The sequence below is a fragment of the Rousettus aegyptiacus genome, unplaced genomic scaffold (assembly GCF_014176215.1).
Source record: "Rousettus aegyptiacus isolate mRouAeg1 unplaced genomic scaffold, mRouAeg1.p scaffold_m13_p_12, whole genome shotgun sequence".
Classification (NCBI taxonomy): Eukaryota; Metazoa; Chordata; class Mammalia; order Chiroptera; family Pteropodidae; genus Rousettus; species Rousettus aegyptiacus.
In genome coordinates, this window is record NW_023416287.1 from 1,787,398 (window position 1) to 1,859,247 (window position 71,850).

Here is a 71,850-nt window from a genome sequence, read left to right on the forward strand (position 1 = left end):
CTCTGGTTACAGTAAATTCATTTCAGTGCAAAAATCAACTAAGAACGTTGAAAGGCCTGTTGCTGAGCGGAAGAAGCCGACCCGATTCCCACCACGCGACGCCCTACACAGGGCGAGGCCACGGAGCGGTGACGGGCCGGGGCCGCGCCGTGAGGCGGGAAGGACGGGCGGCGGGGGCGAGGGCGGTCCAGCCGGCACACGGGCGCTGCTGCGGGCCTCGCGGTGATGACGGCTGCGTGGCGTCGCGCTCTGCTCCGGGCCCGCGGGATGTGCACCGCCAGGAGCGAGCCCGGGTGTGGGGCACGGCTCTGGGTGACGGTGCCGCGTGACGCGGGTGCACTGACCACAGCGAAGGCGCCGCCGGGGGGAGGGCAGCGGGGGAGGGGTGCGTGGGGTGGGGCCAGGGAGCACACACAGAGTCTCCCTACCTGCCTCTCGACTCTGGCAGCGGGCCGGGTGGCACTGCACTGCTATCCGTCCCCAGGAGCCTGTCTGGGGGTTGAGAGGCAGCTGTGCGCTGGCCGCAGAGCCAGACGGGGCCTCTTCTCCCTGCGTTACTGCTGGGGAAGGGCCGCGCCCATCACAGCCATCACGGCCGGCCGTCACAGGTCACAGCCGTCACAGCCCTGCGCCTTGCTCAGGACGAGGGGCGTGAGACGGGTCAGGACGTCCCGCCTGTCCTTACCCCGCGCACGGGAAGTCCCTGAGCAGACCCTCCCAGCCTTCCCAGAGATGCCCCCCAGGGGAACACAGGCCAGCTCCTCCAGTTCCACCAGGAGCCAGGGCCTCGCCACACCCTCGTCCCAGGGAAACGGTTCCAACTGTGCGTCTCCCACACCCTTGAGGGTGGAAGCTGAAGACTCTTCTCCCTCCCGCCTCTGCACTTCCCCTGAGCTGGTAGGCGCCTTTGACAAGTGAAGGGATGAAACGAGGTTTAGCAGAGAACGCAGGGAAGGCAGGCGCGGTTTCAACGACGAGAGAGGCAGGGGGAGAGGAGAGATGGACGGACGGCAGAGGCTGGCGAATCGCGCGTTTCTAACGCGCTGGGAAGGACCCCGACCCGCCCGCCCCTGCTTCCTCTGAGCGATGCCTGCAGGATGAGCGTGGAGACGCCCCGGCCAGCCCTGCCCGCCCGCCCGTCCTTCTGCAGAGATGGGGTTTCGCCGGGGCAGGCGTGTGATTACAGCTCCTCAGGCGGAGTCTCTGCTGCTTCTGCAAATGCCTTTATTGAGCAACGTGGCGTTACTTATTTCAACTCCCATTTGTTTCTTGCTGTGGTTTTTATCTGGAACGAAGGCCTGGCTGTTCGCTTTGGTGGGGAACTCGATACAAAGTTCATTACTAAAAGGCAAGAAAATGAGGGAGCTGGCAACTCTGCCCGCCCTTTCTCCCCAAACACACCTCAAGGCAAGTGGAGCCGAGCACAGAGCCCAGGTGACAGCAGCGCGTGTTTCGATCGGGGGCGGGGGCGGGGAGCCGCCCCCTCTGCCAGCTCTGGGGGGACCGTGCAGCGTGCAGCCGGCTGCTGCACCCTCTCGGCGAAGGCGCTGGAACTGTTTTTCCTGGTCTGTTTGTTCCTTCTCCCTTCACACGCGAGGAACTGCCAGGGAAGAGACATCCGGCTGTCAGTTTTCAACATAATTGGGCTCGGTCGCGGGGCGTGCGGCCCTCCCCCCGCTCTGGGAGGCGTGTCTCGAGGCAGCCGCTGTAGGGCGGACGGGCTGGGAGCTGTGCAAACAGATTTCCTTTCCGGGGAGGCAGTGCACTGGGGAGGGGCTTAGTGACAGATACAACACACAGTCGGGACCATCTGGAAGCGCAGGCTGCCAGGGGCTGGCTCCTCCCTCCGCCAGGTGAGGGGGGATGTGACGATGTGGGGGGGGAGTGACAGCTGAAGGGAAGCAAAGGGACGCGGGTCACGACGCAAGTGAGGAGCTGCGGAGCCGAGGCCGCGGAAAGCGGGGCGCGTGGTGCTCACGAGGCGACGTGACCCGGAGGAGCTCGCGGCGGGCTGCAAGGTCGAGCGCGGCGATTCTCAGCCTCGGCCGCCGAGTCAGAGCCGCTGGGGAGCTCTAGCAGGCTGGCACCTCGGTCTCGTCCTTGTGGACCCTGAGCAAAAGTCCTGGGCCACAGCCTGCGTGCGGGCACCTTCCACGCTCCCGAGGTCGGGTAGCCAGGGCTCTCGCATACGAGCGGTGGGACTGAGCGGCTGACCGGGAGAGAAATACGCGCTCTTTGGAGGAGAGACGGTCAAACACCGAGAGCTCGAAGTACTGGACGACCGTCCGAGGAGAGACGGCGGCGCGCACAGCGAGGGGCGAGGGCCGTGGCCGCACGTCCATGCAGACAGCGCGCTGCGGGGCGGGCGTTCTTCTGGAGCTTCCGGGGGGAGGTGGGCGCCACGAGCAGGAGGTGGGGGGGCCCTGCACTGCGTGACGAGGCGTCCATATGTCTTCGGAACGGCGGGAGGCGGAACCACCCCGGCCGCACGCAGGAGATGTCGTTGGCTTCGCCTCGGCCCCCAGTGCGGCCGTGGACGTCACCATTCCCGCGGAGGACGCTTCGCTTTAGCCGTCACCCACGACGCCCAGCGGACTGTGGGAGCAGACCGGGGTGCGGGGCCGGCGGTCTCTGACGGGGCCGGCTGTCCGTCCAGCCAGCGCCGGCTCCCGCGCCACGTCTGGTGCCCAGCCTGCCCTGGCACCACCCCGAGTCCCCAGGCGCCCGGGATTCTCAGCCAACGTCAGGCCATCGTCAGGCTTCTCCCCGCCACTGCCGTCCAGCTCAGACCCACTGAGCGGGGCAGCCCCACCTCTGGCCGGCCCTCAGGTCCTACGTGCCATCTCTCGGAACTGCCAGGTCAAAGCCAGCGCGCTAACGCGCAGTCAAGGGTGAGTGCCGCGGTCTCTGACTGTTTGGCACCAGGCACGGTGCTCCCGTGAGACTCTAGTGCCCGATGGTCTGAGGCGGAGCTGGGGCGGCTGCGGGTGCAGATGGAGCTTCGCTCGCCCGCCCGCCGCTCACCTCCTGCTGTGCGGCCTGAGTCCTCACAGGTCGGGGACGGTACTGGTCCACAGCCTGGGGGTTGGGGACCCCGGGCTCGTGGATTCGTGCTCCCGCAGAGTGTCCTCGCATTGGAAAGGAGTCCCTGGAGCCCGCAGTGTATTAGCCTGGGGGTCACAGCGTGGCTGCACATTGGAGTCCCCTGGGGCGCGTAGAACTCCTCCTCCACTCGACCCCGTACCCCCAGTCACACAGCCCTGGTGCAGGCCCAGGGGTCCCCAGCTGACTCTGAGGTGCGGCCGAGCCGGGCGCTCCGCGTGCGCCCCCCGGCGTGGGGGTCGGCGGCGGCGGGAGAGAAGGAGCCGCGGCTGCCGTCCCTTCGGACCGCGGCGCCCGGCAGCCGCCTGGCACGCGGAGCGCCCTGGGCCGGCGCCGCGTTTGCTGAGTGATCCTCTAATGGCGCCAGGGGTCTGGCAGTGGGGAGAAGCGGACCCGGCTTCGCACCCCTCCCGGTGCCGGACGGGCTCCCGGGCCGGTCCCCAAGCCGCCCCGCCGGGCAACCGGCGTCTGAACCTCCCGCCAGCGGAGCCCCGAACGCCACGGGGCTCGGGGAGGAGGCTCGGCCACCCTGGGGACCCGCTGCTCCGAGGTGAGGCGCAGTCACCCGGAAGAGGGGGCCCCTTCAGACCGCACCCCGTCGTCCGGGCCTGCGCCTCCAAACCAAATTTCCGTGACTCACTAGCGACGTGTTCCTTCACGCGCTCCCATAAATCCCTCACTTCGGTGCCGCGTGCTGCTGCTTCGTTACAGAAGGAGCTGAGACACGTCATGACCCGCGAGCCCCGTTCACCTCTTCAGCCGCGCTGCCTTCTGCGCTGACGGCCGGGCGGGGCGCTCGGTGCGCGTCCTGCAGGACGCGGCATTTTCATTCACAGGGCAGCCGGCAGCCATCCCGGGGGCAGGCCAGCTGGAGGCGCCTCGCCCCCCCCCCCCCCGCGCCTCCTTTCTCAGGCCCAGGAAGCGAGTCTCTGGGTATTCAGAAATACATATTTTTTGAGTTGAGCAAAGGAAAGTTATCCTTTGGCTTATCCTCTCAGGAATAGGGAAATAAATGTGTACACACACGTGCCCACGTGAAAACCCTGACCTTGACTAGACATGCAGATAACGTCTCAGAGGGATAGGTGAGCCCTTCTTCTGGATCCTTCCTTCTCCGTTTCGTAACAACGGCGATGAAAGCCGGAGGCACACTGACGCTGGGACTCGCCGCACCCGCAGCGCGGCCGGGCACCGCCGTTCTTCCCCGTGGCGCGGGCCCCCCTTCTCTTCTGACTCGGTTTCCTGTGCTCTGAGTCCCGCGCCCACCCCGTGCGGCCCCGGCTGGGCCCCGAATGGGCCCCGGCGGAAGGAAGCCACGTCGCGAGTGAGGGCCACGCTGGCTTCGGCTTGTGTCCCCACTGCAGGGACTCGCACGGAGAGCACGCGGCGAGCCAGCCAGAAACCACGGGGCGCGCCACGTGCAGCGTGGGCCATGCCAGGCGCGGCCAGGGCCGGCGCGCACGGCCGCCTCACCAGCCCTCGGCCTCGGTCGTCCTGCGGGCAAACGCGACGCCCGGCCCATCCGGTCTGTGGGCCGAGGGCCTGGGCCTTGGCCTGGTCTGAACCTCCAGAGCCCGCAGGGGCACGCGGTCCTCGGTCACAGCGCCTCATCGGCAGGCGGCCCCCCGCCCAGCTCAGCAGGGACCGGGCGGGGAACGGAGCCCCGCACAGGGGGAGCCGCGGACGGCGGGGCAGCCCTCCGCACCCACGCGGAACCCGCAGAAGCGTGTCCCGCTGTGCGGCTGCCAACCCCTGCGGGCCAGCCCTGGCCCCCGCGACGCCATGTCCGGTCCACTCCAGCTGCTGTGAGAACGCAGGTGACCTGAAGCCACAGTGGCACGGCCTCCGGGCAACATCGTGACGTCCCGTTCGACCCTCCACCGCCGCCCCCCAGAAACCAGGTGGGAGAGAAAACCTTCCCTGCCGTGGGAGGCTCTCCCGACCGTCGGCCACTGTTACACCAACGACAGCCTTCTCCGCGTCTGCGCCCGGGCGGTGTCGTTTAGTGCAAAGTTTAATCACGTGGCCCAATCACACCAGCCAGGACACCCGGCAGCAGCAGGTCTGAGGACAGCTGCGTGCGAGCGACCTGTGGGAGGCACAGGACCCCGGGGCGAGGACGGGCCTCGGAGGCCCCCGGGCGCGCCGTCCCAGGGGTGCTGGGCCGGGCCCGGGAGGTTCCGACCCTGCGGCCACACGGCCGGCTCCTGTGGATGACCAGCTCCCTTGCTTAGGCATGGCCCTGAGGTCACCGCATCGGCAGAGCCACGGCCACCTCTGTGGCCTGTGCCGTAAAAGGGGACAGAGACCGAGCACGTGTCTTGCTCTGAGCCACACGCCACGTGGGCCTCCCGGCCCTGCCTTCTCCACGCTGGACGCAGCGCTTACGAACGGGAGTGTGGGGGACGGCGCGGCTCCCCGCAGACCTGGACGCGCCCGCCTGGCCTTGCCCGGCCCCTGCCCCCGGCCTGCGTGATGGAGCCCACTACAGAACTGACTCCCCGGGCGGGAGCAAGCACAGGGCCCCCGCGGCCCAGCCCAGAGCCCCTGGCTGTGGCCACCATCACGGCACCGAACCTATCCTATCGCCTGTAAGCCCCTCACCGGGCCCAGGACACATGTGACCAACGTCCCCGCGTCCTGAGTTCTGCCCAGCAAGGGTCATTTTACGGGAATCTGCTTTTCAGCCCCAACATAGGAGGTCGGATGGAAGTTCGTTACCTTAGGGTGGCAAAATGATTAAATCTCATCATTTGTATCCTCATTAATTTCTGGTTTTACGCATCGTAATTAGGTAACTAACTACGGCATCCGCACGAGTGTGACAAATAAGCTTAAGAAGGCGGTGGACGCCACGCCCGTGGAAGGCCGGCCCGGGCCCCCATGTGCTCCGCCCCGAGGCACAGCCTTCGAGCCCCCGGTTCTGCCCCGTGAGATGCCGGGCACGGGAGAGGGGGCAGCGGACGGGCTCTCCCCGCAGACCACGTCTCTGCGGCCCCTCTCCCCGGTCCCCACCCTCTATCCGCTGCGCTTCCTGCTTGCGGAAATATCACTTTTTGCATCAACTTTCATGTCACCTTTCCAAGGAGCACTAATTAAAAAGAAGGGCCGGAGCGGCTCTGACATGCGGGCTCCTCGGGCCTCGGGGAACCGGCTGACGGCAGCAGAGCTGCCCCGCTGCACCCAGGGCGTCCCCCTCCCCGGTAAACATCGCTCCTTGTGATGTCAAGCCGCCTCCCAGACTTCCGTCTTGAGAGAACGCAAGTCAAGCTCCCAATGTCACCTCTACTTTTTAACCTGTGCTGGAGGCGGCCCGAGTGTGTCAGAGGCGAGACCCAGCCTTCTGCTCAGAAGCAGGCGGTGGCAGGTTCTCATTTGTCCCCGTCCCGCTCGAGAGAGACACGGGCGACGGCTCCGCTCCAGCGTGAAGGCCGCCCGCGGGCGCCGGCCTGCAGACCGCCGCGGAAGACGGGACGCGTCCGGAAGGCCCCGCCAGCCAGCGGGCCACCGCCGGCACATCCCGCCGTTTCCGCTGGTCCCGTTCAAACCCCCTCCCACCCACAGCGCAGGCCCACCGAGCTCCGGGCCCGCCCTCGTCCTCCCTCTCCTCCGCTTGCTGCCCTGCAGTGGCTTCTTGCTACTCTCAAGACAAAAACCGAGACCTGGGCCGGCCGCGTTGCTCCTTCGGGGCCAAAGGTCCAGCAGAAGTCGCGGGACAAGGCCCAGGCCTGGGCGTTGGGACGGAGACGTGAAAGAGCCCGGCGCCCGCCCACCGCCAAACCGCCGGTCGCCTCTCTTTGCTGCTCGCGTTCTGGACGGGACTCTGCCTTCCACAATCGCTAGACGGAGCTCGGCCAGTGTCTGCGCGGTTCAGGCTCTTCATCTGAAAACGGTCGGAGAGACAGGCGCCGGGCGCGCCTCCTGAGCCCTGGCCTCTCCGCACGCTGTGGGGGCTCCGGGCCGAGTCCCCACCTCGCCACCCCCATTCTTCCCTCTGTGAGAAAACACTACTCTGACCGAAATGCTCACAAACGCGTCTTCATTTCTAGCTTTGACGCAACAGCGTACCTGTTCACGGATGCCTGTCGTTCTAATGCAAACGTCCGAGGTCCCGCGGCCCCCCACGTATTTTTGGTGAATATGCACATTCGCACGGCCGGAAGCCCGGCAACGTTCGCAGTGAGGGACGACGAGTCTGCCGGCTGCAGAGACGCGTCTCTCTGCAAAACCGAGCCTCTGGGTCCTTCAGGACCATAGCGAACGCTCGCTTGGACACCAGATGCAGAACATGCCGTATCGGTCAACTGAAATATTTATCCCACTTCGGAATACAAAAATAATAGGGCATCATGCTTTCCCGGAGGAGTGAACAGGTTCCAATTCTAAATAGCAGCGGCAGCGGCTAACGGCGCATCCTGGGCACCTGGTTGGTGCCAGTCCGTTTGCTTGCGGCCCCTCAGCTCCTTTAGTACTGATGGGGAAACTGAGGTCCAGGGAGGGGCTGCAACCGACTCAGGCAAACTGACCGTTGGCCTGGCCGAACCTGGGCCCCCAGCAGCCCCGTTGGGGCTGGCCTGTAGCCGCCCTCTGCTCCGCCTCCTACACAACCTGGTCGCTTCAGACATGGTCAGCTGCGAATAAGCCGAAACCCCTGAAAGTACAGTCAGTCGTGGGCTTTAGGCCACACGCTCGGCGAGGGTTTCCCCGCTCTGCGTGGCGTGCGGCGTTTAGCTCGGACGAGCGTGTGCCTGGCTGAGGAACCCAGGGCGCTTATGGGTTCGTGGCTCCTTGCGGGGCGTTAGGATGGGAGCAGTTTGCGTCCGCGCTGTCTCTAGGGGGTGGGCAGAGTGGGCCAGACCCCGGGGCCCCTCATCGGACCCTCACAATCAGAGTGAGCGTGCGGCCCAGCGAGTGAGCGTGCGGCCACAGGACGGGCCCTCCTGCTGGAGGGACGAGATGGCCATGCCGGTCGGCTGGCCTCGCCGGGCCCCACCGTGCACCCACAGTGGGAAAGCCCGGGGGGCACCAACTATCACCGGGCACAGTCCTTTCTGCAAAGTGTGCAGTTGGCTGGGGGTGTCGGACACACACACAGGGGCGGGGCGTGGACGGAAGGTGAGGAGGGGGACGAAGAAGTAGACGCCTCCTCACCAGTGACGGCTCAGCACGTGACGAGCCCGCCACGGCGTCTGCGCCTCTGTCTGTCTCGCGCCGACCTTGAAATGGCCCCGTCAGGAAGCCGCCATCCAAGTGCGCCCCTTTCTCAGCTGAGGAAACGGAGGCTTAGAGAAGCTAAGCAACTTGCTCGCGCGAGGTCCCCCCTCAGCTTTCAAGTGGCCAAGCAGGATTCAAACCCGGGCCTGGGGCTCCACGTCCGCCACGGCGGGGCCGCGTGTGCCCCGCAGCGCGTAACCGGCTGCGGAGGGAGCCGCGTGGAGAAACACAGCAGCCGAGCGGCCACGCCACTGCGTCTCGGAGCTCGTCAGGAACATCAAAGGGGGAGGCAGCGCTGACCGCGGCGACGCTGATTCCAAACCCCTTCCCGCCCCCACGGCTGTCCTCCCCCCGCTGCCCTCCGATGCGCTCTCCCTCCCGCTCCATGTCCCACCCTGAGCAGCTCGGTCGCTCCCCCCGGACCCGGCGCTGGTCCCCCTCTTTCGTGCCTCTCCGGCTCGCTTCCGTTTTCCAGGGAGCGAATCACCCCCAAGCCCCACCTCGCTAGGAACTCGGCCTCACCAGCCTCACCAGCCTCGCCGCCGCCTCTCGGCCCCCCACCCGCCGTGCCGACTCCCGCGGCCAGGCTGGGGCCCCGGCGCCCGGGGAGGGGCCTGCCAGGCAGTTCCGCAGACACCTCCCGTGAGGGGACCGAGCAGGGACAGGCGGCGAACGTGGTGGTGGGGCTCGCCCCGCCCGGCCGAGCACAGCCGGGAACGCCGCGAGGGCCGGCGGGGCAGGTGCGGCCCAGCACACTGGCCTGGCCCGGCCGAGGCCGCCCTCCCACGCCCACAAACGTCCTAGCCGAGGCGGCTCGAGTTCACGCGCGCGCGCAGGGCGGGAGCACGGAGGCCAGGATTGTGAGTAAGAAGCGGGCGCAGTAAGCAGCCTGGGTGGGTCGGACGAGGTCCTCACACCGCAGCGGCCGTTTCTGATCTCTGGCCTGGGTCTGAAGAGAAGGTGACGCGACGGGTCCCCTGCGTCGCCGTCAGAGGCGGCCGCCGTCATCGGAAGCGCCTATTTATTCCCCGACATGAAACAGCGCGCTACAATTGGATGGGAAAATGAGTTTCTCTCCATAAATACATAATATAAGCAGTTTCATTCTTTTTTCAAACTGACTTATCTCGGCAAATTGTTTCTCCTTTCATGTTAAAAACCTATAGGCTGATTCTATTTAATTATCACAAGCTGTTATTAGAGTTATCGACAGAATCCACAGTTAGGATTTGGAAGACCTTTTCTGCCCTGCAGGGGGGAGGAACTGGGGGCTACGGCCGTCGCCAGCAGGGCCCCCCGCCCCCCCATGCAGGCGGACGGCGGACTGCGTGCTGTGTGCGGCACACGGGCAGGTCACTGCCTGCCCGTCCCACCGCTGAGAAGTGTGCTGCCCCCGTGGGAATGTCGATTTGCAGGGACGGGGTGCTGCCGCAGGACCCCGGGGGGAGTCCCCTGGGGGACCATGGGAGTGACGGCAGAGAGAGCGCACGGGAGACGGGCGTGAGGGGCGTCGAGGGCCGGCGCCCCCGACTCCGCGGTGCCTGGACTCGCGAGGCGGGGAAGGGCCCGTGGCCCGGACCCAGGACGAGGACAGGCCACCACAGCCCCGCGACAGGGACCCGACCCACTCGCCCTCTCGTTCCCTCTCCCTCCCCCTCGGCCTCTCTGCCGGGGCGCCTCTCACCACTGGAAGGGCCCGTCTGCTCACTCGCATGCATCTGTCCTCTGCCAGGTTCTAAACCCAGAGCTCAGGGGCCCAGCCCGGGACCCGCCCTGCCCCCCCCCATGCGAGCTCCGTGCTCACGGACGCTCAGAATGGAGAGACAAGGGAGTGGGGAGCATGTCCACGCCTCTTCCCCCAAAAGAACGGAACAGACCGCCTCCCTGGACAAAGGGCTCATGTCTACCCCGGAAACCCAGGATTTCTAACCACCCCCCCCCACCCGCCCGCGATCCTGCCCGGGATGCCCTATGCCCGGGGAACTTTGCATTAGGTCAGAAAAGGTGGGGAGGGGTGGTCCCCACCTGTGGCCTGACTGCCCCAGGCAGCGTTCAGCATTTCGGTGGTGGGGCGAGGGGTTCAGCAGGCCTGCGGGTTCGGAGACGGCGAACCTGTGACACTCGGTCTATCTCACTGGGTCCCCAGTTAGACCGAGCAGAGGGTAACCGCAGCTGGCCAGTGAGCGACGCGTCTGGGGACAGTGCTCACACGATGTCCGGCACAGGGCGGGTGCTGCGAACTTTCCCCGATACCCCAATCATCGCGACGCCCTGACAGCGCCTCGGTCTCCCCCTGCCGGGGGCGAGACGCGGCCCTGCTGCTGGCCCTCTCTGCTCCTGCCATGTCACCTCGACTCTGCCGGCCCCCGTGATTCGGAAGCGCGCGCTTCGCTCAGCACAGATGAATTTTCAAGGCATCGACGGCCTTTGTGAGGTGACAGCCAGATGAGTTTTTATTGACTTGTGCCCCTGCTGAGCATAATTGGATGGAAGCAAGAAGCAGAAGTCGCCCGAGGAGCAGGCGGGCAGTGAGGAGGCAGGGCCCGCCGGCGCTCTCAGCGGGAGGGCCAGGCCAGCCCTCAGACCCACGCGCCCCGGTCACGGGCACGGTGCGAGGAAGGTGGCCAGGCGGCAGCAGCTTTGAGGGCGGGACTGAGACACGCTCCGCGACGCGGAGTCCAGAACCCCACAGCTGCGCCCCCCTTGGCGACCGTCACCCGGGCCTCCGGGGCCATCGGAGGGTGGCCAGCTCCCGACCCCTACTTCTGCTAGAGACTTCGTCCTATGGGCTCGTCCCTGGGAACGTCGTCACGGGAGAACATGCGTGTACACGTGAGGCACTGGCGACCCCGTGCTTGTCGTGGGCTGTCCGTGCTGAGTGGCCGCCGGGTTCCTCTGGGTCTCCCGTCCCCAGAGCCCAGCCACCAGGCCCCGCCACAGGGCTCTGTCCCCCCCCCCCCCGCCTCAATGTCTTATTTCCTGCATCAATTTCAAATGCAGGAAAACAGAGCAACAGGATGAGCGTCTCATAATCATCCCCGTGATGCGCAGGCGGTAAGTTCGTCGGTTTGGCTTTCGCATCCTGACCCCGGAGCAGCCACTACCGTGGAATCGGTGGCCGTCCTTCCAGCTCCACACCCTCAACGCCTGGTGTACAAACGGAAATGAGCAAGTACGTGGCTTGCTGTATAAACGACAGGTGCGTTTGCCGCGCACCTCAACGCACGCGCCACGTCAAAGCCCAGACCACACACGCGCCAGGAAACCGGGCGTGGCGCCGTCGCGGCCTTTCTGGATGGGCGTAAATGGTGTCACTCAGTCACCGTGTGGAGCTTGGCTTTTCCCCTCAGGCTTATGCTTCTGAGGCTCGTCCGGGCTGCAGCGCAGGGCAGAGGCGGAGGCCACACTCCAGGTGAGGGCAGCGTCCGGGCTGCCGCGTCAGCCTCTCTCTGTAGAGCTGGTTCCTCACTCCTCACATCCGACCCGGTCCCTCCACGTGAACTTCTGTGTGGCGCTCCATCACCCACGCCCCCTCCTGAGGCCCGACCCTCCCACGCGGACCGCCGCCTGGAAGGCCTCTTCAGGGTCAGCATGATGGCCGCCCCCTCGGGGATGCCCCCCATCCCAGGGCCCATGCTTCTCAAAGTGGGTTCTTCAGTCGACCTCCATCAGAGGCATAGTCAAAGTTCGGATTCCTGATCCCACCTCAGCCCCCTGAAAGAAGGCGACCAAAAATCCTGGTAACCAGTCAACTCCATGGGCCGTTCTGATGCTTGCCAAACTGAGCACGCTCAGGGATCTGCTGACGGAGGCCGGGACTTTGCAGGCGGCCCGGCAGAGCCCAACGCACGGGCGTCCAGTGGTGACCATTCTCCCCACCTCGACTGGTAAGTTCCAATCGCTGATCCTGGCCCCAAGTTTAGAAAACAAAATCGGGAAAACACATGCGCCCAAAGTACGGTGATTCCCTGCGCCTCCACCCGGAGGTTACCCCAAGTGGACTCTGACCCATAATCTCCTGGGGTGAGATGGAAGTCCAGTGACTATTAGTAATACTTAAGTGGCTAATCTGAAAACACTCCCATCCGACGAGGCGACGATTTCGCTCGGGCTGCGCGCGGCACCGCCGGCCGCATCTCGCACGTTCCGGGAGGACCCTTCACCTCCCATCTCGGAGTTTGCAGTGAAGCACTTTTTCGCTCCAAATCCAAGTCATACAATATGAGGACAGGCTTTTCTTTTTGATTTTTCTTGTAGATGTACGTCAGTGACCTCCAGAATAACTGCTTCCTGTGCTGCTTTGCAAAAGTGCTTCTTCAAAGGCTCAGGGACAATAAAGCAAAATGATTGCAAATATGAAGTCCTGCCTGTGGAGTAATTGCCAAGTGCGAGCTAAATTTCTCCTTATTGCTTTAAAGAAAGTCTTCCGTGACAATCTGACACGTGTCCTCTGCGAGCATCCCAAGCGAGACTTCACCGAGGTTCTTTCAGCCCAATGGATCTTCCTGAGTCAGAACTTTGTTATTCGAAATAAAGACAGCCGTGTGAAATGCGAGACGTTTATAATCAAACATGCGACCCTACTTTCTGAGGGACGATGTTCAGGAAAATAGTTCTCCTATTCAGGCTTATGTGATAAATACGACCTCGTAGCTCAAGTCTGGCCATCACGATGCACAGTGGGGAAATGCCACGCAATCTTAGTTTGAATATTTAACTTAGCTCTTGAGGAAAGAAACAAAAGGAAGGTAACGCCATTAAATTGCATGAGGCTGCGGAAAGCCCCAAACGTCAGTTGGCCCCTTCTAACCCCCCAAATACTGTATCAATGCAGCAAGGGAAACACTCTGTTCTTCCCCTTTTGGAATCTCCCCCAGAGAGGTGCCTCCTGCGAGGTCACCGAGGAGAGGGTGAGGAGGCGGAGAGGGACGCGCCACGTGGGCGGGTGTCACGGGGAGCGCGAGCACCCCCTTCCGCCTGTGCCACCTGCGGCCACGTCTGCGACCAGGACCAACATCGCAGCATGAAGACGCCAGCCCTCACAGAGCCCGGCACACCTGCCGTCAGGAAGCGGGCCCCAGAAGGACAATGGCTGAGAACGCCCACGGACAACGGGCAGACCCTTCGCCAGGGCAAGCCAGTGAGGACGCGGGTTCTGGGGCACGCCCACATCGGTCTGGCATTCACAGAAATGCAGCGGGTGCTCCGCTGTCCGGGGACACCCCGCCACCTTCTCCCTTTTTCTCAAAACAGAGGGCACCGCTGGGCTGCAGGTGCCGTCAGGCGAGCAGACACGCGGCCGCGTGGCGTGGCCCCCGCCAGCAGGAGCCCGGTCTCCACTCTCTGCGCTCACTCGGAGTGCTCTGAGCTCGGCTTCATTTTGCCGTCTGCTGGGAGCCCCCTCCTGCTCCCCCGTGCCGGCTCCTGAAACGTCGCCGGGTTGGGAGGGGAGAGGAGAGGCAGCCAGACCGGACCCCGGCATTCTTCTCTGAGCAGCACTGTTTTAACTACTCCGAGTCCTTGCCGGAGCCGTGACAGTTCCGTCCGTTTAACAGAAGCTCCTAGCAGCGGGGATTCGACAGGCCACGTCGGCCAAGGCCACCACTGCAGAGCCCAGAAGACGAAGGGGCTGAGGAAGGCCGGGACGCCCCCCAGCCCAGCGCCCTGCCCACCCGCCCGGCAAGACCTTCCCGCCGAACGAGGACCAGCCACAGAGACGCAGTCAGAAAAAGCCCGCAATGCAGAACCCGCTCCACAGTGTCCCCGGGGCCGTTTCTGAGCTAAGAAGGCGAAGAGTGTTCTAGAAGTATGTGCTTTTAAAAGACCAATGTCCAAAGCACACACATTTAACCAACTGATACTTCTCATTAACAAACAATAAGAGCCAAAATACATGCCAAGCACACGCGCAAGAATGTTCCGTTTCCACACGCTGTCCTTGTCATTTTGTATCACACGATCCAGCTTCCGCTGGCATTCCCCGAGGGCACACCCGGACAGAAGAGAGTGTGGCCGACGGAGGAAAAGGCACCCACATGGACTCCGCGGGTGACACTTTGCTTTTCCGATTCTTGTCCCCACCCCGCAAGCTCCCCGACCAACCCACCGTGGTGGCCTTTATTTGCATTTTAAGAGTTACCAGAATTCCAAACTTGAAATTATAGAGTTTTCCCAGCTGCTTTCTTAAATGCTACATTATAATTTCGAGGAAGCATCACATGTAATTACATTTAACAGACAGAGAATCGATTGAAACACAGCTGGAACAGGAGGCCCAGGACCAATTCCACAAACGTGTTATTGCATAGTAACCCCCAATGAGTTCGTTCTTAAATCTCCTAATTAATTTTTAATTAAAAAGCTCAAAGATGCTTTTACACTTGCTGTCGTAAGTGTCGTAAGAGGCTGCTTCACGCAAGAGGGGAGGACGGAGCGGTGCGGACAGACGCCTCCTGCTGGAGTCCGGGTGAACGAGCCCCGCCGCGGTCCTCGCTTCCAGGCGGGAACGGGCGGAGGCCCCACTAAGGGAGCCGTCGACGGACGCCGTCTGCCCCCTTCAGTGTGGACACACGTGTACGTGGAATGGGATGAGTCTGTCCACGACGAGCCGTCCAAACCTTTAAACAGACCCTCCTCCCACCCTTCCCAGCAGCCAGCTACAAACAGCGTGCGCGTCCCGGGGCAAATTACGTTTAATACTTTCGCAAGTGCAGGAAGCTCCTGCTTCCCGCAATGACGCATCTCGCTCCTTTCGAACGCCACGGCGAGGTTAAATTCGAGCGGCCCCTCCTCACTGCCGCCTGCTCGGAGGGACACCTCCAACCTCTTCGTGCCACTCACTGCCTCTGTGGAGCCGCCCCACCCGGCGAGGGCCGTGCGGCGATGCAGGAGCTGACGCCCGCGTCCCTCACGGATGGAGAATTACCAGGGGCCCCAAAACGGCGAGTGTTTCTTTTCGACGCGATTTCATAGAATCAGGAGGGAAGTCTTTCTGGAAAGACCGCTTGGTTCTCTCTGCCTGCGGCCCGGGCGTGACCCTCGAGGGGTGCCCTTCGCCTGCCGCGCCCCTTGGGGGGCTCCGGGTCGGAAGCCGTGGCGCCCCATTTCTAGCCGTACGTTTCACTGCAAAGGAAAATGTCCACGGCGGCCGCTGTCGCTGCTCTTAACCAGGCGAGATGTACAGAGGGTGCGGGGCACAGCGCCCTGTTCCTCGTCCGTGTTCCTGGCATGAGAGGCGAAGCTTTGAAACGGGAATGCGCGTGTCAGCGATTCTCGAGGCCGCAGCTTCCCGAGGCCCCCACCAGGCAGGCCTGGCGGTCGGGCGAGTTTTCGCCGACATCGGCCTAAACCTGCGATGTCTGGACTCCAAACCCTGCACGCGGCCCCTGCGCCCAGATGACACCTTGGTTCTTGAGGTTTTTTTTAAGTCGGTGCTGCTCCACCTTTCACCCTCCTCCCCCCTCCCCCCTCCCCCCTCCCTCCTCCCTCCTCCCTTCCAGGGCAGAGAGTGGGTTCTGCGTGCCGTTACCAGCTGGCCCTCAGGGACGCTCCCGGATGGGGCTCTGGAAGAAACCAGCGGCTCCCACCGTGGCCATCACTAAATCCGGCGCCCCGGGTTCCGGTGCAGCGACGGTTCCGATGAACTGCCCGTTTTACTCGATCAGAGACCGAAAAATGCCGTGAGAGTCATTCGCGCGTCACCCCCGGACTCCCCACGGGAGAAGATGGCCCGGGTCGGATTAGGACTGTCTAAGCGCTAGCTCTCTCTCTGGGGCGAGGGCTCGCTCATGAAGGGGACCCCACTCTATGTAAATGGATTGTCCCCGAGGATGTGGGGGACAGTGCGAAATTCCGTACTTTTCCGTGGACCTGGATTATCATTCGTTGTATCATGAACACTCATTTTTGGTGCCTATCAACAATGCTGTGGCTCCTAAAATGTGAATGTTTATATCCTCTTCTGCCAAGATTTCGACACGATGTTTCAGTCCATGACCTACAAAAAATAAAGGCTGGACCCGCGACCAGGACCGGCGCCGTGCAGTTTGCACGTGTCAAATCCCGATCCTCACGACAGCCCAGGAGGTGGACAGCAAGCTCCACCCCGACGCCCCATCGACAAATGAGAGACTGAGACAGCGAGGGCCAGTAACACTCACCAGTGCCACGGTCTCGTGTTGAGACCCAACCCCTAAGGCAGTGGAGCCAGGACAGGACCTCTGCGAGGTGGCTAGGTCCCGAGGGCAGAGCCCACGGCATGGGAGTGGGGCCCTTTTAAAGGGGACCCCACAGAGCTCCCTCAGCCTTGCGCCATGCGACAGCACAGCAGGGAGACGTGGTGGGGCGCCCCGCACTCCTCTGCTCCTCGGAGACCCGCCCCCCAGAAGCGCTTAGCTGATCTCCCCCTCTCCCGAAAATGTAAGTCTGCAAAGCACGCACGCCTGCAACCTCCCTCCACACGCTGAGGCCACCCGCGCCACGAGGAGCCAAGCCACGCACCCCACGCCGGGCGCCCCAGAAGGACGGGCACGAAGGCGAAGCCCACCATGGCCAGGTCCCAGGCTGCCACCTGCACCCGCACGGGGGCTTCCGAAGGCGCTCCCCACCGCCGGGGGCTCCTTTCTGAAGGCCCCCAAGGTGACCTAGCGGAGGTGCCCTTGCCCAGCCGGCCTCTGACCTTCCTCCTCCAGCCGTTAAGACCCCAGGGGACCCAGAAGCCGGTCCTTGGGGAGAGGCGCAGGCCCTCCCGCGAGGGTGCCGTGCGGGAGCGGACGCCCTGGCTGGCGAACCAGGGAGGGACGTGTCAGGCTGCTGCCTGCCTTCCGTCCGCTCTGCGGTGCCCCCCAGGAATCTTCATTTCTCTGGAGATAATTGATTTGTGCGCTCTTCGACTGGAAGCAGACCATCTCCATCGGTGGAGGCAGTCAGTCCTCCGTGGGGGAAAAAGAAAATGTTCTCTCGTGGTTTCTGCAGAGCGGTCCCGGAAAGAATGCGACCCAGCCGGGGCGTGAAGCAATGGCAGCCCCGGCTCCGTCTGGACGGCGCCGTCACACAGGAATAATTCATGGCTGGGCGCTGCCAGTCCCAGTTACGTGATGCTCGACTGTCAAGCTCTGTGAAACAAGACTCCGTGTGAGCCCTGGCGCGCCTCACTCAATTTAGTTAGGCTCCCGAAATTCTGAGAGATCACTGATTGTCACTTACTCAACAAGGAGCTCACCCAGCTTAACTCTGTTCCGCTCATCGGAAAGACAGCTCCTGCCTCCAAGACCGATGCTCGCAGGGACTTAAGACACTCTGACCCGAAAACGTTGACTCAAGTTACATCAGGATTTAATCACACACACGAGTATTGAAGTCTCTTTTCCAGAGAGGCAGAGCTTCTCTTTGCCTGCGATCCGTGTACTCTGCACTCGGCATGGCTGAAAAGGAATGAATTACACGAGGAATTGGGAACGGAAGCGCGTTTCCGTCAGCCTCTATTGGAGGCGGGGGAATTGCTGAGTGAGGGGGGAGCCTCTCTCAGAGCCGCCCCGAGCACATTCTCGTTCTGCGCCCATTCTGAGGACGGGGCTCTCCATCCTGCTAAGAGGCTGAGCACAGAGGGCTTGGAAGAGGTGCCTTTTCTCTCTCCCAGACGTCTCGGGAGGCAGTGGCCTGCGTGACGAAGGTGCAGGGCTCTTCTGCCCGTCTGAGCCGGCTGCCGCCGGGCCCTGCACAGAGCCCGGGGTGGCTCGCACCCTTAAACACCCAGCACCTGCTCTGTGCCGGCCACCGTCGCACTTTGTCGGCTGCCAGTTAGTTACAGGAATTCGCGAAGCGTGGGTGAAGAGGAAATAAACTCCTCACACATCCGGAAAGCGTCGTGACCTCGGGCCCCTCGAAGTCTGCGCGCTTTCAGAATGCCCTTGGGTCCGGCCTCCTTCCTGGGAGGGACCCCCGCCGATATAATTCAGGGGGAAGACCAGAACTACCTGGTCAGGTGTGCGATCACAGCCGACTGGTTAGCCCTGGTCGCGTGCCCAGCCCTCAGGCGTGGTGGGGAGACTGATCCAAGTTAAATGAACCCCCCAAAAGAAAGGGGGCCCTGCCAGCAGATAAGGAGGCGGTACTGGGCGGGCTAGAACAGCCACCGCCCGTCCAGTCTGCCTCCCAGGAGCCTGGGAACCACACGGCGTCGCCCGCATCTTCTAGGGGGGAACAACGGCTCAGGGAAGGGAGGCGCCCTCCCCGCGTGGTGGGTCTGGGGCTCGCGCCCAGCCCCGTGGTTCCCCTTCTGCCCCTGCTGATGCCGGCCGCTCACCACACTCAAGGGCAGGGTTCAGAGGGCGGGGGTTCACAGGGCGGGGACAGCACGGCCCATTTACAGTCCCGTGCGGACTCGTGTCCTCCCGAGAAGGCCCCGTCCCCGCCAGCGGAGGGTCTGAGAGTAGCACGTGTGGGCACCAGGGACTGGACAGCTCCCAGGGTTGGGACACCTGGCTGGACCGAAGGTCGGCTAAAGAGCGAAGGAGCGCAGGCCCGGGAGGGCGGCAGGCGGGGCGGGAACGGGGCCCCACCCCGTGGCGGCAGTGAGGGCCCCGGGCTGTGGCCCAGCGCTCACGCGGAGCCCGTGCCCGCCCCGCCCGCCGCCTGTGCGTCTCGCGGTCTCCACACGCCATCCTGTGTGCCGGCCGTTCGCCACCCGCCAGGTGCGGCAGCCAGGTGGCACTGCTCCCGGTGACCGGTGGTCCCGACCCTGCGCCAGTGCTCGGCCCGGGGCCACGTGTGCCCTCCACACGGGCTGAGTCACCCGCCCCGGGCGGCTTTACGGCTACAGACACTTTGGCCTACAGAACGCGGGAAGATGCCACGGGCCTTGACGGTGTCGCCATGGAGACCGAAGGCCGCGCCCGGGCCCCGGCCTGGGCCACGCGGAAGGCCCCTCAGGAAGGCACGCGACGCCCCTGCCTCTCCCCGCTCCCGTCTTCACAGCCACTCCGGCACTGCCCGCACATCCAGTGCGTCGTTACCAAGCACCCACTGCGTGCCGGGGCTGGCGAGGACCTTCGGGTGCACTGCAGAGTGAGGGGACAGGCGCGGGCCTGCTCCCGTGGACGCGCTCACAGGGATCACGGGCGGGGAAGGCCAGCGGCACAGGGAAGGTCTCCATGCAGACGGGGCTGTTCTAGCGGGTTCTGAGCGGCAGATAACACAGGCAGCCTCCCCGGCCTGAGTTCACGTCTCAGCGCGAGACCTCCTGACACACGAAAGTCACCCCGTAAGTCGTCCCCAAATCCTCCTGGCATGCCTTTCCACCAGGCAAGGGGCGCCTGCCTCAGGGACGACCTCGGGAGAGGGACCCTGGAACACAGACACAGGGAAGGGCAGGCCTGGCCCCGATGCCCGGTCAGATTGGAGGGCGCCGGGGAGAAGCGGAGCCCGTCCCGAGGCCTGCGCGGCCTGGGCCGGGGAACAGGGCCGGGCAGCCGGGCAGCCGCAGGCTGCGGGGCCCGAGCGTGGCGACGGGGTCCCGATCTGCCCCAGGACAGGGCTTCCTCGGCGGAAACGTGGGGAGCAGCTGCGAGGCCCGACCGCAGGGGAGCAGCACACCGCGGCGGGCGGCGAGGAACGTGTCTGAGTGGGAGGTCGCGCGCGACGGAGGAGCCGAGAGGGTCAGGGCAGGCCAGCCAGCAGGAGGCCAGCCGCAGCCGGCGTCTGCCTGAGAGACACCCGTGCTCGCGAGGACGCGCGGAGGAAGTGCGCAGGGGAGGAAGTGCCAAGCGCCTACGCTCATCTGTGGCCGCTCGAGGCCGGGGGCGAGCGGGAGCCCCACGATCAGTCTCGCTAGGAGTGGGGCCCAGACGTGGATCGAGCTGCTAGGAGGCCACGGCAGCCCAGGTCGCCTCGTGCCGGCCACCTGGCCACCCGGCGGACCCCCCACGCCGAGGGGCTCTTCTCAGAAGAACCAGCTTGCTTTCCTGCGGGGAGCCCCCAGGGCTCACAGGCAGGGAATGGGCCACCGGACCAGCCCCAAGTTCGGCCAGCACGCGCTTCCCTTAGGGACCGTGGTAGAGTCAGAGCCCCTCGTCCTACGCCTCTCTCCTCGGGCGTGCGCTTTCTGTGCAAAAGCGAGAGAAACTCCTGTCTCCCGGCGGCCTTCCCTGGAGCCCGCGCCCACGCCCCCTGCTGCTCGCCCTCGCGGGCGCTCCGGGGAGTCTCCCCTTCTCCTCGGGACGCGGTGCCATGTGCTCTTTCCAGCCCAGTGCCACAGACACCATTTCCTCCAGCCGTACCCGCTGCGCTCACAGGCCCATGCCTGGACTGGGAACAGCCGCCCCTGCGAACGCTCTCTGCAGAGCATGTGGACGTACTAGCTGAAATGGTCCCGTCTCGAACGGGAAAGTCGAGCTTAAATAGGAGAACGAGGCTGGCAGAACCTCCACGCGATTGGGGTCACCACCGGTTCTTCAGCGGGAGAAGGGCCACGGGGGATCAGAGCTGGGTCCCCATGGCGGGACGGCGCACGTCAGGGAGCGCTAAGGACCACGCGTCGGGGGAAAGCTCTGCTGGCCGAGGCGGAAGACCTGGGCCCCCGGGGCAGTTCTGGAATGCGCGCCCCGTCCGCTGGGCCCGCACCACTAAATCAGGGTGAACGCCGCCCAGTGAATATGTTGCAATCACATCCCTATTATTTTTCTGTATCTCCAATTTATTCCGGGAGCAGGAGAGATATTTAACAATTACTTAGCAGCCTTCTCTACAAAGCGAGAGGATGAATACAGATAGCGCTGGAGAAGATTATTGAGAGCAGAATATTGAATTATCTGCGTGCGGGAGCTGGCACGTGAATAATGTACTCTCCCCACCCTGGCATGGGCCCCTCCCGGGCCTGGGAGGCCGGGCCGCTAGGCCGAGTGTGCGCAGGGGGCTGGGGGACCACACGCTGACATCCTGGCTTTCCCTGTTTTGCAAACAAACGGTGCGGAGAGAGGCGTGGCCCCGCCATGCAGAGGCAGCTGCACGTCAACCTCTGTGCCCGTCCGCGGAGCACATTTAATCTCTGCGTGGCTGTGGACAGTAATCAGTAATGAAGTCATTAAATGCAAGAGGGATGGAGAGGGGACTGTCTGCCAGCCCTCTCCATTAACTCAGGTGCTTCGCCACATCTCTAATTAAGATCGGGAGGCTTGCGTTCCCATCGACGAAGCACTCGGTCCGCGGGACGGGCAGCAGGGGCACCGCAGGGCAGAGGGATGCGGGCAGCGGGGTGATGGCTTGACTGATTCCACAGCGACTTCCAGATCCACGAGGCCCCGGAGGTTAACCAGTGCGGCCCCGAGGAGCCCACTCCTGGCCGTGCGGCCCGGCCTCTCCCGGGCACGGTCATGAGCCCGTGGCTGAGTGATCTGCCCAGGGTCCGAGTGCACCGGTCTGAACCCCTGCACCCCGTGCCCCCTCGGCGCCCCTGAGCCGCAGCATCCAGCATTCCCAGCTGGATTCGCTCCAGGGAACAGGGAATAGACTCGTCGTGTCTATGGAAAAATGGTGGCCAGGTAATTCCCGAGGGGAATTACACTGCTTTATTTTCCACTCATTTTTAATTTGGAGAAAACATTTTGACATTTGCTTATGATCCCACACTTCCCCAGAGGAACCCGGTTGGAATGCAGTAATTTTAGATTCGTAGCTAAGGAACGCAGGTCCGATATGTGAGTGGGGGAAGGGAGAGGACTCGCAGTGTTCTGGCCACTGCGGCTTCAAGAAGTCGTTGCTATTTAAATGACTAAATGACTAAATGACGGGGAGAGAGGAACGCCGGGAGGGGGAGGCAGAGGGGGTACTGGCGTGGGGGAGGAGGTTCCGGGAGGACCCTCTGCCACGTGCAGGAAGGCTCCTCATCCACCAGGGGTCGCCCTCCAAGCCTGGCTAATTTTCCACTCACATGCCCCCGTGTTCTGCCCCCAGGACCAACTAGCAGGTCTACCTGTCCACCTGCAAGAGGTGGACATCTGCCCATGTGAGGGCTTCCCCAAGCATCTGGGTTTGCTCTGCCTCCTTGCTCTGTCAGCGCTCTTCCAAAAGGCCAGCCGCCGTTAAGTCACCCCACAGCCCCCGCGTTCTCACAGATCGTCCTTCTCTGAGTTTTGGTGATGGCCTCGGTGGTGGTCATTCGGGTGCACTGAGTCCCACTCTGCAGAGTGACCATGGGAACTGGAAGCGGTATCTTGCACCTTCGGATAACCCAAGAGAGCCCGACAGCATTCCCATTTGAACTGTAAATTGCAGTTAGGAAAAATGGCTTTAAAAATCTCTATTAAGGCATATTCCTAAATCCTATACAGCTTTAGTCACGTTATTTTCTGGAGGAATCACCATTAGTCATTTTTTCCATGTGCAGTTTTAACATTTATTTCACGAAATATTTGCCACATGTCTGCATCTCAAAAAGCAGTGACTGCTTTTGGGAAAAGGTTGTAAGAAAAAAGGCAACCTTACCAAGTCGCCACGTCTTAGCTTATTGCTTAAAACAGCTCGATGAAGTGTGCGATGGTGATGCATGCTTAGAGCCACGCAGAAGCATTCGGCACGACAGGTGAGCGGCCCAGCGCCCTCCCGCCCGGCCCCGGCCCCTCCCAGGCCCGGGGCAGACTGTGCAGAGCGAAGTTGGAAGAGTTATCCTTTTGCCACAGAAAAGGAGTTGCTTTAATAAGGTATTTTAAAATGTAATAAAGTAACCAAGAAAGCAAGCACTAAAGTGAGAGGAAGGAAACCTTGATGAAATGATCCCAGTGAGCATGTCCATGGCGGGAATTAGCGTAAGACCCACGAAGTCGGCACAGAAGCTCCAGTGCACACGCCACAGAGGCTACTGAACCCGGGCGCCAGGCGACGGCAGATGGGGCACTAAGTAGGGAACCGGATGGGGATCTTGTCACGTGGGCGCGGAAAGGTCAGGACGATAGGAGAGGGAAACACGAAATGACCAAGGAGCGAGTGAAAGGGTGGGCGGGCGGCGCCTGCCGTCCGTGGCTCCTGGGCTTACGCGGAGGCGCCTCCCTTTGGCTTTGCCGCTGACCCTCGAGTAGCAGGGGGTAGAGGCCCGATCCCCCCAGAGTCGATAATCTATGCACAGCTTCCGACTCCCCTGAAACTTAACTGATAGCTTGCTGATAACATAAACGGTCCATTCACACGGTTTGTACATGGCATGTGTTGTATGCTACATTCATACGATGATGTGGACTAGAGAAAAGAAAATGTTAAGAAAATCATAAGGAAGAGAAAACACAGTTGGGGTTTTTACTGAGAATAATCTGCGCACAGTGGAGCCGCGCAGTTCAGCTCCATGCTGTTTGGGGGTCAAGTGTTTCCGGGGTGGCTCTAGGGCGGGGGGCACAAGTGCACCCTGTCTAAGGGCAGGAGCGGGTGCAGCTGAGCGCTGCGTGGGCCCGGCTCGCGAGCACCTTTACTGCTGGAGGCCAGGAGCACGGAGGCCCTGAGGGACCCGGGAAGGTGCGAGCCCGGCGCGGCCCTCATGCCAGTGCGGCCCCGCAGCCCCGCGCCGGCCAGCAGGGGGAGCCCGCAGGCACGCAGGCCGGGGTTCCGACCCCGGCGATGCAGGAGCTGCAGGAGCTGCAATGTCGTACTTAAGTTCTATGACACCCGATTCACACACACGCACACACACACACACACACACACACACTCTCTCATGCACGTGCACACCCACGCATCACTGCAGTGGGGGAGGTCGCAGAGCACCGAGGATTAAATAGGCTGTTCTGTGACAAGTGCCTGGAATATAGTAAACACAACACATCGTAGCCGATATGACTAATGAAGAAAACTGAAGTACGAGATATGAAAATAAGATAAAAGAGACTCTTAAAAGAAAACCCCGAATGTTTTTCTCCCCTCCGCTTACAGGAAGATGAGGGGGGCATGGGCAGAGATTCGGGGGGGGGGGGGCGGGGGGAAGACGCGGATCTCGCGGCGACGTCTTCGCCAGACAGAGCCAGCCCTGAAGCCCTTCCTGCGAGCCCGGTCTGTCTCCTCTAAGGCCTGGCCCCAGCCCGTGTGCAGGAGGCTGGCGCCCAGGCTGACGCCCGACTTCTGTCCTCTGACACGCCCAGCCCTTTATCTCATGCACGGACTTTCTTGGGAACAAGGATTTTTAGCCACAGTAACCAAGAAGTTTTACTTTCCCCTGGGGAGAGTAAAGGGCTTGGGCAGGTCGGCGAGAGCCGGAGTGTCCCATGGAAGCCCGAGTACAAGCCACACTGATGGCCGCGTCCCGACCCCCGCCGCCTGGCGCGCCTGCCGCTCTGCCTCGGCGGCTGCTGGACGCCAGCGTGAGGGCCGTGACCTGTCGGGACCGAGTGTTCCATGTTCACAGACACTGGTTTTTCAGATGAAAATGCTGCCACGCGAGGACGGCGGTAAGTGGCCGGAGCCGAGGGCTTCTCACGCCGAAGCAGGGGAGGAAGGAGAGGACACCGCGGGTCGCCACCGCCACCGTCCCCGCCTGGCAGACCGCAGGACACAGTGAGATGCGGAAACAGACCCCAGGGAGCATGTGCCGCCACGTACTCCAGAGCCCTGCCCAGGATGAGCCCCTCGGTTTTGCAGGAGCCCCCCGCCTGGCTGTCTGCTGACCGTTTCCTTCTGGGCTGGGCGTGTCCCCTGAGGGCAGGGCGCTGCTGCTTTGTGAGCAGCCCCCCGCCCACCCAGGCCACTTTCAAAGCTGCTCACAGATGCCCCTTGACTAGAACAACGGCTCAGAGACGGGACCTGCTGGTCGGAGCGAGTCCAGGCCACCAAGACAGACTGGGCTCTGACTTGACTCTACAGACAGGGGGGCTCCCCGTGGGCACACGCCTCGTGGGCACACCAGGAAGTGGGGCAGTAAGGTGGAGGAGGAGTGAGCCTGCCGGCCAGGAGGGGACCACGAGGCGGCCCCACACAGCACAGCCTTTCCCAACACAGAGGACAGCACGGGCTTCGAGAGTTAAAGGAACGTTAAGGAGGTAAAATCCTCACGAGCAGGGGCCGGCGCCCGCTCCCCCTCCTCCAGGCTCACGCGGGCTCTCTCACTGTCCCCAGAGGGGCAAGCATCTCTGCGGACTGAGAGGCTTCCTGCTGGCGACCGCGGACCACGGCCCGGGGGGCGTTTACAAGTCCCCGGAGTCCCGGTTCCGCGCAACGTTCTGTGTCTGCTCTCGCCTTACGCCAACCCCAACTTCCTGCAGCTCTTGCCACTCGGTACCCCACAGGGACCCCCTCCCCAGGGGCCGCAGGTCCCTACCTCATGCGAGCCCCTCTTCCCGCGGGGCCCCAGCCTCCAGGAGAAGCCCCGCAGTCTCCCCGTTTTTCCATCCCGCCTGATCCGGTCCCAGAGGACAGGGCACCCTGCTTGGGCACGGTTCCGCCTCCTGTCACTTTCCCGAGCTGCGCCACCAGTCCCTGGGGGAAGACTGCACAGGCTGAGGGACCAGGCCCGCGATGGCATCCATGGCCCTTCAGTGTGGGCTTCTCCGCTGCTCCTAACGAGACTCTGCCAAGGACCACGCGGCGGGTCTGACAAAAGGAGCATCCCCAAGTCACCCCAGGAGTTTCTGAACCGCGAAAGAGGGTGTCCCCCTGCGCTTGTCCACCCGCCCCCGCCACGCACCCCGTCATGCACCCCGTCACGCATCCTCTCCCTGCAGGCCCCCACCGGATCGTGCTGGTGGCCCTCGGGGGCCCTTGGACCAATTTTGGAAGCCCCAGAGGGCAACCAGGCCCGGGAGGACACAGCATCCCACGCCTTCCTGGCAGAGATGAGGAAGACCCCTCCCCTGGCCAGTGTCCGAAGCACTTACACTCCACCGGGCAGGGGGCCGCTGGGCCCCTCAGCACCGGCCCCATCAGCCTTTCCCCTTGGCAGCTCCCACCCCACCCAATGCCTGGGGCTGGCTCGCCACAGCTGGCACTCCGCCCTCCCACGCAGGCGTGACCACGGGAGCAGAGGGACCCGCCGGAAGCTGCATGCCTGCGGCTCGCAGGGCCCCCGCTCACAGCTCACGTGCCGAGGCTCCCGTCTCTTCAACACGAAGGTCCCGTCAAGCACCAGAAATGAGGCAGGAGGAAGGAGAGCCCTGGGAGGCCAAGGAGCCCAGAGCCCGTGTGGCGAACGCCATCGGGGCCCCACCCACACCCCGCCGCCAAGCACCCAAGGCTGCTCCCCAGAGAGCGGCTGAAGACACAGTGATGGACACGCCCCGGGACCTCGAAGGACGGGGCTCAGCAGACACACAGTGGCCCCTCCTGCTCGGCGCCCCGTGGTGCAGGGGTCGTCGCCGGCCGCCCCGTGGGGTCTGGCTTGGTGACGCGCCCTATCAGCTCCCGCTCACCGACTGCTGCTTCCTTCCTACTCAACCCTGTCTCAGAAGAGACCCAAACTCAGAGACCCCACGTCCCAAGAAAGGTTCTCCTGGGCCTTCTGTGGCTGTACCTTAAATGGCCTAGGCCTTGGACAGGGATCCCCTGAGCTGAGCCCAGCCTCCCTGTGCAGACCCACGGGCACCAAGCTCACCCCAGCAGACTGACCTTGAGGCTGACCTTGGCCCATTCAGAAGGGAGGGTGAGGTTAAGTCAAACAGAACTTGCCGTCAGGTATGAGATGCCGCCATGCCAGTGAATTCCTCAGAGGCTGCTGAGGAAAGAGAGACAGTCCAGGGGCTGAACAGCGGCTGATGAGGTATCGGCAAAGACACCCCGACCCCGGGCAGGATCAGAGGAGGGGTCTCTAAAACGCTTTTTGTTCCCAGGAGCTCCGGCTTCACGGCTTCCGCTGCGGATGACTTGAAGCTAACGGAGTGATGACGGATATAACCCTTATGAGTTATTAACGACACTGGTAATGGCAAGATAAAAATAATCGTTGAAATACCATGAGGCGCCTTGAACTGCTATTCAATTGCAATAATCATTGTTATTGTAATAGTGAGTTAGAAGATGATTTTATGTTAATAAACCACCGAGGCAAGGCCAATTCCATGACTGTGCACGAGCCTGGCCTGGCTGAGTGATTGGAGGACCAGGCTCATCCTGGCTCTTCAGGGCGGAGGTGGCAGGGTGGGCAGGAGGGGGCAGAAGACAATGGCTATTTTAAAATGTCCCTGTCTAGGATAGCAGCAACGAACGAATGGGCAGAACAGCAAGGAGCTGACGAGTCTGGGACCTCCACATGCTGGACTGGGGACGGCAGCATGGTCAGACCCCAGGGTCCCCTGACGGCTGGGGGCGGGGCGAGTGTGAGCAGTGACCGCAGGTCCCGCCCACAGATCACGGGCATTCCAACGACCCTCTCGCTTCACCCTCCCACAACCCCATCGGTCGGACGGTTACCGCTGCCGGCCCCACGTAACAGGTGCAGGCTCAGAGAGACGGCGGGGAGCAACCATCCCATGGTCAGGCCCCGACAGGCGGGGGAGCTGGGACTTGGACCCCAAGGCTCCCAGCTGCTCCGTCCTTCCAAAAGGACAGGACGAGAATAAACGAGCTGGATGCAGCAGTGCGTGTGTGTGTGTGTGTGTGCGTGTGCGTGCGCGTGTGTGCGTGTGTGTGCGCGTGTGCGTGAGTGTGTGTGCGTGTGTGTGTGCATGCGCGCGCGTAAAAGGGAAAAGCAGCGTGAAGAAACCACACATCCAGCCCCGGGAAATGACGAACATGCACATCTGAGCTCCTACAAGTCTGACCTTTTAGTACAGAAATAATCCCGTGTTAATGTCCTCGGTTCTCAACTTCCTGTGACTTTAGCTGAGGCGTATGGGTCCAATTGCTATTTTAAATGTCACATAATGGATGCGTTTGGAAGTGGAATTTTAAAATTATGTGTTCTTCTTCCCTCCCCCCACCCTTTACATTCCTTTTCCTCCAGGAAAAATAAGGTGTGGCCTCATCCGTCACCTTCTAATGACATTTCAATGTGTTTGGGAGCATTTTCAGCCCTCTACAATTTTATAGAGATGAAAATATAAAAACCCTCAAAAGACCAAAACTGAATCAGCCTGCAACATATATTCGAGCTATATTTCTTTTTGACCTAGTTTATCTGTTTAAAAAAATAACCCAAAAGCTACCCGAGAGCTCTCACTCGCTCTCTCGCTCGCTCTCTCGCTCGCGCTCTCTCTCTCTCTCTCTCATTTCTCTGCGTCTTCCTCCGTAATCTAACAGTCACGGACCGCATGGCACGTGCAGGCACCATGCTAGATGCGGTCCTAACGCTGTAAAGGATGTTCTGAACCAGTTAACAGACGACCCCGTGAGGTGGGTCATGCTGTTCTTCCGATGATAAACACCAGGGACCGAGCCTCCAGGAGGCCGAGTCACTGCGTGGTCCAGGTCGTGAGCCAGAGTGTGCGGCAGCGCCCATCCCTCTTGATGTGAGACAACGTGAGTCTTTTTCTACACGTATCAGCGTCTATCGCTACTGTATCTAATGACCACAAATGTAGAGGCTCAGACAACATCAGTTTCCCATCTCACCATCCTGCAGGGCAGGATGCCCGCACCAGTCTCAGGGGCTAAAATCAAAGTGTGGGTGGTGTGTTTCCTCTCGAGTTCAAGGGAGGACAGTCTTCCTCCATGAGATGGGGAACAAAACATCATCCTGACGGATCCTGACATGATCCTCGAAGGAAGAGATGATCTCTCCCCAACCCCAGTGACCTTATAGAAAGTCTCACAGTCTAAGCATTTGGCCCATTCTGGGTCACTTTCCCACCCCTAAACAAAACACTCTGGCCAGCAGGTGTAAAGTTCTAATCCCATACATCTTGGTCCCTTCTCCCCCATTGTGGTGGATAAGGGGGAGTTAGTCTCATCTCAGACCTAGGGAAATTAGGAATTAGGAATTTCTAGAGGAATTAGGAAGATTACATATGCACGAACAGACTTGGTACATACTGAGTTTTCAGCATATGGATCAATTACCACAACTCTGCCGTTATCATCACTGCCATTCTTACTCTTATTAACGAATGTAACCAGAAACATGTTTGACATTTCAGGAGAGAGAAATGTCTTTTGAGGAGGTTGGAGGAAGTTGTCTTTTTCAAAAAGGTGTGTCAGTACGTAAGAGCTCGTGCTAATCTAAAGGTCTTGCAAAAAATGCAGAGAAGACCATGGATTCTGCAGGACGAGGTCCATGGACTCAGGGGCTTTTCCCAGGGGACAGGGATGTAGTCACACCTACGCCAAAAGACGGTGAGAAGGCCAACAAGATTTTGGCAGTTTTTAAAATCAATAAGTGATAAGTTGATCAAACAACTTGGACAACAGAAGAAGTGCTTCCTCTTCCTCCCTCCTCCTGGGAAGTAGACACACCTGTGAATATCGCGATGTGTGCGTGTGCACGTGTGTTCACACCGATGTTGGGTAGCGTAACGATAAGGCCCTTTTTGTCCCCAGATGTTATCGTTTAAAAGTCTGAGAGTCAGGATACTGTGCTCCGTGGCCTGCCGCTCCTCGTGGACAGTGTTCTGAGAGAAAAAGCATCCGGAACTCATCAGCGTATTTCTAATTGAGACCACTTCCCTAGAAAAATGGCCTGGGGAAATCAGTGTCAAAAATAACATTTTTTTGTATCTTCCTCAAAGGGGGCACATTTCAATCCCAATCTATGGCAAGAAGGTGGGGCAAAAAATTAATTTGTTTGAAACTCATTTCACATTCTAACATATAGTTTCTGAAATATGTTGCACTTTGCGGAAGATGAGCACCCGTCCTGCACGGAGCAGCGTGGGCGTCTTTCCCAGCAAGGCGTGATGCTCCGGGAGCGTCAGGACCAGCAAGGGGCATCATGCTGGGCGCCGGCAGGCGGGGCCTCTCCAGCACGGCTCTTGCCCGCGGAGAGCTCGTCTAATGGCACTGTCTCTTTGAAAAGACTTCCTTACTACTGACAGTCCTGGCCACACCGAGTCGGCTGGGTTCTAAGAAAACTTACTTCATCGTCACAAGCACCACATTTGGCAGGTGTTCTTCCCACCTTCGTTTTACGGATGAGAAAAGAGGGACGGGGAAGTGAACGATGCCGGGTGACTTCTGACCCGCCTCCCTGGTGTCCTTGCCCCCGCGCGGGCACCGGTTTTCAGGAGCTCCCGCGGCTGGCCCAGCGGGTGAGCGAGGAGCACGCGGTCCACTGCGCGCAGGCGTCTGGGCTGCGAAACGATTAAAGCTCCCGACTTCCTGCTGCGGCGCGTGTGCGTTCATTACCGTCCCTCCCCCCGGGAGGACGGCCAGCGCCCACAGCGCTCACGGCCTGGCCTGCCGGGAGCCCAGCCCGGCCTGCTGGCCCGTCCCCAGCCAGGCCCAGCGAGCCCCACCAGACGTCCTGCGCTGTGCTCTCCCTCTGGGCCCGGACATGCGCGATGTGTGGTATCAACACGCAGCTATCGTGGGCGGGGAACAGGGCTTGAACCCAGGCAGTTTGACTCCGAACAACCTCCTACCCCTCCCCCCACCCACCCACCCAACAATGACGCTGCAGGTGCAGCAGCCTCTGCATCTCGAAAGTTCATCAGAACGACCTGTGCGACGTGGTCACGCACAGATGCTCGGCCCCTAAACATAGGTCCGGGGCAGGGAAGGGCGGCCTGTACCTGCATTTCTAACATTCCTGACAAGCTCCCAAGGGTCTGCTGACTTTGAAAGTTGACTCGTCAGGAAACACGTTTATTTTTCTCTGAATAGGGAAGGAAATTACTATGTTTATGTACACATATGTTTTAGTGTTATTCCTCTTTTACAAGCAAAATTAATTTTTCACTCAATAAAAGTTTTGTGCAATTTTTAAACATCAAAGAATGGTGGCTACCATCCTGAAAGGTAAACAGCTCTATGAAAAAGAAGAGGATGTGTTATCACGGTTCTTGGCATTGGCGTTACCTTCCTGGTCACCTCTGTCTACGTCCCCAGCACCTGTCTTCTCCTGGAAGTGGTCTGGAACACCTGCCAGACAACCTGGAGAGGACTGTGTCTCTACGGGAGTTCTGTTTTCACCATTGTTATTCTAATGAGAAATGCTAAGTGGCACCAATAGCGAGCCATGTGAATCATCTGTGAAAAGGACTGGAAAATGTTTTTTTTTTTTTTCCTTAGCATTGTTATTTCAATTTCTAGACATTTCATTGTGATGAGAGAAATCGCAGGCCTGGCTGAGACTTAATCTGGTATTTTGTGGTGCCCGGAGGCACACTTTCCCCGCCTAATCTCTGCTTAAAGTATAAGTAAGAGTGCCTCTATCATTGCCGTGAATGAAAAGCACAAAAGGATTCAGAAAGTAATAACAAAGATAAATAACTTCACGGTAAAATTTCAGCTCCAGTAATTTTCCATTTATATTTCCTCACTGAATCATGTCGTCCCGAGCAGGGCGCTTCCGACGCCCGGGCTGCATCACACAGAGTCAGTCACTCCTCGTCTAACGCTGCCTGGAGAGCCCTGGGTCAGGCCTGGCTGAGTGCCGCGCGCCCGGGAATGGGACTTCCTGTGCGAGTCCCTCGTCTTTCTTGGGCAATCAATCTCAGCCTCTTCCAGGGAACGAACTGTCAGTCACCCCTTTCGGCAGCGGGGGCTTCCGATGCCATTACTTAGGCCGCTTAATGTCGGCAGCAGGGTGCTGAGCGAAGTTTTCCTTGGTGAAACGGTTGGCAGCCAGCAAGTGTGGGCCTCGGTTAGCTAAGCAGTTGCCAAATGCATCAGAGGGACCTCAGGGAACGTTCCGGGGAGAGGAGGGATGAGCAGGGAGGAAGGGAGCGGGCGAGGGCTCCTCAGCGGCAGCGGCAGCGCCATCTCTGTCTCTCCGCCCTTCCCCTCTGCCCCGCACATCCTCACCCCTGTCTCCCCAGTGCGCTCTGCTTCGTGCTCGCGTCTCTCCTCCTCTCCCTCTTCCCTCCCCTTTCCATGCCCCCATCCCTCTCCCGCGCTCCGCTCCCACTCTCAGACCTTCCTCTCCAAGCTGATCTACGCCAGGAGCAGCGCAGGCTCCCCCAGGGCCTGCCCTGGGCCGCTCGCGGAGGTCTGCGGGGCAGGGGGCGGGGGCAGTGAGCATGCACGGGGCGCAGGGTCTCCGGGAGGCTCCTCGAGGGGCTCCCTGGCTGCCATGCGCCGACGTGGTCACCGGGTCTGGCGGTTCTCATCTGTTCACCGCTGCTGCTAAACCCCACAGGATCTCGTCCTGGCTTCGCTCCCCCGCTGGTCGCTCAGCCCCCCCCCCCCCGGACATCCTGTGATGCTCGGCTGGCGAGAACGCCCAGCAGGTGCGCCCTCCCTCCTGAGCCGGGTCTGGGTGGCCCCCCTTCCCTCTCCCCAGGACAGGCCAGGTTTCTTTCTTGCCTGAGCTCAGAGCCTTGTTTTAAAACGTCTTTACCTCTGTAATTATCCACTGACTGGTGTGTTTCTTAGTTAAAATCTGTGCGTGTGTGCGCGCGCGTATGCACACATACACACACACACACACACACACACACGCTGCAATTTGCCCACAAGCTCCCTGGTGGGTCTTGCCCACGCCCTCCTCTTCGTGTCCTGCGCTGGGACGAATAGTGCCCCTCAAAGACCCATGTCTTCCTGGCATGTCAGGTGGGACTTATTTGGATACAGGGCCATTGCAGATGTAATTCGTTAGGTTAAAATGAGGTCACACTGGACAGGGCGGGCCCTTAATCCCAAATGACTGGTGTCCTTACAAGGATAGGAGAGGAAGCCCGAGGCTGCTCCCGGAGAGGACCAAGGACGGCCACGGCTTGCCGACAGGCGCCGGAAGCTGGGAGCGGCAAGGGATGGTCTGTCCAAGGCCTCAGAGGCCCGCGGCCCTGCCGGCACCTTGACTCCAGACTTCTCTTCAGGACTGTGCGACGATAACTAAATACACTGCTGTGAGCGGCTGTGAGCGGCTCCATTTTCGGTGCCTTGCTGGGGCCGGGGCCCTGCGGAGAGCCTGGCCCGTGCTAACGGCCACCTGGGGGGCTGTCTGCTGGTTCGTGTTTCCGTTTCGCCTTTGGTCTGTGGTCCCTAGGACGTGCAGTTCGCAGACCACAGAGTCTTCACGGGGACACCGCAGGAGCGAACCGAGGTGAGCGCTCCGAGGGCAGAGCCTGTGCCGCGAGGTCGTCCCAGGAACGCCAGTGGGGGCGGAGCCAACATGATTGGTGCACATGCGCAGAGGGCCGGGCACCTGCACGGGCCTCGGGGGCTCGGCCTCTCCAGGGACCTCGAGAGACGGTGTTGACGGTGCCCCTCACCTGCACCCACCCACACCGGGGAAGAGCAAGGCCTGAGGATGGGGACAGGACCCCAATCGCATCCACTACCACCCAGAAGAACTAACAGAGAATCGTCACCTTTTATGTTGTCAAACTTGAAAAATAAATAGAATTTTCATCTAATGTCACTTCCTAAAAAGGACATGTTAATGTCAACATTGTTGGAAGTATCATTTTAGAATAAAACACAGTCCTCTATTCTGAGGTTCTACCAAGGTCACTGCCTTCATCCTTATTTTGCTGTTGTTATTAGAATTTGGGGTGAGGGGTTATCAAAGCAAACTTCTCTTCTGGAAAACAATAAAGATGCAAAAATAGCGGAGTTCCTATAGACCCTTCACCCAGTGCCTGCAAAAATGATATCTCACATAATCATAGGGTATTTGTCAAAACTAAGAAACCAACTTTGATAAAATACTATTAGCTACTTTGTCCCAATGTTTTAATAACCACTAAACACGCCAGTCTGTGGACTGGCATCTGAGAACCACTGCTGGGATCTGTCTTGAATAGTATGTGGCGATACAAGTCTCTGTCTGACAACTTTCTGTCTTGAAAAAACATATACGCATGGTATATATTTATGTAAATTGACACAATGTATGTATTTGTTTGCAATGTATATAAATGTGTACACTGTAGACCAAACAGTTGCCGAAGGACATTAATTCGTTTTTAGCTAAATTAACAGCTTTAAGATATAATTTCTACAGCATATAGTTTACCTGTTCAAAATATACAATTCAGTGGTTTTTTACACTTGCAGAGCTGTGAGACCACCATAACCTAATATTAGGACACTGTCACCGCCCCGAAAAGAAGCCTCGTAGCCATCCACAGTCGCCCTGCCCCGCGCCCCTGAGCCCCACAAAACCGCCCACCTGCTCCCTGTTCTGCGCACTCCTATCAACGGATCGCACATCATGCGGCCGTCTGTGACCGCCTTCTCCCACTCAGCGTCCTCCGCTGGGACGCATCCCAGGGACGGCGTCTATCAGCGCTTCGTTTCTCTTCGTGGCCGAGCAGTCCCTGCACGGGCAGACCACGCGTGGCGATCCATGCATCAGTGACAGGCACTCGGGCTGTGTGCTTTGGAGCTGCTCCACAGCATGCTGCTGTGAACATGCTCCGGGACTTGGAGAGGAAGTGGGCCAGCGGGGAAGCACACTCTGCGAGGCACAGTGCAGCACGGCCAGGCCGCGGCCCTCAGAGGCCTCCGGGTTCGCTGGGCGGAAAGGACCCGCCCACCCAGAACGCTGCACTGGAGGGGTGTGTGAGGCCTGCCAGCCGCGAGGCCTGCTGTGTGCCGAGCTCGCTGCATAGGTAATGCCACTCAGTCCCCGCCACAACCCTGCGGCAATGTCCTCACTCCACAGAAAGGGACGCAGAGTGGACCCAGGTCGCACACTGGGAGGAGGTGAAGATAGGGCTTGATGGGAGCCTGTCTGGCCCGAAGCCCACACTCTCAGCTGGGGCCCTCTGCCGAGATCCTGGGCGGGGTCACGGGGCGGGGCCTGTGCACCCAGGGGAGGTGCCTCTCTTGACAACCGCCCTTCATGGGACCACCTGACCAACTGCTCCCTGGCCCCACAACCACCACTCCCTGCGGCCAGAGCACCCCAATATCAGGGGAGGAGTCGCCCGTTACCAAGCCGCCTCTTATAAACTGCCTTCCACGCAGGGTTTTAATTCTCCCCTGAGATAGTCTCCCTGAACCGAATCTCATCAATAAGAGACGAGAAGTAAATTTTACCAGAGGCCTCTCTGAGCGAGCCTCCTCTGCAGCAGCACTGCTGCCGGCCCCCTGAGCCCCCTGCTTGACAGGAAGCGCGCTTCTCGGCAGGGCAAAACCATCCGCACTCCTTCGCCGCGGGGCTGCCGGCCGCCGGCTCGCAAGGAGCCCGAGCGCAGACTTGCATTCACGCACGCGCTGTCATTTTGTTCTTCCTTGGAGAAAAATGCAAATCTCCCTGGCAGATTTAAAATACGCCATTAATTACTGAACATTGTCTTGGTTTGGAAAGAAAACAAGGACACATAATTGGAGACTCCCTTTCTCTCTGAAGCTGTTCCGGGGAGCATGGGAGGGAGTCACTGGAGCGTGACTGGTTGTCACCCTGGAGCGGATGGTGACAGCAGACATGAGCGCCGTGCAGCAGAAAGCTGCAGCCGTGGGAGGCGCAGCCCCTGCAGCGTCGCTGCCATGGCTCAGGGCAGACGCTGGACCGGGCCTGATAACGGTGGGGGGCTTTGCTGCACAGGCTGAAGACCTGCCCGGGGCGTGGAGCCGACCGCGGGGCCCGGGATGGACGCAGCCCGCAGGCGACCCAGGCGGCCCTTCGGCTCTGGCAGAGTGACGCCCAAGCAAGTCTCTGTAAGCAAAGGCCCGCGAGGAGGCCAGGCGCCCTGCTCCAAAGTCTCCGAGAGGCCTGCTTTGCTCTGTCTTCCCTCTGTGGTTTCACTTACTTACACTTGTTCCCAACGTCACCGCCCAACAGACAAGAGGGCTTGCCAGGACCCCCCGACTCTGATCAGAGGCGAGCAGATCAAGAATGCACATCCCCTGCTGGATCGTCTCTGACGACAGGTTCAGGGAGCAGGGGGTGCCACGGCCCGGCCCTGCAGGGAAGGGTGGCTTACGCCAATCACCACATCTCAGGCTTCGGGCTCCCCCTCCACCCGCTCTGTTTTGCATTTTCTTGGGAGTCTGAGCTCTGTGCAGCACGCTGAACAGCCAGGGGCTTAGCGAGACCGCAGCTATGTGCCGAGGGCAGGCGGGAGGACTGGCAGACTCCCTGCCAGCAGTTCTGAGCCATGTCTTAAAGCCGCGCGCGCTCCAAGCAGCTCGGAGAGACTGGAAATGGCTCCCTCTCTGTCAAGACAACAGCCTGCCACATCCTCCACTGTTAGGCTGTCATCCGAGGCCGCGTGACTACCCTTAGGATCGGGGAGCCATGGCCAGGATGCGGAGGGCTGTGAACTGAGGATACAGGACTGGGGGCAGCCACCTCTCTGACATTCCGTCAAGGCCCCTGTGGCCCCATCCCACAGATGCTTGATCTATCTGGGACATCTGGGGGAGCTGTCATTACGGTGACCAACTTATCATTGTTTGTCTAGGGCTTTCTCTATTATAGAACTGAAAGCCCCATATCCCAAGGAATCCCCAAGTCCCAGGCAAACTGGGGCAGTGGGTCACCTTAGCTGACTTCCCCAACCTTCCTGGCCAATTCCCACCATATCGTTATCCGTTCACTTAGCCATCACTGCAGCCTGTGAGGACCTGCTCTGTGCCAGGAACTGTCCTAGGTGCTGAAAACACAGCCGCGAATGAAACAGACTACGCCCAGGCTCACGCAGGAGACGACGCGTGACGAGATCAATCCACTACGAGCGTGCCACGTGGAGATAAGTGCTGGCGACACGAACAAAACTGGCTAAGGGGGGAAGGCATGCTGGGTGGGGGGGGGGTGCTGTGTAAACGGCAAGCGAACGCATCGCCACTGCGCTGGCATCACGCAGTCAAGAGACGAGCCCGGCAGACCTGAGGAAGGACACTCCAAGCAGCGGGCGGGTTCTGATGCACGGCGCGTGCGGAGTCTTTGAGGAACAGCACGGAGGCCGCTGGCCCTGGAGCGCAGAGAGCGTGGGAAGAAGAGAGGGCAGCAAAGTGGCAGCGGCAAAGGGACAGGGGGCAAGCTGTGATGTGGCTGAACTTAATTACATTCTCGCAGTAGCAGGTGCTAAAACATGTTCTAAGAGCTGGCAACTGCCTGTTCTGAAGAAGAGATGCCTTCGTTTAGAAAAATACCTGAAAAAGCCACAGGAGTAGGTGAGATGCTGAAATTAGGAGAAACAGGAACCAAGGAGTGAAAAGGGCTGTGAAGTTGCTCTGCATTGGAAATGAGCAGAAGCGTGGAGGTGAGAGACGGAGACGTGAGGGTGACGGAGCCAGAAAAAGCCTCCGCCTGGAGGGGCGGGCTGTCTGGAGGGCTCTGAAGAACCGGAATGTCTAATATCTGGTTGGCAGTCGGTGGTGACGAGCTATAAAATCTTCCTCTAACTTCCCAAGGGTAGTAAAGTAAAGACGGCTTCAAACTTGCAGACAGCTCATGGAGAGACGGGGTCCCCGTGAGCCTGTGCGGGCCCTGTGGCCACAGAACAGAGGTCAGGTGGCCCGGCCAGTGTCTGGGCCTGGGCCCGGCCTCGGACACCAGTGCTTCTACTTCCTGTCTGCTCCGGCCTCAGTGCAGCACCCAGCCGCCATGCTGGGAGGGAGCCCATGCGGCCCCGCTGAGGGGCCTGTCCGGACGGGACTCAGGGTCTCACGGACCTGCCTCACCTCCCAGCCACCTTCAGCAGTAATTTTCTAACCAGATGAGTGAGAGCCATCTTGGGAGATTTACAAGCGACATAAACAACTATTGATGTTTTAAGTCACCAAGATTTGAGTGGTTTGTACTCAACGACAGAGAGCCAGAAAGCTTGGCTTGCATTCATGGAAGGCAGAGCTGTGCCATGCTGATGGAGGGCACAGACTGATCTATGCGCGGTCACAGGGGCACGAGGATGGCCAGCATGTGCATGGATGCTGCAGGGACTCAAAGTGAGAAGAGGATGGAGACAGGAGTCAAAGGTGACCCCAAAAACTGATGGCCCCCTGGGAACTGGCGGAAATATTAGGGAGGGTATTAGATTTCCTGTCTTTCCTTGAGAAAGTTTATCAAACACTACAGAGGCAGGGCGACCACATCTGACATTTAGGTTTCTACCTCCTGTCGGGCAGAACCCATCACACCAACCTACCCAGGTTGGATGGTCCCTGACCAGGTACTAATCTATCTCTTAGGTGATCCCACCTGTGCAATGTGATAGCCAATGCGGCTCCCAGACAGGGTGATCTGGTAGGGCTCCTTCGGCTAGAACACAGTGGGCATGATGGGCACCATGACCATCCTACTTGGCACAAAAGCACCTGGACGAGGCGTAACGCAAGGAAGAGCCCCTGCCAGAGCTGGAATTGAGCAGGCAGAGCTGAGCAGGGGAGCCAAGGCTTCTGTTTCCACTGTTCAACCAGCGTGGAGCTGAAGATGTACCGAGAAAGACCCTTGCCAACGTTTAAATGACTGTTTTTGTTTATCGTTCTGAGCCTTTTCACATAAACCTTAATTCTCATTTAACCCTCTAATGTACCAATCTGATGTTATAAATGAATTTATAAAAAATGTGTAAACTTTATAAACTTAGGCTCAAGGAAAAAGTTAAGCGGCCAAGGTACATGGCTTGTGGGTGAGACCCAGGACTTGGCCCCGGCGAGCCTGGCTTCCGAGTGCTTCGAAAAGCGCCACGGAGATGCATTCGCTCCTCGTATTTTTTTAAACCAACTTTCAATTGATCCGTGTCTACTTCAGTAATGACTATGTACATTAATTACACAAATTTTGCAACATAAATAAATACGAATGTGCCAGAGTTCACAGGGAAACGTCTGGCTTTAACCAAGGCTCACTTCATTATGTAAGCGGTGACGACGTGGCCGATCTGAGGAAGGTAGAAGGTGAACTCTGTCGACCTCCTGAGACCACAAGTCCCCTCCCCTCTCACTGTTATGCTAGAAATGCTTGGAAGCCAAAAGCGAGCTAACCAAAATCCATGCCAACGCGCCTGAGCCCAAAACCATCGCGGCGTCGGAGGGCGACGCCAGCAGAGATCGGCGCCTGTTCGTTCCTGAGGGCTGCGACGGTGTTCGTTACATGTTTTTATTGAAGAGACTTCTTTCATAGATAACTCAAAACAAATTGTTTGAAAGAAAATGTATTTTGTTATTACTTGGAATAAAAAAGGCAATAATGTTAGAATAAAATGCGGATAAAAAATGAGATCACAGAATAAAAGAGATGAAATTTGGCCATTTAAACAGAGCTGCGCAAAGGTGGGTGATTTGTGAATAGGCTGAATGAGGTGGTTCGACTACTGCTTTTTAATCACCTACTGTGTGTTGGGAATCTTAAGTTCATCTTCCATTTTAACTACGGTTGAAAAGCTATGCAATAATTTATAAGAGAAAATATTCACTTTGAGTGACAGTCCTCATGTATGGCATTACGATGGGAGGAAACCAAAGAGAGTTCACTTCTCCGAGGCTGATGGCCCTTACTTGCCACTTACACTACCCCTAGACAGGAGAGATGCTCACTTTCTGAGCATCCTCTGTGTTTATGGGGGAGGGGCACGTGCCAGGGTTCTGGCCACTGAGGTGTTAACCAAAGTCTTGTGGGCGCTGGGACTCCTGACATGGACCTTCCCTTGTTCTCACTGCCCAGAATGCCGATGTGATGACTGGAGCTGTGCAGCCAGCTGGTCACCATGAGGAAGGAAATGGCAGAGGTTAGCTCTGAGATGGTCGAGTTACCAAACCTATGCTGAGAGCTATCTCGAGACTTCTGGTCATTTAAGAAAAAGAAATCTTTAGTTAATTAAGCCATAGTGAGCATAACTAGTTTCTTTTAGGCCAAATTTTCTTATCTGGTGCATTCCTTGTATTATGTGAAGGGTATACAATAGGTACATATTATTCCCGATATTGATAACTACAGAAATAGAAGTTTAGGTGTTTAAGAATTAAAGGTAATTATTAATGGCTGTAAAATAAATGAGATACACATCTTCAAGATTACTGGGGAAAATGATCAAAGACAATCTAATCCGTATAGCAAAGAACCACAAGGAAGCATAAATACAGAAAACAGGATGACAGAATAAAGGTCAAGCACATGGTATCCATGGTGACTTTCTCATATTAGTGTATATGGGGATCTGACATATCAGATATACCCAAGTATGTCTGCAAAAGACACACCAACAAAGTGACAAAGAAAAGTAAAAGGCAAAAGAAGTAGTTACGAAAGTACTCGTATAATTAGAGTAATGTACTTTATAAGATGTTAAAAAAGAAAATCTTATCGCCTCCTACCCAGATGAAAAAGCATCTGATGAAATTCAACATTCGTTTCTGAAAAAATGTCTTAATAAAAGAAAATCAGAAAGAAATTTGCTGTCATGGTAAAGAATAACTATCTTCATACAATACCACACTGAACAGTAAAATACTTAAAGAATTACATTAATGTCTATAAAAAGGTAAGAATTCCCACCATTTTTGTACTTATCATTGTTCTATCAGAAGTAATTAAACATTCTAAATGATCTGTTAGAAAGAGAGAAAAAAAGGTTATTATTTTCCTACCCCCAAAAAAAGTCTAACTGGAAAACAAAAGAGAATAAGAGAATAATCTGAAAAGCTTTTGAGGCACTAAAGTAAGTTCGTAAGTTACCTGTTAACAAATAAATCTACACAATAACCAGTTAGAAAAATATAATAAAGAGTCGATGTATGATAGCCACAAAAAAACGACATACCTCAGGATAACCTCACCAAGACATGTGCAGGACTTCATGAAAAACATTATAACATTTTACTGAGAAATAGAAAATATGATCAAGAAATGGAAAGATGCATATCATATTCATGAACAAGAAGGAATGATGTCGTAAAAACCGCAAACCTTTTTAAATTAAACCATAAATTTAATGAAATTCCAATTGAAATCCTAACGTGAGGTTTTCCGAAGCTTGACAACATGATTCTGAAGTTTATCAAGAAGAATAAATGTATAAGATCAGTCTAAAAGTTATAAGAAAGAGCAAGAAGCGGGGGAGAGGCGTGTATGGAAGGGGACAGGGGCATGGTTGCGTACGGTGTCAGGAAAGGGGGGAGGAATGGCATAGAAGTGGCCTGTCTCAACAAACACAAACACTAAATGAAACCGGTCTGCTACTACCCAAATCAACCATAAAGATCACAGACTAGAGTCAAAGTTTAGAGACAAACCTCGGTATAGTGTGTGATAAGAAAAGACATTTAAAATCAACAGTACAAAAGTGGGCGATTCACTAGATGTGCCAACTAGCTAAGCGTGTTGGATGAAACGAAGTGGAGTCCTGCTCCACGACTTGCACCGACGTGAATTCCAGATGGATCAATGATCAGAGCGTCAAAAGGAAAGAACTCGGAGAAAACATGTACATTATATGTATATGTAACATTGTTAACACAGAAAGACATCCCCCAAATAAGAAAATAAAAAGCACCCCAATAAAGAGATGGTTGAAAGATATAAATAGGGGAGTCACAAAAGAAAATGCTAATGTTCGGGCTCACCAGAAGTTTGATGAATTCAACAGCAATGCAGCCCTTCCAGCCTAGAAGCTTGGGAAATACGTTGAAAGCCATGATGCTTCGTTGGTGTTCAAGTAAGAGTGAGATAGGAACCGTACGGGGCCAGGGAGCGCCGGTGAGTGGACGCCGCTGTGGAGGGCACCTGATGCTATCAAGCCGGTAGGAAAATAGCCGAAGAACCAGTCTCAGTCGAAGACTGAGAAAGCGAGAATGAGGATGTTTCTTTCTTCCCTTCCTCCCTCGGGCTTCCTCACTGCACACGGGAGTTGAGTTGGCGTACCAGGCACGGGGATGGAAGCATGCGCTTGCTCTCCCCCGACTCCCGTGAGCACGGGCAGCAGGAAGTGACCCCGGCTCACCACGGGGTGGGCAGAGGGCACTCCCCCGGGGCACTGGCTGAAGCCCAGCTCTCTTCCCTTCTGGAATCAGAGCCGCCAGGGCACCCAGGGCAGTAAGTCAGAGCAGAATCAAGTCATAGTGTGGGGACCGAAACCTCGAGTGAGGGGTTCCTCCTCCTCAGAGGCAGCCGTGCCTCCCGCTCACCCTCCAGTTTGAAGACGGAGGCTCCCCCAGCAGGCAGGCCGCATGCATTTGAGCAATCTACTTCATAGCGGCTGCCGGCTGGTCCATTTACCTGCAGCGCAACTCCTAGCAGACACCTTGCACCCTGCCAGTTCCTCCCCGCGGTTCAAGGACTCTGAGATGGGTCTTCAGAGCAGCAAACGGCCCCGGGTGCTGAGTACACTCCCTAACGTAGGCAGTTTGTCCCTTTGTGGTGGAGAGGGGGAAGGATTCGTAGGAGCTGACGTCCTTCAACAAACACATAAAAATAAATAAAAAGCTCTGCCTCATCAGGAATTGAAAAAAAGTAAACGGAAACAATATACCATTTTTTACCCGACATCCTGGCAAAAAGTATTTTTAGAAGTTAATGCTTGTTTGATAATTTCACAAAACTTACCGGATCACTACAAAGCTCCAGGCAGTAGCCCAGACGAAAGGGTATGCAGACCTGAACCAGCCCGACTGGGTCCTGCCCTCAAGGGACTTTTGGTCTGGAGAGGGGCTTCCTGCGCTCTGCGCCATTGACGTTATAAGCCAGGTCGTTTCCGTGGCGGGGGTGGGGGAGGTGTCCCGCGCGCGGCAGCACCCTCGCCTCCAGCCAGCAGACCCTAGAATTACCTTCTCCCAAGCTGGGATAACCAACCACGTCTCCAGATACTACAAAACGTCTCCTAGGGGGCCAGACTCCCCGAGTCGACAACCACTGCTCAGAGTTAGCACAAAACTGGAAAGCTGTGTTTGTGAGCTGTCTGTGGGAGCAGTGTACTAATTGGAGGGTAATGTGGAGATGTCAAATAAAGCCTTAAACTTCTTTAGACACTCTGCTCTGACAATTTCACTCCCACTAGCCCAGGGAAACCGGAAGAGATCTCAGCATCACTTGGCCCTGAATGCAAAAATCAAGCCTTGCTAGACATTCTAACCCAGGTCTACACCACCTAGGAGATAGAGCTCAAGTTTATATATACTTTATTTTTGTTGCAGGAACCCCAAACCAAAATAAACATAACATTTGAATTCAGGCTGGGGAAACTGACACTTTCACAACCAAAGTCACACAGAACTATGACAGTACATAATCATACCAATCAAAGATAAAAATCAAAATCAAAGTTATAAACCACATGCAGAAAAGTTGGATCATAATGAAGAGCCAGAACACACAAGGAGAATTAATATTTCTAAGAACTTGGAAAAATCGAAGAGTCTGAGAGGGATAAAAGAATTAGGATAAGCCATTATAAAAGAACAAAATACTAGAAAGAAAGAGACGGAGGGCTTAATAGAAAGAACCAAACAAAACTACTAGAAATAAAAGTGCAGTCGCTGACATCTAAAACTCAACGGAGGGCTTAAACGAGGATTAGGTGTAATGGGAGAATAAAGCCGAGCGGAACACTGACAGCATAGTAGAGAAATTCAGAAACTGGACATTGTGACAAGAGACTAAGCGATGCAGACGAGGACGAGAAGGCCCAGCGTGTGCTCGGCACGCACGGCCCTGGCACGAGACGGTGATTCAAATAAGTTCTTGGCTGATGAGAAATGAGTAGCAAAGAGTAAGAATCGAGAGACAGTGGTGATCGAAAAGCAGCGACTGTGTGGCGAATGAAAATACTAATTATTAAAATATTCACCGTGATTGCTAATTTAGGGAGGCTAAAAAGGTGAGTAAAATACTCAAAAACAGTAACTCAGAAAGTAGAGCTGGGAATCGAATTGAAAAGACTGAGCATCTTCCTGTTGTTTGGGGCGAGGTGGAAATATTCATTAACTTTGGAGTTTATTAAAGCAAGTGTGCACGCTAAAAATGTAAGGTTAGCCATTTTGAGAATTACAATTAAATGTAAAACGTCCATACCAGTACAGAAAAGTACAGTAAAGGAAATAAAAAAACTTCGACCAGTTATTCAGTCTGCCGTAGAAGACTAAAAGGAAGAGAAAAAATTGTTAAGGAAAAATATAATAGAGAATACGAAATAATATTGTAAATGCATCAGTAATCACAGTAAATGTAAATGGATAAAATATTGCAGTTAAAAGACACAGACCTTGAGATAGGATTTATCTAACTATATACTGCTTTAAAGAGCTCTAATAACATCGATAAAAGATGAAAATGGAAAGGTGCCAGAAATCTGACAAAGACCTAACATGTGACAAAGACCAAATGATCCAAATGGGACAAGGACAAACAAACCGCAGCTGACAACCTCTTCTTGTTGGTAAAGCTACACATGGCTTGGCCTGTAAGAAAGTCCCCAACGTGCTCCAAAGCCTGGCAGTCACCTGGAGAGTCTGGCCCAGGTTGACTTCAGGAAGTGTTTGAAAGGGACAGTCGAGCTGGCTTCACAGCATGGCCCCAGCATCTGCACCGGAAACGCTGGGAAGACTTCCCCCGGCAGCTGGTACAGGTGCACAAAAAGGTCAGGAAACTGAACACCTTCGAAATCAAAACCTTATTAAATAAACAAACAAAAAATGCCGGGAAAATGTTCCATCAGAAGTTGCTGTATGCCTGGGAGAAGAGGTCCTGTGGTCTGAGGATCATGGCCCTTTACAGAACTTGAGAAGTTGTTCCTGTAACCCATGAGGATGAATGAATGCAAAGAATTATCAAAAAATTTAGTGGGGGGGGGGCGGAGTACTGACTTCTCCATTACAAGCAATTAAAATGATGCTAACTCAAATAGACATTACTGTCCTAAAAATAGACTTGGATCAGAATAGCATAAAAACAACTCTCTAGGAAACTGGTAATTAATGCAAACAGCATTAAAAACTAGTGGTTGGAAAGGTGGAGCATTCAGTAACTGATGCTGGGACAATAAGCCAGCCCCATGGAAATAATCTAATTGGGCCCATACTGCATACATAAATGAATTCCAGATGGATTTAAGCCATAAACGCTAAAAGGAAAACGAAAACAATTTAGGACTATAATGACAATCTATCATTTCCTGAGTGAGTGTGGGGTTCCGGGCATTCTTTTAAGGATATCACATGAGTTAATTCCATTAAAGTTGAAAAATGATTAAATGAAGCATATGCTATTATTATCCTCATTCATAAGTAAGAAAGCCTGAGTCCAGAGAGCGTTCTTCCCCGTGACACAAGGTGACTAAGTAGCACAGCTCAGCTTTGCTGACCTCCTGCTCCCAAACCTGGAATTAGCTTCTGGCTGAAATGCAACACTAACAGAGCCTTTGCCTTGAACTCTCGGTTCCCAACATGCCGCTCTGCTCCTGCCCCCCCCACCACCACCACGCTGGCATATGACCTCTAGCCCTTCACTCCTGATACCAGCCAGGGCGCGCCGGGGGGCCGGTCCCCTCTGCCCGGCCCCACTGCGCTGAACCTCCTGTTCTAGCATCATACTCCAAGATCAAGTTTTCAAGTGTCCACCTTTGCCATCTATTACCTTAAACTGAAACCAGATCTGGGACATGGCCCCACCCCAGACATGTGCGCAGAAGCCTGCTCGGCACCTCTCGGCCACAGTCAAGTCTGCAGACACCCAGCTCACTCATCCGCACCCTTTAAAATCTAAAGTCAGATTTTCTTAGGATTTCTATTCAAGACACAGAAAATCAAGCAGCGTGTTTTCATGGTTTGAAAACCACGGCGTTTGCTTTGCTTCTGTGTACATTAAGGCTACAGGAACAACAACCACCCTCTGTTTCGGTAGAATGAGCAACTTACACAAAGAAACACATTAACTTTCAATGCTGCCAGTAAGGCAGAGCTCTGCGCTGATTTGCATACAGCCCTACTGAGGGGCTTCCGAGAGAGGAAAAAATGTGACTGCCCAGTTAGACAGCGGGAAAAACGGCAGCCTGTCTGGCAGCGCGTTCTCTGGCCTGGTTTTATTACTCTTAAATTATTCAGAATCTTGACTGGGATTCATCAAGGTCGCCGCATCCCTGAGCCTTTTGTGCTGAGGGGACCTCATGGGTGCATTTCATTTCTAAAGGGATGCATGAGATAAAAATCCCTGACTGCAAGCATCATCTGCTGAGCCCTCACTGCTCGTCTCCTCTCCCTCGTCCTCAGCTCTGTAAGCCGGGCTCGTCAGAGCTCAGAAGCCCGAACCTGCCACAGGCCCGGTGCTTGTTTCAGGCTGGAGAGGCCCACCCGAGGCACACGCGGTGCGCGGCTGTGCAGTGTGCTGGCCGTCTCTGCCCCGGGTCTGCAGCTGACATCTACATCCCAGCGCCGAGCATGTTCTGAGCCATTCCCAGTCCAGACAACTTGACTGTGTCCAGCTGCCCCCTGCTTCACTCCGTGACGTCTGCCTGGCAGACGGACACTGGTTCATTTCCAGCTTGGATCTGTCACCCAGCACGCTTGAGGAGACACACCCAGAAGCCCATGACTGGGTCCTTAAAGGACGAGGGCGCTCGATTCCTCTCCCTACAAACCGAACCTCCCAGACTCCCGCCGCCACCGGGCACCAGCCCTGGAATGAAGCACGGCATGCACGGAACCGTGGAGGCGAAGTGCCATCCGGAGCCCTGAATTCTGCAGAATCGTCGCACAAGTCTCCATTTGCTCCCTTTGGATCTAGAGAGTTTTTCTGTTTGTTTGATTTGCTTTTTAAAGACGAAGAAAATAGGAAATAAATACTAAGCCGAAACCTAAATTATTTCTTCTCTTCTGAAATACACCGACTGGATGCGCATTTTTGGAAATTCTCAAAGACTTATTTTCAAAGGATAGAATTCTAAAGATTTCAAAAAAGATGGTCAAATATAATCTTTTCTTTTTTCCTTCTGAGGAACAGCGGATCACAAAGTTATCTGAGTCTCACAGCCGGGAAGGTGCGGACACGGCGATCGGGCCTTCCCGGGCAAACACCGAGGACGCTGCCGCCCGCCAGCGCAGAGCCATGTCTTTTTGTTTTGCAATTACCACGCGGCGTGGGCCGGACTGAGGCGAGAGCGAGGCAACAGCGCCACCTGTAGGACAAACTGCTCAGCCGTGTCAGCACGACCTGGGACAGTTGGGGTCCAGAGGCTCCCGTGCCAACACCTCTGAGCACCTTCTGGAAAAGCCGAATGTGGGACTAAGTAAACGGTGACGATGATGTTGGAGGGAGCGTCAGCGAGACCTATCGGCTTTTTAATTGCCCATTCCCTTTGATCTAGCAATTGCTCCCGTTCCAGGGGTTTATCCTGCATCAACATTAGCGCGTGTGCGGAGATAAAAGTCCAAGGGATGATCACTGCGGTATTCAGTTTGTAGTGAAATATAAAAGCAATCTAAACACTTGTTAATTAATAGGGACCGATCAAATAAATGAGGGCCCTCCGTGGCACAGAAGCCCATGCGAACCTCACAAAGAACAAGGAGCTGAAGCCGGAAAGCAGCAGTTTTCCATAGCAAAATGTCCAGTGACAAAAGCAATTTTGCTAACATTATGTAGAACGCAGCAGCCTTTGTGTAAAAATGTATGCGTAAAGTGTAACACTTCAGACTGAGCTGTTACGACACATTCGAAGTATCTAGACGTATATCCCTAACGGTGACTCTCCTGGGAGAAGGGACAGGGAGGGAATGCTGCTTTGCCCTTAGTGCATTTCAATGTCACGTGCATCATGCTGCACACACGTGCTAATTTTGCATTTATTATACGTCGCTTGAGGACATACTCAAATGATCCTCAGAGAACCTCGGGAAGGCAAACTTTCTGAGACCCTACGTATCTGGAGGATGTCTTCATTTTGCTTCAGCCTTGAACGCCATGTTGGTTGACCAGAAGATTCGATGTGCAAATCAGCTTCAGTGCGGGATTCTGTCTTCTTGACTCTGACACTGGCCATGAGATGTCATTGCCGGTCTGAAATCTGAATTCGGCTCCTTACGGAGAAACACCACCTTTCTTCGTGGGCGTTTCTGGGCATTCTGGCCGCTCTCGGTTGCTGACGTCTCGGTGTTTTCCAGGCTGGGTGTCTTTTCTCCCGCTCCCTGTGCGGTGGGTCCCTTCACTGGGACGACTGCGTCTGTTGGCGGCTCGGGGAAACTGCCACCGATTTCCTTATCTCATCTCCTTCTCTGCGCTCCCTCTTCCTTCCCCTTGCAGAATTCCTGAACCGGAGGGCGAACGTGCGCGCCTGTCCTGCGGCCCGGCACCGCCCGCCGAGGGGAGCACCCGCGGGCTTTCGCCGTGCCCGCGCTGCCCGGCAGCCCGCACCGCGCAGCCCACGTCAGGGCCCCGCCACGAAGGGCCTGGCGCTCCGCCTCTCCATCACCCTTTCCTGCCATTGTTCATTCACAGGACTGGCCTGCGCTCTGACCCCATCAGCTTGCTTCCTGTCTGCACATCAAAACTGACTTCCACAGGAATGTGGGCTGCACTTTGCTCTGTGCCCAGAACCCTGCTGGCACACAGGGGGGCTCCACTAGTGAGCAAAGAAAGTTATTTATTATTTGGTGAAATAACAGAAAAGGGAGTCTCTCTCACAACTGTTAAGCAAATTCAATTTCCACGTGATTCATGTGATACAAAAGTATTGCAAAAGCACTCCTCAAAAAGTTTGAAAGAATTAACATGTGATTCTACTCCTAGGCTTATATTAAAAAAAAATCAAATGCAGGAGCTCAAACAGATGCCTGTCCACCAGGGCTCGCGGCTGCCTTATTTACAGCAGCCCAGCGATGGAAACAGCCCACCTGCCCATCGGTAGATGAATAAACGAAATGTGGTGTATACACGCACTGGAATGTTATCAGTCCCCCAAAAGACGGAATTCTGACACGTGCGACAACATGGATGAATCCTGATAACATCGTGCCTAGCAGAATAAGCAAGACGCAAAGAGACAAATGCTATACGATTCCTCTCAGATGAGGCAGCTAGAGTCACCAAATCCACAGAGACGGAAAGTAGAACGGTGCTTGCCAGTGGCTAGGGGACAGCGAGGGGCCTTACTGTGTAATGGACACACAACTTCTGTTTGCTACGATAAAAACTCGGGCTATGGATGGTGGCTATGACGGTGCACTACCGTGAACATACTTAGAGAGATGAATAGAAAGATAGATAGCAGTTATTCTATTTGCCTTGATTTTATGAAATTAAATGACTTTACCCTGTAATTCTTATTAGATGAATCAGCACTAGTAAGAGTCTTTTATCATCCGTTTAACTTAAAATCTTAAAATTCTTGATTTAACATTCTTTATTGATTTTATAAAAATGAGTTCTGCTAATTATGTACATAAGCCAGTGATGCCTCATTTATTATGCATGAGAGAAAAAATACATCAGATGCTGAATTCTTATTTTTCTCAATGTCATTTGTGAATATTACTCAAAGTTTTTACCCATATATTACTTCTGTTCCCTCAAGATAAAAAAGTAAAATCGCTTCTACAAATGTTTGTCAAAATCGGGAGCACTTTAACAAATAGCTCTCTCAACATAGCACCTTCTAACGTGTCATTAAATATTCTCCTTTGAATATAATTTAGACCTTTTCAGCTACATCGGGAAATTCTCTAATATATTTCCATAAATTACAATAAATAATGTCCTTTTAATCTTCTGGGGGGTTTTCAGCTAATGTGTGATGTGAGTAATTCAAGTTCAGCTTTTTAGTCTCATAGGGGGTCCCAGCTCTTCACGCCAGCCATGCTCATTAGGGACAGCAGCCAGGCCCACCAGGGGCATTTCAAAGGACTCCAACCTGTGGGGTGCTGCTCACTGTGGGTGGAAAGGAGATGGGAGACGGAGGCTTGAAAGCCTGGGTGAGTGCTGCTCTGGGCCCGGGGCCTCTCTGCAAGCCCTCCTCAGAGCAACTGCAAAGCGTCTGCATCAACGGGCCCACAATAAACACTTCCTTCCGCTGGGTACCCCAGGGTTTCCCCGCTGACGGCAGAAGCGGCTTTGTAGGTACGAAGACAAACACTGGTTTAATCGCCACCCATTTTAAAAGATCAATTATGGCAAGATTTTCTGACGGCAATGACTCAAAATGTACTTTTAAAACAAAGATAGTTAAATTAAAATGATTCTATTTAAGGAAATAAATAAATCACTGACCTGTGGCATATGACTTGGAAAAACTCCAGAGTGGTCCACAAATGACGGGACTGGGGGCAACGCGAAGCCAGCAGAGCTTCCTTGTTTGCCGTCGGAAGCCGGAGCTCGGAGACGGAAGCCGGAGCTCAGGGACGGAAGCCGGAGCTTGGGGACGGAAGCCGGAGCTCGGGGACGGAAGCGGGCCTCACCGCGCGTCACTCCCCACACCTGCGGGCGGGGTCCGCCTGGGGTCCGGTTTGTGAGGATCACGTGAGATAATCCGGGAGAAAGGCTCAGCACTGTGCTGGCTCGTGGCAAATACTCACTTAATGTCAACCATTAGAAAAGAAACGGGATTGAAACGGAAAGTCTCCCCATCACCCTGATGCAATCATGAGAAAGACACTCAACAAATCCCGACTGAAGGACGTTCTACAAAAGCCCTGACCAGTCCTCTTCAAACTGTCAACAGCATCCGAAACAAGGCAAGCCTGAGAAACTGTCACAGCCCAGGGGAGCCGAGGGAGATACAACGACTAAATGCCATGTGGTGGTGTCCTGGGTGGGATCCTGGAGCAGGAAAAGGACCTTAGGCCCAAACTGGTGAAGTCCAAACAAAGGATGGACTTCAGTTAATAATAACGCACTGTATCAATCAATGCTGATTCGTTAGCTATAAGAAATGCGTCATACTGATGGAGGACATTAATAATAGGGGCAGCTGGCTTTGGGGTAAATGAGAGCTCTCTGTAGCATCTATCTTAGCAGTTTTTCTGTAAATCAAACCTCTTCTGAAATAAAAAGTTTATCAACAAGAATAAGTCTCTCTCCCAAGGACGTGCGGCTGGCATGAAACAAAGCTCTGGTTCGGCCCCACTCGGCCATGACCGGGGAGCTACACTCCGTGCCGGGCACATCTGGCATCATTATCTGAGACAGTAACAGGCCTGGAAGAGGAAAAGCTGGAGGACGTGGCTCTCCCAGCGGGTTTTGGATCTGCACAGTCATCAAGTGGAAGCGTAGTGACGGAGAAGCGACCTATGAAGACAGCAGCCCGCAGGAAAAGGCGGAGTGTGGAAGGCCCCGAGCCCACCTGTGTGCAGCTCACAAGAAACATGCCCTTGGCATGTCTGCGGCAAGTCAGGTCCCCGCGGCAGCCAAGGCCCTGGCTTTGGAGAGGCTCCCGGGCAAGGCAGGCCCGTCGGGATGGCCGCTACCTCCCGGGAATGGCGCCCCGCACAGGTCAGGGCTGCCCACGGCGCTTCCTCCGCGGGCATTCGTGAGGCAAAGGCCGGATCACTCAGGGCTTTTAGCGGCAGGCCACGGCGGACCCTGCGGGAACCTTACCTGATTCTGCCCAGACTCTGCTGCACCTGTCCCTCCGAGGAGTACGAGATCAAAGCATCTGGTTTTAAGCCAGTGAGGTGCATGATGGTCAGCCTCTGTGCCTGTTTCCCGTAGTTCGCCACCGTTTGCCATCAGCTGTCTTCTCAGGGCGGTCCGTCCTTCCTTCAGCGAGTTTAACAATGATGTGGCAAGCACCGACCTCTGGGACAGTCCTCCGGGACAGGCCGTAGGAAGAAGGGTTGGGTCCTGGTCATCCGTCTCTGACTTCTGGACCCCCGTTCATCTTGCATTTCTCAGCCTCATGCAGTGGGCAGACACCTCTGCTCTCTGCCAGGGAAGCAGCCCCCCTCTTCTGGACGTGCTCCCTATTCTGTATTAGGATGCCCCAGTTCCCCATTCGCAAACCAGGCTGCTCGGATGGGGCCGCTCCACACCCATGTTTGGGAACAGGCTCCACGTCCCACGTGCGGTCAGAGTAGTTAATTCAGAGATGGACATACTGCCACGCAGATGAGTAAGGCCGTCCTCTAAGGGTTGGTGGATGGATGTTCTCCTTCGGTGAGGATGCTGGGCTGGCAGGTGGCCCTTGTGCACGCACTTGCAGAGAGCCTGAGCGCCTCTGGTGGCCCCTGTGCACACACTTGCAGAGAGCTCCTCTGGTGGCCCCTGTGCACGCACTTGCAGAGAGCCTGAGCGCAAGGCCTCCGAGATAAAACCAACAACACGCCCAAGGGCCACACAAGCAAGGTGGCCTCTGGACGGGCTGCGCCTGCGGTGAACACATTCCCCTTTCCTTTGCCTCATCCTGATTGAGCTGAATTTTATGTTTCTTGCACCTAAAAAGTCCGGCCATATGTGCTCACTTTGGTGGCAGTGCCGAAATTGTAGCAAGACAGGCGACCACTGCTATGCCACCTCATACCGTCCTGTTTGAAGCCAAATGGGCTCACCAAGCCGCTAGTCTCTCAGGTAACCACGATGCGCTGGCGAAGTATTTCCTTTCCACAGAGTGGGGTGGTCTCAGCGTCTATGGTCTCAGGACAACGGCAACTGAAAAAGGAAAATCCGGTTGGGAAAGTCCCCTGCCACAGGCAGCGGCACCTGCTGCTTCCCCTGGTGGGGGCCCAGCCGGTACCTCGAATGCAGGAAAAGAGCATCTCCAAGAACCACATCCCTTGAAACAAGGTACATGCGGTCCGAAAGCGTGAAAAATCCTGGGTTTCGCAAAGTCGATCAAGAGACCCTAACATACTAACATGCCACTCCATGAGGAGGTAAAATGGGTTATCTTATCTGACCACAGAAAAATTATTTTTTTTTAATAAAATGTTATTATGCATGACTATTTCCCTGCCCCCAGCCCCGAGGACCAATCTGAAAGCTTTTTTTTGTAAGACTTTCTTGAAGCCTTATTAACTCTTACAACTCAGCCCCTCTCCCTACCCCCGAAAACTAGCTGGCATCCCGTGCGTGGGAGGGTAATGCGGCAGACAGGGGCTGTCCCACCTCATTCTCTCTGGGGACTTTGAGAACACCCTTCCTGCAAAATCTGAGCATTTCATCGTGAGCAAAAGCATACTATTTTTGGTGATTTCAAAGCCTTTATAAAAATTAAAAGCAGCTGCTCCCAGTAAAATAGCTGGTCTTCGGTCTTTGGTGGATATAAATATGCACTTACGTCTCCTTAAGTCCTCACATTTCACCTCGGCACAGCAGTGTCACGGGGCAAGTGCCCCCAGCAGCTGCTCCCCACAAACAGCCTTTTCTTAGGATTCAAAGGAATCATCTGGAATCTTCTCATTTGAAGGCCTTCCCTTTTGAAATACCTTTGAACTGTTTCATCTCCTTTTACCTTTCTTTTTGATAAACCTGTATCTTCTTAAACTTTCAGAGACATCCAGTTTTAGGGTAAACTCTTGGGCAATTTTTAAGGTAACGTCTTCACGAGAGGGCTTTTATCTGACACGTCCAATAAAAAGCCATTCATTTTGTATCAACTCTTTCATGGATTTTACTTGGTTTGGAAAAAAAAAAATCATGGCATAGAAATTAAAAGTGATGGGAGGGAAAATAAAAGATTCTAGATTTTCTTCACTTTAAAGACAGTCAAATTTAATATACCCAAAGTTTGGTATAATGTCCTTATTGTTTCAAGACTGTCTCATTTATGGAAAACTGAATTTTTCTAGGGACCACGAGGAGTCGCAGAAAGGAGCGAGAACATTTATTGGAGAAACCGGAGTCAGTGCCGCGGGCTGCCTGTGTCCTGCGGCCGCCACCCTAACCATTTCCGTCTCCTCGTGGGATCTCAGTGGAGGCTGAGGCCCCCGCCCTTGACTCCCTTTCTTTGCTGCAAAACCTGTACGTATCTCGTGGACTCAGACGTGGGCAGGCACGTGGACCTCCCTGCTCTGAGGCTTTAAAGCTGAAGTACAGGACCCTCGCCCCCCATGCCAACCTTTCAGCTACAGGAGCTCAGCTCTGTAGTTTTGTGGTTGAGAACCCAGACCTGAGCCAAACCACCCTGGGTTTGAACCCCAGTTCAGCCACGTGCCAGGAGTGGATGGCATGGGCAAGGCAACCTCCCGGATGTGCCGTGAATTCTCAAACTTGAGTGATCAGACCTCATGAGATTGAAGTGGGGATTGGCACAATATACACAGGTCTCACGGGGAGCCTGGCACCTAGTAAGCGTTCAATAAATGGCAGCAAAATGTCCTGTAATTATCATGGTAATTGCAAAATTTGCCTCCAGACAACCGAGGTCGTCTCTCCATATACATAAGAAGCCAATCACATCCAGAAATGTCACTCGTTTGATTTTGCAGTGAGCAGTGACTCCAACGGAGAACAGAGCTCACAGTCCTTATGACTCCGCCTTATCTCCCTGCACACACACCAGTGCGGGCTGTCGATGCGAGAACCAGCCCGGGGCGCCTGCGACAGAAGCCGGACTTAGGGGTTCTGAGCAGCTAACGTCAACAGACTAAAAAGAAGACGACACACCCTCAGGTGACAGGTTTTGCCACTCTAGGCACGAGTGGCTCCAATGGCCAAGCTCTCTCTATCCCAGAGAGAGGCTCTGAATGAAGCTTTCAGTGTTTGCCACTGGGGACACCTGTGCTTCCCTGAGTGGCCCCAGCTCCCCTCAGATGTGCTCATGGGCTCAGTCAGCCCCGCAGAGCCACCCCTCCTGCCTCGCAGCTGGCCGGCGAGTGGCCTCTCTCTGCAGAATGTGGTGCTGTTCTGTTTCTCAGAGGCCGACTTAGGCTGGTATTTCTAGGTTGTGGGGGATGGGAACGGTGCCTCGATTCAGCCTCCGGAGTCCATTCATACCTGAACACTCGGCACAGCGTAAGCACGCTGGGACATCGCCAAGTCCTAAGGCTGCATGCGTAACTGACTCAGGTTTTAAAACTACACCATGTTTCTGCATAAAGAAATAGTGCCGGCTCCCACCACGGGACGCCCACGATGTGGCGGTCACTGCAGTAAGCAGTTTACACTGGGTGCCTCGCTCAGTCCCGAAGGCAAACCCACGTGGACTCCCGCTCGACCTATTAACGCATACAGACACTGAGATGAGTCCGAGGGAATGACGCGACGCGGCAGCAGGCGCTCTCCAAACAGCGCGTAGTCTATGATTCATCTAGGTAACGTTCTTGAAATGACGAAATTGTGGAGATGGAAAACAGACTGGTGGTTGCCAGGGGTTGGCGGGGCGCAGGCGGCTGTGCGTGCGACGGAGCAGCGGGAGGGTCCTTGGGGTGCAAGCTCTCCATCTTCACGGGTGCAGGCCACACGAACCCGCACGGGATGAGACCGCGGAGGACGAAATGCGCTCACACAGCAGGGCGCGCGAGCGGGGGAGGTGCGCCTGGCGCCGGCTGCCCGGGTCAGCGCCGGCCTCTCTGCCTTGACGCCGCACCCCAGATTTTCAAGACGTTTCCATGGGAGGAAATTTTTTGATTTATACACAGGATATTATTTTGTAGTAGGAAATACAATGCCTAAGATGATCTATTTTATCATCTATTCGAAGTAGAAAGAACTAGTTTGCAGCCAGGCAAGACAAATATTTCCCTGAAAAACTAGATAAAATACACAAATAGAAAAGTTAAATTTTACATAAATATGTTTTTCTTTCAAGATTACAGAGAAGATCAGCAGACAGAGACGGATGGCCCCAGGTCCCGGAGGGCAGGAAAATGCGTTCGGACGAGGCCGGCACCGCACACTGCTTTACAGAGGATGCGGACGCACGGCTGCGAACCCGAGCAGAGAGCTGAGCTGGAAGTGGGGACCACGCTGTGCCCTGGGCTGGGTGGCAGGGCTGGGAGTACAGTGCACGCTGGGGACCGCGGCGCTCGGGACACACCGGTCCAAGACGGTGGACGGAAGGAAGCACAGGGACGCAAGTCCGGCATCCCGCTCAGACCGCCCCCAGATGTTCGCTGGCTGGCGAGTGGGGGGAGAGGCAGCGAAAGGCTGCGGAGACGGGAGAAGACTGTTCTAGATGCCGGGAGAGGGCAGGACCTCCAGCAGCGCTGTGGTTCTGAGAAGATGAAGCTGGAGATCAGAGCTGTGCCCAGGGGGCAAATGGGAGAGAGATGCGGTCCTGAGATAACAAAAGAAATTCCGATTGGCTCACAGCGCTCTCCCCGACCTAACAGCCTGCTACACTCCAAAATAACACGATATCCCTCCTGGAGGAGTATAATACCATGCAGAGACTCTACTCCATCATTCAGACCGAATTTTAAAAATAGCGCACCCACTATGATATATGACACAGAGAAAAAGCAGACAAATGAAACCGATCCACAGGTGATCTACATGTTACGGTCACAACCTGTGGATCTTAAAATACCTGTAATTTATAGGTTCATGAAAATAAGTAACAAAATGGAGACTTTTAGTGGAGAATTGGAATCCATAAAAAGCTTTTCAACTGGACATTCTACAAACTCAAAAATGCGAAAACTGAAATTACATGTTTGGTAGATAAGTCTGACTGCAGATCCAACACAGCAGAAAAGCAAGTAAGTGAACTAGATGATAGAGTGGAAAATACCCAGACTAAAGCGTGCAGGGGAATAAATCAAATAGAAATTATGTACGTGAATGTAAAATTAAGCACATATACAACTAGGGTCCCAAAAAGGATGAGGTAGGCAATGGGGATGAAGCCCAATTTCATGAAGTAATGGCCAAGAATATTCTAAAACTGATAAAAAATGTAAAATCATATATTCAAAAGTTTTATGAACCCTAAGAATGTTAAATTTTTAAAAAAGCCACATGCAGGGACATCTTAATAAAAATATTGAGAATTTTGGACAAAGAGAAAAACTTAAAAGCAACCAGAAAAAAAAATAAAGCACATTTATTTCCTAAAAACGTAACAATAAGACTGACGAGCAGGATAGAAAAAAAGAGAGCCACGCCTGTCTTCTAGGGCTGCCCGGAACACCAGGGCATCGCCTTCGAAGAGTGAACAGTAACGACAGCGGCTGCCTTCCCGACGGAACAGAGGAATCCAGTAGAGAAAGGCATGGCACCTTCGAAGTGGGTAAAGAAACCAATATCCAGCCGAGAATTTTCTGCCCAGTGAAACTATCAGTCGAAAGTGTAGACTAAATAAAGACGTTTCCAAATAAACAAAAATCAACGGACCTAACTAAAATATAACAGAGATTTTTATGGTCATAATAAAAATGACCCCAGAAGCACAGATGTTTTTTTTTTTTAATGCGTAAATATATGGGTCACTCTCAAGAATTATTAGGCGTACAGAATAATAATAATAATAATAATAACAACAACAACAACAACAACAATATATTGTGGTGTTCAAACTACATGTAGAAATAAATATACCAATAACACAAAACATGAGAGAGGTTAAATGGCGTTAAAGAGTTCTATAATAACTGAGTCATCTGAGAAGTGTTAAAAGTGCTGATTATATTAGATACACTGCAGTGACTCAAGGATACATGTCATCATATCTAGTTTAACTAGCACAATAATAGCAGAAGAATGCATAACAAAGTAAAAAGGGGAGAACATACAATGATAAAAATATACTGATTAATAAAAAAGGGAGCAAGAAAAAGGAGAAAATGGAACAAAGGAAGGTAAACTAGGAAGAGAAAACAAATAGTAAAATATAAACAAATAAATCAGTACTTGCATAAAACATAAATAAACTAAATATTCCAGTTAAAAAACAATGTCTGATTGGATTACTTAAAATCTAGGCTGTAAAAAAGACAGACTTTTTATATAAGAAGCAGACAACTTGAACATCAAAGTGTGGGAAAAAGATACATGCACACACGCTACTCAAAAGAACGGCGGTTTACTATACTAAGACCATGCAAAATCCATTTTAAATAGAAAAGCACAACCAGAAATAAAGAGGGCTACCTGTAGTGGTAAAAGAATCTATCAGGAAGATGCGACAATTCACAATTTGCATGCATCTAATTAACATATATTCAAAATATGTATAGCATAATTTGATAGAAATAAAAAAGGAAACAGAAAATCGACAATTACGTTGATAGGTTTTAACATACCTCTCTCAGGAAATAATAGAATGAGCAGACAAAATGCCAAAAAGGATTCAGAAGCTTTTTGCACTGTGATTAACAAACTTGACCTGATTTACATGAACACTGCACCAACAACTGCAGAATTTGCATACTCTTCAAATATATATGAAATATTTTACATATATATGTCAAAATGAAAATGTGTGGCATGCAGCTAAGCCATACTAAGAAGAAACTTCATGGTCTTAAATATACATATAAAAAAGACAAAAGCTGAAGCATCAATTGCCTGATCATCAATCTCGAGGAACTATATTTGAAAAACCAGAACATTCCAGGTGGGAGAGGAATATGAGGCAAAAGCAGCACAAAATCGAATAGGAAACACACGCACCACAGAGGAGGTCAGCACGGCCGAAGGCCAGCATCTTGAGGAGACTGATACAGCTGGTAAATACCTACCAATGGTGACCCAGAAAAAAACGAAGCAAATGACCAGTACCAATAACATAAGAGATGACATCTTCAGAGAGCCTACGGACACTAAAAAAAATTCATCAGAGAATATTATGAATAACTTTGCCTTAAAAGTATGGAAAAGTACGTGAAATAGACAATTTTCCAGAAAGCCACAACTTTCCAGACAAAAATAAAAAATGTAAATATGAGCAGCTCATATCTTTTCAATAACAATTTAGGTACAGAAAGTTTTACTGGCAGAAATGTTCCAGGTGTTGACCTTACACAAGCTCTTCTAGGGAACAGGGAAAGAACACATCCTAACATTTTTGTACGAAGCCAGAATAACTTTAAAACCAAAACCTGACAAGGGCATCGTAAGAAAAGAAAATTCAGGCCAATCCCTCTCATAAACACAAATGCACAGTCCTTATCACAATATTAACAAATCTTTTCAGTGACATGTAAAAAGACTAATAAAAATATTGCATTGTGGTCAAGTTGGATTTACTCTAGAAATGCAAAATTGGTTTAACATTTGAAAAAAAATCATTTTGCCAAAATGCTATGACTTCTGGTACCAACTCTGCTACAAATTCAGGCGTTCCCAAAACAGCCTGAAATTTGATAATTCACTAGAATTACTCACAGAACTCGTGGAAGTGCTGCACTGACAATTACAGTTTCATTACAGCAAAAGGCTACAAATTAGAACCAGTTGAAAAGAGGATGCGCGGAGTCGGGAGGCACCCAAGTGCAAAGCTTCCAGCCATCTTCTCCCTATGGCGCCCTGAACAGCGTTACACCCTTCAAGCTATGATGGGTGAGAACCTCCAGGGCACAGCTAATCCCGGCGCTCACCCGGGCTTCAGGGTCCAGAATCTTAATTGGGGCTTGGTTATACGCTGCCCACTTAAATGAAAAAGAATAAGTGAAGGTGATATAAAAAACCTTTCTTTTCCTTATTTTTAATTAATCTAATGGATACCAGTTTGTTCAAATAATAATAGCAACAATGTATCTGATTATGTGTGCTTATGTACGTGTGATACATAATATATGTATATGTGCTTATATACAAGTGAAATGAATGACAGCAATGATACAAGGAAAGGAAGAGATTAGGATTATTTTGCAATTATAAGGCACTTGCTCTATCAGTGAAGCAATAACATGTTATTTGAAAGTAGACTTGGATTACTTGTGAATGACTACTGCAAACTCTAGGGAAATGCCTAAGAACAGAAAAAAAGGAGTATTATGTTTTAAGAAAGGAGAGAAAATAGAATTACATAAATGCTCAATTAAAACCACAAAAGTCAGAAAAATGGATACAAAAATAGGAACAAAGAACAGGATAACAAATAGAAAACAGTAACAAATATGGCAGATACTAATCCAGCTACATCAACAATCAGTTTGAACACCTGTGGTCTAACTACACGAATTAAAAGAGCTTGTTGGAGTGGAATAAAAAATAAGACCCAAAATTCTGTCATTTCAAGAAACCCACTTTAGTTATAAACAGACTTAGAGATTAAAATTAAAAGTGAATGGAGAAAAATAAATAATGCTAATACTAATCAAAAGAAAGCAGGATTAGCTATATTAATTTCAAGCGTAGCAGATTTCAAAGCAAGAAAAGTTATCAGGGCCAACTTAATGGTGAAATACTGAAAACTTTCTGCTAAGATTAAAAACCAGATGATGGCCATTACTCAAAATCGTACTGAATGTTCATTCTAACCAAGGCAATAAGCGATAAATAAGTAATACATTTATACCTGGAAAGGAAAAAGTAAAGCTATCCTACATGCTACCGATATATAAAAAATCCAAAAGATACACAAACTAATAGAATTATTAAGAGAATTCAGCATCACTGCTATATACATGTCAATATACAAAAGCAATTGCATTTTATATGCCAGTAATGAGTAATATGCTAGAAACTGAAATGGAAAGAATTGATAGTATTTACAGTATCAGTAGAAATATCAAATATCAAGGAACAAATCTTAACAAAACACACACTGAATATCTATAGAGAAAAATACAAAGAAGTATAGAAAATTTTTAAAAGCTTGATAAATAGGAGGATGTATCGTATCCATGGATAATAAGACTTGTTACTGGAAAGATGTCAATTTTCCCAAAGTGATATATAGATTCTATCCAATCTCACCAAAATCCCAGCAGATTTTTTCTTTTCTTTCTTTTTTTTTTTTTGAAATTGACAAGCAGGTTTAAAAATGTATGTGGAGAAACAAAAGCAAAAGAGGAATCATGGCGGGCTTGGAAGTACGCAGAAAGCGGGATCACGGGCCTAAGGAGGGGTTCACCGTGGAGCTAGGACAGCGTGGCAGCCATGCAAGGCAGGCCCAGCCTCCCGCCTCGGTGCCGCTGACACTGGGGACGAGGGCTCCTTGTTTGGGGGCTGGCCTGGGCTACACAGGATGTTTAACAGCATTAAGTAGTACACGTACACACACACACACTCTCTCTCTCTCTCTCTCTCTCTCCCCAAAAATAAACATCTCCAGATATTCAAAATGTCTCTGGAGGGGACAAAATCACCCCCAATTGATAACTACTAGAACAAACACAGTCGATAAAACTGTGTGGAAAATGAGAAACAGACCCCACATATCTGGTTCTTTGGTTTATGACAAAGGCAACGTTGCTTTACACTACAGACAAAAGTCAGTTCCAAACAGTCTGTCGATCTAATTGTGGAAGGTGACAATTAAAATAAGTGTCCAGATGATAATATAATTTTTCAGTCTTGGGCCAAAGATTTCTTAAACAGAACACATAATAGCTGAAACTACAAAAGGGGGACGATGCTATATTGGATTTTACATTCTGAAACGGTAAGAATTTCTGTTCAGCAAATGACACATTACAGAGTAAAAAGACAAATCACAATGTTGGAGACAATACTTCTCATACAAACATCTGACAAGGACCACTGACCAGAATAAAGAACTCATACATTAAGACAAGGCAGACAACCCAATAGAAAAACTGACAAAAGACTTGAGACACTTCTCAAAAGAGAATAACCATGTGGCAATAAACGCCAGAAAAGGGGCTCCGCCTCGTCCGTCATCAGGGGAATACAAATTAAAATCACGACGAGCTACTACTATGATGCTATTAAAATGGCTACAATGGAAGGTCAGACGATGCCTAGGGTCGGTGGGGGTTTAGAACTGAAACACTCACGCGACGCGAGCGGATGTGTGCAGTGGCACGAACGCTCTGGAAAGATGCTTGGCAACGCCAGAATGAGTGGATGCTCTTGGTGAGCCACCCGGACCACTTCTACAGGCCAGGGTACCAATTTCCCAGCATCTGTGACTATTGTCTGCTGAATCCTCGAGCCTGATGAAAGGTTACGAGAGTCCTCAGGGCTCGACTCTCCAGGCCCTCCAGAGCTCCCCGAGGAATCAGGCTGGGGGACTCCAGCAGAAGGTGTCCCCTACTTCCTCCCCTGCCCCTCAGAGTTTCCTCCAGAGAATGAGCTTCCCATAAACCACTTGCGTAGCGATACTCACCTCTGCTTCTGGACAACGTGGCCTAAGACGCTCAACCATTCTGCTCCTAAGCGGAATTCTACTCAACAGACGGGCAAGCACCTGTGTCCCAGGCACACAAACAAGGATGTCCACGGCAGTACTAGTTACAGGAGGAATCCCGGATAGCCCTCTACAGTATAATCGATAAAACACGAGTTCTCCTAGTGGAATATTACACTGCACTGAAAGGGAACACACTACAACTACGCACAACGTGCCTGCCCCGCCCCCCCACACACACACAATGAGGAGTGAGAGAAGTCAGATGGAAAGGAAAGCATGCTGTGTGATTAGGTTTCTATAAAGCTCAACACAAGCAGAATAAACCCTAATGACAGAACTTCTGACAGTGGCTACCTCTGGCGGAGGCAGTAGTGTGAAGGCGGCAGGAGGAGGCTTACGCGATGCTGGCGACATGCTCTTCTTGTCTTAGGTAGGTGAGCGCTCATTAACCCTATAGTATCGATTCTATCTCCTATGTTTGCTATGTTGTAATAAAATTATTTTTTAAAAAAAGAGATCATATTCTTATATAGTCGGTAATAAATTATATGAATGTAGTGCATGCAGCAAGTTTACTGATAATTCCTTATTGGATTTCTTTCTGGTGTTCAGTGATGGCTCAGGTCACTTTCTGCTGAAAGGGCAAATGGTTCTTAAGATTGTTTTCTCCATGTTGGCTACCAGCCAGTCCAGAAGGAACTGTGTCCAGGTTATTCCTAAAACCCCAGACTTGCTCAGCCAGCCAGCCCTGAGGCTTCCCATCTCAGTCATTCATCCGGTAGATAGTCACCAAACACCTGCTCTGGGGATGAAGCTGAGGATAAGACGCACCTGGCCTTCACTCTCGAGGAGCTAACACCCAGGCGAGCATCATATCTAGAACTAGTCTGTCATTCACCTGACAGGCCCGTGGAGCGCAGTGCAGGATGCTGACTCAGAAACACTCGTGAAAGGACGACCCGTTGGATGACAACTTGTAACGGACCAGAAACCGGGAAGACCAGGCCTTCCTGGTTTGGTTTCCCAGAGACGAATGCAGCCCGAGCACAGGGAGCGGCAGCGAGCGGCACAGACGAAGGGCGAGGTTTCACCTGAACCTCCAGGAGTTTCGTGCCCTGAAAGAAGCGTCTGCCATTCCAGCTCCCTCCGCCCTGCCAGGGGCTGCCCCCAAGTCCAGTCTAGTTCAGCTTAAACAAAAAAATATGACGTTTCTCATTGCCCCGCGTTTCCGCATCGCACCCAGTGGCCCTGGTTCTCAGGTCTTCTAGCTAGGGCTGAAATCCAGCGCCTGCTTCTCCAGCCTGCACACGGCAGATGGGGGGACATTTTGGCCTCCATAATCGCATGAGCCAATTCCTGTAGTAAAGCTTAAGTATATACATATCTCCTATTGGTTCTTTTTCTCTGGAGAAACAGAATAGCCCTGTAATAGCCCTGACTAATACACTGGGCTATTAATTAAGAAGCTCTAAATAAATCCTCTGCCCTACTTCCCTTTAGTTGAAAAGTCAAAATGTATATTCATTAAAATTAGGTTCTTAGAGTGTCCCCCGCTGTGTTGCTGTCAAGGGGATTTATCTCTCCTTCCTGATGCTTGAATAAAATCATGGGTTTTGCATATCTCTCTCAAGGAAGACCTTAATGCTCATGCAATTCAAATCGCCATTCCACCGTCTCTAATCTCGGTGACAACTGTCCCCTTTGCGCGTATGTGCACCACTAATCAAAGATTGCAGCACGGGGCTAAAGGATGGGAAGATGAACCTCCAAAGTGGCAGTTTAGGGATTCTCTATAGCAGCAGACTTCAAACCGAATCCAAGAGGATCTCGTTAGCTGAGTATACATTAACCCAATCCCCAGTCACAGAGCATATGAGGAAGAAAGAGTTGTCATAGTATAAAAATATGCACCTCTAAGTGCTATCAGCACATTAGCCCCTTCCAACCATCTCTGCCCACTTACCTCCGGCTCCTGCCCTCACCCATGGCACCAACGTCTCCATCAGCCAGCTCGGAGGCAGATGTGGGCAGCCCCTAAAATGACAAGACAAATTGAATCCAAAGGAAATGTGAAAATCTTGCAAATGATGCAGGATTTTACGAAGTAGATAACTGTGATTTTGGAAAACACAGAATCTCATGTGGAGGCACTCACATGTGAAACTACGGCAGAGCCAAGAACTGAGAAGAAAATTTATGAGAATGATGACAACACAGACGTTTTAAAAGAAAAATTATTTGAATTAAGAAACGTTCTTGGCAGAGTGGTTATAGCAACTTCATTTATAATGGGCAATTAAAACCACCCAAATGTCTGTCAAGAGGAGAATGGGTAAATAAATGGCGGCGCATTCACAGCATGAAAAAGCACGCAGTGTAACTCAGAGCGGCGGCAAGGAGCAGCAGCCTGTATGTGCGCCGCGGGCGTCGAGCGAGAGGCCAGGCACGACAGAGGCCGTGTGGTGGTTCCGCTCGTATGAAGTTCAGGGGTCGGGAAAACTAATCTCTCAGGGAAGTCCTCCTGGAAGGAGGAGCTGTCGACCGAAGGAGCACGGGGGGAGCCTCTGGGATGGTGGAAATGTCCCGCGTCGGGTCTGGGTGGTGGCTACATGGACACGACCAGCCTTAAAAGTTCATGGGGCTGCACGCTAAAGGTATATGCACTTTACGATAAGGTACACTTGAGTCAAAAATTTTAAAAGTATTCTTCCAACTGATGAAGCCCTTCGATGACTGTAAGAACGTCCTCTTCCCAATGGTTCTATGAAAGTACTAAAGCAGACAGATTCGTAGAGACAGAAATAGATGACAGGGGCTGGAGAAAGAGGTACAGGGAGTTACTGCTCAAGGGGAATGGAGTTTTGGTTTTATAAGATGAAAAGTTCTGGAGACGATGGTGACGGGCACACAACAATGTGAATGTACTTGATGCCATTGAACCACCGAAAAATGGGTAAAATGGTAAATTGTGTAATGCATATTTTACCACAATGCAAAATTTTGGAAAAATCAAGACATAACATTCTTTATCTTAAAATAAACTCATAGTTGTGATTATTGCCTAAATATTAAATATAAGATAAACTTATCTTCATAATATTCATTTCATTCTTTTAAGGCAAAGTTGAAATCAAGTTTTGGGTTGTTTTGTTTTAATCACTTAATAAGAAAAATCCAGTACCCATTGTAAGTGAAGATAACAGCCATGAGGCCTTTTGCCAGAAGCCAAGAATCCTAGAATCACAGGGACCTACAGACAGGAGCCAGAATGCGAGGGTTCTGCCAAGGTTTAATTCAAATTTCTTCTTCTTAAAATGTATTTTAACTATTCGCAAAAAGCTCTGTGCCCTACATTTAAAAAATTCAGTGATATTGCATTCCGCTCACATAAACTAATGCAAGCGGGCGCCCCGGACAGCGCACGCGCGCCTCTCCCGGCCGCACTCCGGACAGGAGCGGGCGGCTCTGTGCAGGTGACGCGTCACACAGAGACGGCACAGAGGCTCGCGGCCGCGACAGTAGTAAAATCCACGGAGCGGCAGCTCCGTGCGGCCCCATCCCGAGCCATTGTTTTCATCATCTGATTTAAATCCTCAAAACCGCCTCACGTGGTCGATGGCGTTATCACCCCACCCGAGAGAGGCCGAGGCTGCGGGGAGCGGTGAAGCAGCCGGCCCGGGGCCGCACAGCGGGGACACGTGGAAGGAGGACACGCGTCCGCGGAGCCTGGTCCCCGCCACACGCTGGACCGGCCCGGGCAACCCGCCGCGACGAGGCTGACCGCGGCGCGGGGGCTTCGGCTCGTGCAACTTGGGGGTGCGTCTTGAAAAGAAGTGTGAGCCGTTACGAGCCGTGGCTGGCCGGGATGGCCGCCCGGGTGCAAGGCGCACTGTCGCGCGGGCCCCCGCTGGGGTCCCTGTCTGCTGCCACCGCCTCGACAGTCCCGTAACTTCCGGGCCAGGGCCGGCACTCGACGGCGCACGAAGCCCCACAAATTGCCGGTCACCCCCAGCTGAGAGCGGCCCCTCCCGCCCCCCCTTCGGGCTCCCTGGCGGCTTCTTTGCGGGGCCAGGGGGCCGAGGCGCTGCAAACACTTACGACTCGCACCGCGCACCTGCGGGAATCGGCGCGCCCTTCGCGTTCGGCCGCCGACGCCACGCGCCGCGGCGGACCCGACGCCGAGGCTGGCGGCGGACGCGGCCTCTCCCGCTTCCGGGGGCCGGGGGCGGGGCCTTTCCCGCCGCGTCCACGGCGTCGGCCCTGCTCCGGGGGAGCCCGACTTCCACGTGTGGCGGCCGCCGACAGGCCGCGGCCGCGGGGGCTCGCGGGCTCCCGCCGGCCGGTCCCGTGCTGGGAGCCATTGCCGAGGATTCGTCTTGCGAGAGCGGGGCGCTGGGGAGACCGTCCGCTCCGTGCGATGGCCGAACCCCGTCGAGGCGCCGCCGTGGACTCTCAGTGAGCGCCGCCGCTCGTCAGGCCCCGCCCGCCGGCTGCCGCGGCCTCTCCTCAGCGTCTCGCGGCCTCCAGGTGCGAAGCCGCCCTCCAACTTCCCGCGAGAACTCCCGAGAACTCCCCGGGGGGAGAACCAAGAGGCTCCGCCCAGCCCCCTGGCGGCGCGCGTGGTAGCCAATCAGCTCGGCCCGTTCCTGGACACGTGGTCCAGCGGAGCCCCCTCGGAGTGTTTCCTCACGTGGGCCTGGCCTTGCTTTCCAGGGTGGATGTGCAGCGCTGTTGACGTGATGAACTATAGCCATCTTGCCACCTTGACCAAGGCCAGGTCTGAGGACGGAACCGAAAAGAGCAATAGGCCTTGGGACACGGGGCGTGTTGAACCCTCGAGGTGCATCAGTACTAGGCACGTGGCTGTGTAGGAGTGCCCCCGCCACCAGCGGGTCACCCGGTCCTGCCCCTGGACGGCCCTGTGTCTTCCTCTGATTGACCCCCTCCAAACTGAGAGGTGCTGCAGGGGAATTATCCACTCTTTTGGACTTTGAAGACCAAAAAAAGGTAAAATAGATCATTAATTCATTTCTACGTTTCTACACGCTGAGGTGGTATTTTGGACATATTAGGTTAATAAAATATATTATTAAATTAATTTCATTTCCATGGGGCTACTAGAAAATTTTACATTATGCATATGGTTCCCGTTATGTTCGTTATAAAGCACTGCTAGATAAACAATGAGTACCGTAAATATGTAGGGTGACCATATTATTGGTCCAACCAGGACAGTTGTGGCTGAAAATTTTAACTGGAACAAGAGGCATAAAACAGGACCTACACTTACCATGCTTATAAATCAGTAAATTCGATTATTGAAAATGTAACAGAAATAAAGGATCATTTTGGTCACTTCACCTACTTTTTAAGGGGTCCAGGCCAAGGGAAAGGGGACACCTTTCTGCCTACTGGCCCTGGATAGGTTAGGTATGAGGTCTCAGTGTAGACTTTGCAGAGAGTGCAAATACTTCCAGATCCTGGAGTTCCAGGACAAATCTGTGGAAGAAGCAAGAAATACGGCGTGAAGGGGTGGGTGGGGGCGGCCAAAGGGTATTTTAAGGGCAGTGTTACCTACTATTGCATTAGAAGTTGTTTAATTTTTCACCTTATTCCGATGCAGTCTTTTTAAAATCCTGTTCCCACCACTCTCAACTCTAGTTAAAAAAAAAAAAAGTTTGCTATGTTCACATACGTTATGTGTGAATGTGATCAATTTATAGAACTGGTAAGGAACTTAATTTTTTTCATGTGGATCAACATGGAGCAAAACAGCGCACATTCGAGAGCCACCTCCCAGAATAGAAAGTGCAGGAGGAGGGGCCCTCCCCCTCCACCGTTCCACCCACTGGAGGACAGGAGGGTTTCTTCTTCCCTGAGCATATGAGGGGGGCCGGCCCTGACCTTGCCTACATCTCTTCGGACAAGGAGGTCACAGCCAACATCAGAAATATAATAGCAAATGTGCAATAATAGTGGCAAAATAATACTCTGAGAATTGTTCAGTAATTTCCAACTATAATAGCTCTTCCTTCAGAAATGCTTAAGACTGGTGTCTATTTTGCTCTGGAGAGAGCACTCCTTATTAGAGCAAAGGGAAAAAGGAAAACAATAATACTCAAAGGGAGGCAGAAAATGAAAAGCCGAGAGCTTCCTCCAGCATGGGGAATGCAATTTCTCTCTGCTGGTCCGAGAACAATTAGGCTGTACCGAGTACTCTGTAAATAGCCGCTGTGGACCCACATGTTTTAAACCCCTCATTACAACATCAGTGTGTGCTGCCGAAAATGGCTGATTCTATAGCCAACAATCCCTCCCCGGGGAAGCATCTGGGCCTCGTTGCTGCAGAAAATGCTTTAGAAACAACATTGGGTTTCCTTCTGCATTCCTCAGGCCTTTGCCCAAGATGTGACCCGAGCTGATTCTCACAGAATTCATATAAAAAATGCTTTTACTTAATCCACTCCAAACTTATGCTGCTTTATTCGAAAGCTTTGTCCCTGAGGAGTTAAATATGCCACCTCCCCTCCCATCAGCACGCCTGGTAATCTCCTGTTATGCTGTTTAACACTAACTGGCCATCAGCCTCGGTAACCACATCTAGGGGACCCGTGTCATATTTCAGGCTGCGCTGTGCAGTCCACATGCAGGTTTTCATGTTATCTTCATAATAACACTGTCAGGTAGGTATTTTTTATTATCTTCATTTTACACAGGAGGAATGAAAGCTCAGAGGAGTTAGGTAACTAACGACCTTTCCAAAATGGAAGAGCAACTAGGAAAAAAAGCAGGTCTCCTGGCTCCTAACCGCCTGCGCATAGCCCACACCAGGCCACTTCGCAACATAAGTTCCTTCTGTTAAACACCTGTAAATCCATATGGAATATCCATTTGTTCATTCATTGACTTAACCTTGACTAAGTGCTTCTGGCTGCCAGGGATACAAAGATAAATAAAATCAGGCCCCTTGTTTCAAGAAATTCGCTCTCTGACTGAGAATCATTTTGATATGCAAAGGATCAAACTCTCATTTATTTGTTTTCTGAATTTGAAAAACTTTTTATATTGTATTTATATATAGGTTTTTGTGCTCTGTTTGTGTTCTCTGAGCTGGGAGGCAGAAAGACCTGCAATTTTTTCATTGTTTCATATTCTCTCTGATATTTTGGGTTCGGGGCCCACTTTTCTGAAAAGACTTTCATTTGCATCTGTCACTGAAATATGCAAGTCCCAAACCCATGGGACAGTGGGAACCCTTTGCATGACATCATAGTGTTTCTCTGATTTCTGACTTGATGGGAGTCGGCGTACGTCGGCCAGACATTCCACAGAGGCAGTTCAGGCTAATGTGAGTTTTATTTAGCCTGTACAGTGTTTTATTTTGAATAGAATCAATGTTTTAAAATTAGGAGATTTTATATAAAAATCCAGATTTCTGTTTTCTCTTGACAACAAAAGGCCGGGGCCGAGCAGTGGCCATCCTCTTTAGTAGGGCACGTCCTCTTCCCCGGAGGCCACCGCTCCCTGTCACGCCCCCAGTCGCTGAGACAGTGTGTGCAGGTATCACCGAGCATCTCCCCTACCTTGTTGTTTTCTTGTTGTACGAGAATGTTCTGTATCTGTGTCTTTAATCAAAGACGAAAGGTAAAACTCAAGCTTTATGCTTATCTTTATGTCTAGTCGCCTTGCTCACTTAGTAGGCCTGATCCCTGTAAATACGGCTCTGATCCATGGGGTAGACAAATTATATTCCAAGTCAGACCAAGAGGAGCTTGTACAACTTAAGTCCATCCATGGGGCATTAAAGCATGGGACTGGAAGCCCCATATATCCCATGTGATCAGTTACCTATTGCTGTGTACAAACCCTCCCAAAACAGCTATTTATGTGGCTCTTGAGTTATTGGTCAGTGGTTTGGGTTGGACGTGGCGAGGTCGCTCTTGTCCTGGTCTTACCGGGGCTCATTCGTGCATCTGTGGTCGGCTGCAGGTCGGTGGCCTGACTCACACCTGCATTGAGGCTTTGAAGGTGACTGGCTTGTGTCTTTCATCACCTGGCAGACTGGTCCAGGTTTGTGTGTGGGGGGGGGGCGGGGGGTGTTGTAGGGTTCCTGCGTTAGTCTGCTGAGGTCGCCATAACAGAATACCATAAACGGGGTAGCTTAAAAAACAGAAATTTATTTTTTCAAGGTTCCAAAGGCCAGAAGTCCAAGATCAAAGTGTTGGCAAGGCTGGTTTATAGTAAGCACTCACTTCCTGGCTTGCAGATAGCTGTCTTCTTGCTGTGGCCCTGGCCTTTCCTGTGTGTGCACAGAAAAGGGGCACTCTGGCGTCTCTTCCACCACTTCTAAGGATGCCAGTCCTTGAGGGTCAGGGCCCCGCCCTTATGGCCTCTTCTAACCCAAACGCCCTCCTTAAGACCCTGTCTCCAAACATGGTCACAGTAGGGGTTAGGACTTCAAACACGGATCGTGGGGGGACGTGTTTTATTCCACATCTTGTCCAAGGAACAACCAGAAGATACACGCCTTGTGACATTGTTCTTTTCTCACTGACCGAAACGAGTCCTGTGGCCAGGCTCTGAGCCAGTGTCGGGGGGAACTACCAACGTGCATGGACTCAGGGAGGCCGGACAGATGGGTGGTGACATCAGTGACCCAGCAGCTCTCTTGAATGGCTGTGTACTTTAAACCAATGTGTTTTAAATCGATGCGGTGGTAGTTACTGTGTCTCGCTATCTCACATCTACTTCTGGTCTGCCGATCGTTCTGAGCAGATCATGGATACCCCGTCCTCTTCCAGTGGATGGCTGAGGGGTGGGCATGGACCCAGAGTTGGGCTGAGAAAACGGAAATGTCTGCTGGGGGGTACACAGAGCAAGGTTTCAATGCTCCAAAGAAGACAGGAAGAAGTCCCCCTCCTCCAGGACTGTGTCGTGTCTGGGTGTGATGCCTGAGCAGCTGTAGCCACCTGGGTACTCGAGGATGAAGCCATCACTCAGAAGCAAAGGGAGCACAGAGAATGTCCACGCCCAGATCCCCCTCTGCTTCGCGATTTTTTGTTACGTGGCGCCGTGACTATCCTTGTTTAGATTTGCCTGAGTCGCAGTGTTGTGTCACGTACGGCTTAACGCATCCCGGCCAGATGCTAATTGGACTGGTCACCCCGTGAGGAGCCACGGAGGACGCAGACTTCTCGGGGCGTCTGGGACCCCACTCTCGCACTGGCCTTGGGCAGACTTCTGTCTCATCTTCCTCCTCTGAAAAAGCAGGAAATGCCTGTTGTATAAGCCCCGAGCATGAATTTATGATCAGATGAGATAATGCTTGGGAAAACATTTCAAACTGTATAAATTGTCAAACCAGTGTAAAAAAGAGAGAAAACAGTATCTTTAAGGATGAAAGGATTGACAGCTAATAGCTAGAATTATGTCATATCAACAATCCATCCACTGAGCCAAATCAGTAAGA